General features: G+C 42.1%; 1 protein-coding gene across 1 annotated transcript; it reads left to right on the top strand.

Annotated features, from left to right (window-relative positions):
• Positions 1-15,211: 15,211 nt before the first annotated feature.
• On the top strand, positions 15,212-31,576 carry rnd3b (Rho family GTPase 3b). The gene is made up of 5 exons (XM_072579785.1): positions 15,212-15,568; positions 15,861-15,948; positions 23,941-24,050; positions 29,074-29,208; positions 30,356-31,576. Exons 1-5 carry the CDS (start codon positions 15,425-15,427, stop codon positions 30,605-30,607), a joined length of 729 nt encoding a protein of 242 aa, XP_072435886.1. The 5' UTR covers positions 15,212-15,424; the 3' UTR covers positions 30,608-31,576.
• The last annotated feature ends 40,513 nt before the right edge of the window (positions 31,577-72,089 follow it).

The raw sequence follows: 72,089 nt of genomic DNA, 5'->3' as shown, positions 1-72,089 counted from the left end.
CCTCTGCCACTTCTGCCACCAACAACATACCCCACCACTAGGGATATGTTTACCTCCCCACCCCTATCTGTGTCCCAGAAAGACTATTCCCTCTGCGGCTCCTTTATTAGGTCCACCCCATCACCAACCAACTCTCCACATCCAGCACCTTCCCCACCACTGCAAAAAGGGCAAGCCCTGCACCCACATCTCCCCTCTACCTCTGTCCAAAGCCCCAAACGAGCCTTCCACATCCAACAGAGATTTACCTGCACTTCCACACGTGTCATTTACTATGTCTGTTGCTCTCGATGTGGTCTCCTCTACATTGGGGAGACAGGATACCAATTTGCGGAATGTTTCAGAGAACACCTCTGGGACACTCGCACTAAACAACTCCTGAACCCTGTGGCCGAACACTTTAACTTCCCCCCCCCTGCATTCCACCAAGGACATGCAAGTCCTGAGCCTCCTCCACCACCAAATTCTAGCCACCCGACGTCTGGAGGAAGAACGCCTCACCTTCCGCCTTGGGACCATCCAAACCCATGGCATCAATGTGGATTTCACCAGTTTTCTCATTTTCCCCCTGCCCCCACCTTATCCCAGATCCAAACTTCCAACTCGGCACCATCCTCTTGAACAGTCCTACCTATCCATCTTCCTTCCCACCTATCCATTCCACCCTCCTCTCCAACCTATCACCTTCACTCCTATCTTCATCTACCTATAGTATTCCCAGCTACAATACCCCCCCCCCCCCCCCCCACCAGCCGTACACCCCTCCCTTTTATCTCTCAGACACCTTAGGCCACCCCCTCATTCCTGATGAAAAGCTTATGCTTGAAACATTGACTCTCCTGATCCTTGGATGCTGCCTGACCAGCTGTACTTTTCCAGCACCACTCTTCGACTCTGATCTCCAGCATCTGCAGTCCTCACTTTCTCCTAGGTGCACTGTGTTCTGTTGCGTAAATGCCCCGCAGCTCAGCCAGACACTTTGACAGCTCTTGTGAAAGGGTAAGTATGTGAGGTAAGTGTGGAGTAAGGGTGGCAGATTGGTTCATGGGGTAGCGGGCTAGATAGGTGATGGACTGCTTGGGTAGGTCAAGGTTGCTAAATTGTAGTGATGGGTAAGGGGTAAATGTAGGGGTATGGGTGGGTTGCGCTTCGGCGGGGCGGTGTGGACTTGTTGGACCGAAGGGCCTGTTTCCACACTGTAAGTAATCTAATCTAATCTAAACTCAACACTGACATTTTCTACAAACCCACCGACTCCCACAGCTACCTGGATTATATCTCCACCCACCCTGCCTCCTGCAAAAGTGCCATCCTGTATTCCTAATTCCTCTGCTTCCGCCACATCTGTTGGCTGAAGGACCATTTCCACCACAGAACACACCAGATGGCCTCCTTCTTTAAAGACTGAAATTTCCCCTCCCCTGGTTGATGATGCCCTCCAGTGCATCTCATTCACATCCCGCCCTTCCACCCTTGAGCCCCAGCCCACCAACCACGACAAGGACAGAACATCCCAGTCCTCACCTTCCACCCCACCAACCTCTGTATACATTGCATCATCCTCCACCATTTCTGGCAACTACAAATGGACCCCATCACCAGGGATATATTTCCCTCTCACTCCTATCCGCTTTCCGTAAAGACCGTTCCCTCTGCGACTACCTCGTCAGGTCCACGCCCCCCACCAACCCACCCTCCCCTCCTGGCACCTTGCCCTGCCACCACAGAAATTGCAAGACCTGTGTGCTCATACCTCCCCCCTCACCTCCATCCAAGGCCCCAAAGGAGCCTTCCACATACATCAAAGTTTCACCTGAACTTCCACATGTATCATTTACTATATCCGTGGCTCCCGATGTGGTCTCCTTACATTGAGGAGACAGAACGCCTACTCGCAGAGTGCTTCAGAGAACATCTCTGGGACACCCACACCAATCAACCCTAGCGTCCTGTGGCCAAACACTTTAACTCCCCCCTCCCACTCTGCCTGGGCCTCCTCCATCACCACTCCTTTACCACCTGACGCCTGGAGGAAGAACGTCTCATCTTCCGCCTCGGGACCTTCTAGCCCTAGAACATCAAGGTAGATTTCACCAGTTTCATTTCCCTTACTCCCACCTTATCCCAGTTCCAACCTTCCAGCTCAGCACTGTCCTCATGACCCGTCTAATCAGTCCATCTTCCTTCCCACCTATCCGCTTTACCCGCTTCGAACTATCACCTTTACCCCCACATCCATCCACCTATTGCACTCTCAGCTACCTTCCACCCCCAGCCAGACCTCCCTCCCAATTTATCTCTCCACCCCCGAGGCTCCCAGCCTCATTCCTGATGAAAAGCTTTTGCCCAAAACGTCAATTCTCCTGCTCCTCGGATGATGCCTGACCTGCTGTGCTTTTCCAGCATCACTCCTTGACGCTAATCTCCAGCATCTGCAGCATTCACTTTCGCCTACATAATCTGCATAGGCAAGTGATCATCTCCTAAAATTCCATAGATTCTGGTACATTTCCTGTGGATTGGAAGGTAGCAAATTTCATCACATTGTTGAAGAAACAAGAGGGTAAATAGGGAATTAGGTAAAAACAAGGACTGCAGATGCTAGAAACCAGAGTCTAGATTAGAGTGGTGCTGGAAAAGCACAGCAGGTCAGGCAGCATCTGAGGAGCAGGAAAATCAACGTTTCAGGCAAAAGCCCTTCATCAAGAATAGGGAACTACAGGTCTGTCAACCTTACATTAGTAGTAGGGAACATGCTACAGCCTCTTTTAAAATAGTGATAAATGGACATGGATAAAAATGACCTGAATGGGCAAAGTCAACATGAATTTGTGAATGGAAAGTCATGTTTGACAAACTAGTTGGAGGTTTTTGAGAATATTACGAACAGAATTGAAAAACAAGAGTCGATGAACATAGGCATTTTGAATCAACTTGTTTCAACATGTTGTAGCATATTTCCAATGATGGGGCTTGAACCTACTAGCTGAGAGGTACAGTTGCTACTACTGTGCCCCAAGACCCCTCAATAATATAGTATACTCAGATTTTCAGAAGAATTTTGATAAAGTACCTGGGGGTATAGGAAGTGGTTTAGCAAAGTTAAAGCACATGAGGTAGGAGGTAATGTACTGGCATGGATTGGTGATTGGTCAACAGACAGAAAACAGAGAGTCCGAAAACAAGTGTCATTCTCACAATTACACACTGTGACTAGACATGTACTGCCAGAATCTGTACTAGGGCCCCAGCTGCTCATAATATATATCAAAGATTTGAACATCAAACCAGTCTTGCCACATCTAGACATTATTGTGGTGGACATTTAAACAACTTTATAACTTTAAACAACTTTATAAAGCTCTGGTTAGGCCCCATTTGGAGTACTGTGTCCAGTTTTGGTCCCCACACTTCAGGAAGGACATACTGGCACTGGAACATGTCCAGCAGAGATTCACACGGATGATCCCTGGAATGACAGGTCTAGCATATGAGGAACAGCTGAGGATACTGGGATTGTATTCGTTGGAGTTTAGAAGATTAAGGGGAGACTTAATAGAGACGTACAAAATAATACATGGCTTGGAAAAGGTGGATGCTAGGAAATTGTTTCTGTTAGGCGAGGAGACTAGGACCCGTGGACACAGCCTTAGAATTAGAGGGGGTCATTTCAGAACAGAAATGCGGAGACATTTCTTCAGCCAGAGAGTGGTGGGCCTGTGGAATTCATTGCCACGGAGTGCAGTGGAAGCCGGGACGCTAAATGTCTTCAAGGCCGAGATTGATAGGTTCTTGTTGTCTAGAGGAATTAAGGGCTACGGGGAGAACGCTGGTAAGTGGAGCTGAAATGCGCATCAGCCATGATTGAATGGCGGAGTGGACTCGATGGGCCGAATGGCCTTACTTCCACTCCTATGTCTTATGGTCTTATGGTCTAACTCAGCCTTGGAGGAAATTCCACAAATATCTGCAACCTCAGTGGTGGGGGAGCTCAGCATATCAGTGCAAAAGATAAAGCTGAAGCAGTTGCAACAATCTTTCAACAGAAGTATCAAGTGGGTAATCCGTCAGAGTCGATATAGTTTTGACATAATTCAACAATTCATTGGTGTTCTTTGTGGAAATAATGTGCTATGGATAATGGGGATGTATTGCACCTGGATTTTCAGAAGCAATTTGATAAGGTGACACATCAAAGGTTATTGCAAAAGGTAAATATCAGGGTATGTGTTACAACTTACTGACATGGATGGAAGGTTGGCTAGCTAACAGGTATGAAAATGTGTTGCTGGAAAAGCACAGCAGGTCAGGCAGAATCCAAGGAGCAGGAGAATCAACGTTTCGGGCATGAGCCCTTCTTCAGGAATAGCTAACTAACAGGTAGCAAAGAATAAACATAGATTGATTACTTTCTGGTGGCAAAATGTAATGAGTGGTGTGACATCAGGATCAGTGACAGAGTCTCAAATGCTTACAATGTTATATTAATGACTTGGATGAAGGGACAGAACAAAAGCATAATTACTCAATCTGCGGATGATCCAAAGAAAATAAGTTATGAAGAAGACATAAGGAAACTACAAAGGGATGCAGATAGGTTGAGTGAGTGGGCAAAGACCAAACAAATTGGGTAAAATGTGGGAGAACTGTCCATTTCTGCAGGCGGGATAAAAAAGAAGCATATTATCAAAATTATGAGCAATTACAGAGCTCTGAGATGCAGAGGAATCTGGGTGTCTGACTACACTAATCATAAAAGGCTAGTATGCATGCACAGAAAGTAATTAATAGTTATTATTTACTGCAAGGGTTATTGATGACAAAAGTAGGGAGGATATGCTTCAATTCTACGTAACATGGTGTTACCACATCTCTGTACAGTATTCGTCTCCTCACTTACGGAAGTAATTGCATTAGAAATAGTCCAGCAAAGGCTTACCAGACTAATACCTGGAATCAGTAACTTGTCTAATCAGGACAGGTTGGACAGGATAGGCTTGTATTGGCAAGGACATGAAGAGGAATCAGAGGTGAATTATTCTAAGGGCTTGTAAGAGCTTGAGGTGTCTTGACGGAATGCAGATGGGATATTTCTTCTTGTGGTAAAATCTAGAATTAGATATTACGATTTCAAAATAACGTGTTGTCCAATTAATACTGAGTTAAGGAAACTTTTTTGTTCAAAGACTGCCATAAATCTTTGGAGGTCTTTTCCTTAGTAGACAGTGAAAGCAGTGTCTTTGAATTAGATTAGATTACTTACAGTGTGGAAACAGGCCCTTCGGCCCAACAAGTCCACACCGCCCCGCCGAAGCGCAACACACCCATACCCCTAACCTAACACTACAGGCAATTTAGCATGGCCAATTCACCTGACCTGCACATCTTTGGACTGTGGGAGGAAACCGGAGCACCCGGAGAAAACCCACACAGACATGGGGAGAATGTGCAAACTCCACACAGTCAGTCGCCTGCGGCAGGAATTGAACCCAGGTCTCTGGCGCTGTGAGGCAGCAGTGCTAACCACTGTGCCACCGTGCCGCCCCAAAGTGTAACCCACCCAGACCCATTCTCCACCCTATATTTACCCCTGACTAATGTATCTAACACTATGGGCAATTTAGCATGGCCAATTCACCTGACCTGCACATCTTTGCATATGGCAGGAAACCCACACAGAGAATGTGCAAACTCCACCCAGATAGTTACCCTAGGTTGGAATTGAACCCAGGTCCCTGGAATTGTGAGGCAGCAGTGCTTACCACTGAGCGACCATGCTTGAATTTTTTTTATGATCGGGGTAGATGGATTCTTGACAAGCAAACGGGTGAAAGTAATGAATATTCAGATTAGCCTTGATTTAATGAACGGTGGAGCAGGCTTGAGATGCTGAGTGGTCCAATCTGGTCCTAATTCATTTGTGTATTTAATAGTGTGTATTTGGCCCTTCATATCTTTGCTGGCTGTCTTTTTCTCACCTTTCAGCTCATGATCAATAATTCGGTGTATAACGATACTTTATGGGCGGCACAGTGGTTAGCACTGCTGCCTCACAGCACCAGAGACCCAGGTTCATTTCCCACCTCAGGCAACTGTCTGTGTGGAGTTTGCACGTTCTCCCCGTGTCTGCGTGGGTTTCCCCCGGGTGCTCCGATTTCTTCCCACAATCCAAAAACGTGCAGGTTAGGTGAATTGGCCATGCTAAATTGCCTGTAGTGTTAGGTGAAGGGGTAAATGTAGGGGGATTGGTCTGAGTGGGGTACGCTTCGGTGGGTTGGTGTGGATTTGTTGGGCCAAAGGGCCTGTTCCCACACTGTAAGTAAACTAATCTAAGTTCATAAGCAAGTTTTTTTTTAACATACTAAGGATTTCCATCTCTATCACCATTCCAGGCAGTGAATTTCAGAGTCCCACTATCCTGTGTGAAAAAAAGAATCCTTAACTCTAAATTTTTTTTTATTTCAAAAATATATTTTATTCATAAAATGATTTGATGGTCTGTAGATTTGATCATGCCATACATATGTCCACATTTACAAACACAGATTCGAATTTATCCTTGTCATTTACAATCCTGTGCATTTTTCAATCTTGTACATATATTTGGCTGAGGCATCAGCAGAGCCCAAAAAAACGTCCGCATGGGCCCCCTGTTCTTCTTTAGGCAGGCCGATCTTACACGGTGGTCTTTCCCCACCGCGCCTTGGCGGCAGCTGCCCCAAGCTTCAGCGCGTCCCTCAACACGTAGTCTTGGACCTTGGAATGTGCCAGTCTGCAACACTCGGTCAGGGTCAACTCCTTCAGCTGGAAGATCAACAGGTTTCGGACCGCCCAGAGAGCGTCCTTCACCGAGTTGATGATCCTCCAGGCGCAGTTAATGTTCGTCTCGGTGTGAGTCCCAGGGAACAGGCCGTAGAGCACGGAGTCCCCCATCACGGCGCTGCTCGGGACGAACCTCGACACGCACCATTGCATTCCTCTCCAGACTTCCTCTGCATAGGCACATTCCAGAAGGAGGTGTGTGACAGTCTCGTCCCCCCCGCAGCCACTTCGAGGGCAGCGTGCGGTGCGGCAGAGAGTCCGGGCGTGCATAAAGGATCTCACAGGCAGAGCCCTTCTCACCACCAGCCAAGCCACGTCTTGGTGCTTGTTGGAAAGTTCTGGCGATGAGGCATTCTGCCAAATGGCTTTGACAGTCTGCTCAGGGAACCGCTCGACAGGATCCGCCCTCTCCTTTTCCCGAAGGGTCTCAAGGACGCTACGTGCTGACCACTTCCTGATGGACTTGTGGTCAAAGGTGTTTTTCCTCATAAATTTCTCCACGAAGGACAGGTGATACGGAACGGTCCAACTACTCGGAGCGTTCCGCGGCAGCGAGGCCAGGCCCATCCTTCGCAACACCGGGGACAGGTAGAACCTCAGTACGTAGTGACACTTGGTGTTTGCGTACCGGGGATCCACGCACAGCTTGATGCAGCCACACACAAAGGTGGCCATCAGGGTGAGGGTGGCATTGGGCGTGTTTTTTCCCCCATTGCACCGGTCTTTGTACATAGAGTCTCTTCGGATCCGGTCCATCTTTGATCTCCAAATGAATTGGAAGATGGCCCGGGTGACTGCGGTGGCACAGGTCCTGGGGATAGGCCAGACCTGTGCCACATATAGCAATACTGAGAGTACCTCACACCTGATGACCAGGTTTTTTCCCACGATGGAGAGCGACCGTTGCCCCCATCTGCCTAGTTTCTGTCTCATCTTCCTGATCCGCTCCTCCCAGGTCTTGGTGCACGCCCCAGCCCCCCCGAACCAAATACCCAGCACCTTCAGGTGGTCAGTCCTGACGGTGAAGGGGATAGAGGATTGGTCGGCCCAGTTCCCGAAGAGCATGGCCTCGCTCTTGCCTCGGTTTACCTTGGCCCCCGAGGCCCATTCGAACTGGTCACAGATGCACACGAGTCTGTGCACGGACAGCGGATCCGAGCAGAAAACAGCGACGTCATCCATGTACAGGGAGGCCTTAACCTGCAGGCCCCCGCTGCCAGGAATAGTCACCCCTCTCAGGCTCGCATCCTTCCTGATGGATTCGGCAAATGGCTCTATGCAACACACAAACAAGGCGGGTGAGAGGGGGCATCCCTGCCTGACTCCAGATCTTACAGGGAAGCTATCTGATTCCCACCCATTGATTGAGACTGCACTGACAATGTTGGTGTAGAGCAGTCTGATCCAATTTCCGATTCCCTCCCCAAAGCCCATTTTGGAGAGGACATCCCTCATATATGTATGCGATATCCTGTCAAAGGCTTTCTCCTGGTCCAGGCTGATGAGGCAGGTGTCCACCCCTCTGTCCTGCACGTAGGTGATCGTATCCCTGAGGAGTACGAGACTCTCAGTGATCTTCCTGCCCGGTACAGCACAGGTTTGGTCCGGGTGGATCACCGATCCCAGAGCAGACCTGACCCGGTTGGCGATGACCTTTGACAGAATTTTGTAGTCTGTATTTAACAGTGAGATCGGTCTCCAATTTCTAATTTCCTCCCTCTCCCCCTTCCGCTTGTAGACGAGGGTGATGATGCCTTTCCTCATGGATTCACTCATGGTACCTGCCCGAAGCATACTGACATACACCTCCAGCAGGTCCTGGCCGATCAAGTCCCAAAGAGCGGAATAAACCTCGACCGGTAAGCCGTCGCTTCCGGGAGTTTTATTCTTTTCGAAGGACTCGAGGGCCTTGGTCAGTTCATCCAGAGATAGCGGCTGGTGCAGCCTCTCTCGTGTTCCGTCATCTAGGACCTCCGTGATAGAGGACAGGAACGACTGGGAGGCCGCGCTGTCGGTTGGCTTCGAGTCATACAGGCTGGCGTAGAAGGATTTGCTGATCCTCATGACGTCAGCCTGAGATGACGTTACCGAGCCATCTTCTTTCTTCAGGCTGCTGAGCACGGAGCTCTCTTTGTGCACCTTCTGGAAGAAGAAACGTGAGCATGTCTCGTCCTGCTCCACCGAGCGGACCCTGGACCGGAAGATTATCCTGGAGGCCTCCGAGGCAAAGAGCGAGGCTTGCTGGCCCTTCACCTCCTTGAGGTCCTCCGTGACATCGACCCCCATCGTCTGCAGCAGGAGCAGGTTCTGCATACTTTCCTGGAGCTGGGACAGTTTTCCCTGCCTCTCTCTCGCCTCCTGGACACCTTTGAGGATAAAGAACCTCTTGATGTTCCCTTTCACCTTTTCCCACCAGTCTGCTGGAGACTCAAAGAGGGGCTTCACGGTTCTCCAACCTGCGTAATCCCTCTTGAGCTCTTCGATGTTTCCCGGGGTCAACAGCTTAGTGTTCAGTTTCCACGTTCCCTTGCCCGCCTGCTGTTCGTCCTGTAGGTGACAGTCGGCCAGCAGGAGGCAGTGGTCAGAGAAGAACACCGGCTTGACGTCGGTGGATCTGACCGAGAGTGTTCGGGACACAAACAGGTAATCTATCCTTGAGCGGATAGACCCGTCTGCCCGTGACCAGGTGTATCTACGCTGCGCTCCATCTGCAGGGGCGCTGAAAACGTCGTGCAGCTTGGCGTCTTTGACCGTTTCCATCAGGGCCCTGGACGTAGCGTCCGGTTTACTGTCCCCCCCGCCGGATCGTCCATCTGCATCAATGATGCAGTTGAAGTCTCCGGCCAGAATGACCGGCCTGGACGTAGCCAGCAGCAGTGGAAGCTGTTGCAGGACGGCCAACCGTTCACTCTTACCCACTGGGGCGTACACGTTGATTAGTCTCATGGGAGCGTTTCTGTATTTAACATCCGCGACGAGGAGGCGCCCGCCCACCACCTCCTTAACCTCGGAGATGGTGAAGTTGCCTCCCCGCAACAGGATACCCAGGCCGGAGGCGTGGCTATCGTTGCCCCCCGACCACACTGACAGCCCGTGGGCCCACAAGCTCGACCATCTCCTGTAACTGCTGAGGTGCGGTATCCCACACTCCTGCAGGAACAGGATATCGGCTTTGACGTTGGCCAGGAAGGCCAGCGTTGAAACACATCGCGTAGCCGCTTTAATGCTACGCACATTTATGCTGGCAAATTTAAACCCCATTTTAACAGTTTACGGGGTTCCCAGTGTCCATTTGCTTCTGGTCTTGCTCCAGTGGGGTAGCTGCGTGCATCCCCGTGGTGACAGCAAACTGCTGAACCTTCCCAGGGCTGAGGTAGTTGTCCGGCTCCACGCTGGAGTCATTTCCCCGCTCTGGTGTCATCGTGTCGGACCCAGGGTCCGCATCGCCCCGTTCTCCATCTGACAGCAGAGCTGTCACTGGGACGCTGCTCCCAGTTCCCTGGAGCTGTGGGCCGGTGGGTACCCCTTGGTTCTCACCGGGTAGGGGGAGGCCTTCACCCACCCCCTCAGAGGGATCGTCTTTTCCTTCTTGGGCGGTGTTGCCCTCCTTTCTCCCCACGGCGCTCTGCCTCTTCCTCCGGAGGCGACCCTTCTTGCGCCCGTCCTCACCCTCGGAGGAGCTGCCTGTATCCTCCTCTTGGAGGTGTCTCTTCCCCCTTCGCTTGGTGGCTTTGGGGCCCTCGAGAGGTTTCCTTTTCCTGTTTTTAACGATAATCCACTGCTCTGCCTCCTTTGATCCCTCCTCTTCCATTTCCTCCGTCTGTCTTGCAGGAGCTTGGGTCGGCTGCTGCATCTCCCCGCTGTCTGCCGCCTGCTCCCCTACAACCTTCCCTTCCTTCTGGGTGCCTCCAGACACCGTTCCTTTGCTGATTCGCGGTACCTCGTTGGACTTTGTCGGTCCGCGGCTCGTGTTGCCACCTCCGGCCATCTGTGCGTAGGTGGCGGCTCCTCGTCTTGGGCAGGCCTTGTACATGTGGCCCGCCTCCCCGCACAGGTTGCAGCTCTTTTCCTCCCGGCAGTCCTTAGTCAAGTGACCCTCCTGTTTGCAGTTCCTGCAGATGGTCTCTTTGCAATCCACCGCCATGTGTCCCGACTTCCCGCAGGTTCGGCACACTTTGGGCTGCCCTGCATATGTCAGGTAGCCTCTGCTCCCTCCGATTGCGAAGCTCGAGGGTGGGTGGAGGATGTTCCCACTGTCATCGGCCCTCAGAGTTACCTTGACCTGCCTCTTACTGGTCCAGATCCCAAAGGGGTCGATCACATCAGTGGCTTCTCCCTCAACTTGGACATACCTTCCCAGGAAGGTCAGGACATCAGCCGCTGGAACGTAAGGGTTGTACATATGGATTGTAACAACCCAATTCCTCTGTGCAGGAAGCACACACAATGGGGTCACTGACAAGATGGAGAACAGCAGCTCCCCTTCCTTCTCCTTGAAGACCTTCAGGAGCTATTCGCACTGCTTCACGCTTCTGAAGGTCACATCGAAGTAGCCTGCCCCAGGGAAATCCTGCAGTCAGTACACATCTGCAGCTGCAAGGCCACAACACTCCAACAGAACTTTCTTCACAAACACTGTCCGATCCACTGGTGTGTGCTCCTCCACCTTCTTCACAGTCACCCTGACTGTGTTCCGAATGCCCTGGCCCGGGCGGCAAGTGACTGCTGAGGCCATAGCTCAGAGGTTGGCTGGTCCCTGAATTGGCGTTAGGCCGAAGCCAGCATGAAGATCCACCAAGAGCAAGTCAGCACAACCAAACGATCCTCCAACGTCCAATCACGAACCAGCGATGGTCTCCAGCAGCTCCGACAACTCGCAACACGACCCCCGCAGTACTTCCCCCGCCAGCACGCTTCTGCTGCGTCGAACCTCCAACACTCGAGCAGAATCTCTTCCTCTGGTCCTCAGGAACGACACATATTCCGAGCCAAAAGGCTGAGAATTCTGCCATTCACTTGAAGACAAAATGCCTAATTATCCATCCTCAGCTAATGGAAATAGAACCTCCTGAGGAACTCTGCCATAACTTTCTACATCGCAGTTATATTTCCCTTCAGCCTCCTGTACAGCCTATCCAATCTTTCTCCACAGCTAAAATTCTCTTTTCTTGGTAATGTCTATGCCAGCTCTCTGCGAGAGCAACTCAGCTAATCCAACTCTCCTGCCTTTTTCCTGTTGCGATGCAAATATGGATCTTGACTCCACCAGTCTGAGGCAGTGGATTCAAGAGTCGAGAGTGAGGTGTTGGAAAAAGCACAGCCGGTCAAGCAACAACCGAGGAGCAGGAGAATCGACGTTTCGAGCATAAGCCCTTCATCAGGAATTCCTTTATGCTCGAAACATCAAATCTCCTGCTCCTCGGATGCTGCCTAACCTGCTGTGTTTTTTTTTTCCAGATCTGAAATCTGGTCTGCAGTCCTCATTTTCTCCAGGTGGATTCTAGATCCTCATCACTGACTGCATAGAAGTTAAAAAACACACAACACCAGGTTATAGTCCAACAGGTTTAATTGGAAGCACACTAGCTTTCGGAGCGACGCTCCACTATCACCTGATGAAGGAGCGTCACTCCGAAAGCTACTGTGCTTCCAATTAAACCTGTTGGACTATAACCTGGTGTTGTGTGATTTTTAACTTTGTACATCCCAGTCCAACGCCGGCATCTCCAAATCATGCAGAGAAGTTTCGCCTTGTTCCTGTTTCCTGAAGTCCAATCACCATAAAACTGTTCCCTCTGGATTTAGATCAACGAAAGAGAGATTTCTCCGAATTTACTTTTTTCATAATCCTCATGATTTTAACATTTATTAAAATTCCCCTCATCCCTGCCTTTATCCAAGGAGCACAGTCCCACTTTCTCCAATTTAGCCACAAAATTGAAAGTCCTCAACCATGAATCAATTCTTGCAAACTGCACCCACCCTAGTGGCTTTACATTCTTGCTTAAACGGTGTGTAGCGTACTGATCATTGTGAGACTTTGACGAAATCCTTGCTACGCCAAAACCTGCGACCTATTCTCCTTATGACTTTCTCCAGAAATGTTTCCCAATCGAACAAACAACCGGTTCAGTCACACATCGCGGCTCGTGGGAGTCTGTTGTGCAATGGATTAAGGTCAAACTTTGTTAAGTTTACCACAGTAACTATACATCCGGAGTATTTCACTGTGTCGAACGTCATTCAAGGCTGAGCACAAATACAAGATTTATTTTTCGTTTAATCCAAACATTTGTAATTGTAAGAGTTAGATATTGCAGGAAACACCGGGGTGTTGTCGGGTAAAATAACTGCAAAAATACAGTGACATTTCACGAAATATAGGATTGAGGGTGGACAGTTCACTGGGGGAAAGCAGGATATGTCGTGTGACCCACCCCTTGTGTGATCTGTTCCTAATAATCCCGTCCCCGGCGAGAAATAGGCGCTGGGCGCGCACCTTCCGATTTAAACTGAATGAAACGGAGCTGGTAATGTTCATGGTCTTCGCACTTCCGATATAGATTTAATGACAGAACCGCCCATCAATCGAAATTCCAGAAACATCCCGGTTAAACTTTGCATATGTTCCCGTCATGGAAAATAGACAGTCACTTCCAGTGAAATTTGTTCCTTTCCCCGCCTCCTCAAAATAGATTATTGAGCGGCCTTATTGTTCCACAGATCCCGCCCAGAGTTTATCAGCGGGAATTTCCCTGACCCCCCTGGCGTTCTCAGTGCTACATTGCTGTTTTAATATCAGCATAAAACCAGCGGCTCTTTGATCTCACTCTCCCTGACCTCCGTTTTGAGCTTTTACTGTCCATTTCTTTGTTGTGCCTCTTTCGGTGTGACTTCTAACCGAAGTATTTCGCTCCAATAATTCTTTTCCACTTTTGCTTCTGATTGTTGCCAAAGACAAAGCCAGATCTCTTCATTATTATTGTATTATTACACTTCTGAGCAGATTTCTGTACATACACCGCCTCGCTCCCCGAGTTAACAGAGCGTCTAATTTACCCTATTCAACTACAGTTACAAACAGATTTTATTTTAAACTGAAGAGGGCGTCAGATTAAAATGCTTTGGGACTTTCTGTTTGCTTCTTTCCCCGTACTGTACTGTGGCACAATATGTCCGGGGAGGGAACGATCATTTCTGGCGGACTATTGTTATACTAGCGTTTTAACTCTCACTAAGGTTTCCTCGTCTAAATTTGACCCATATTGACCTTAGGGAAGGGTTACAGGGCTGGTCTGAATTTGACTTCTCCTGCATTTAAGACGCGGCGGGAAATGCCGTGTATTCCAATCATGTTTTTTTTTAAATTACAATTTTTTTCTCCAAATCCCTCCACTATCTACCGCATCAATGATACAACCGAACGATGAGACCAGCAGGCGAAACTTGGTGTTACAGATCCAGACAATCGAACATTTTTTACAAGTGGAACGGATGATTAAAAGTAAATAAGTCCGTTTTTGCTGGAAGAACTCCGCACAGTAAATCTAAACTTTCTAGTGTGAGAAATAACTTTAGGAAGATGATCTGACAGCCATTGACATTACAACGCCCATTCAGTGCGTTACTTAAGCATAGCAGCAATCTACCATCTCCAATTTATTATGCGCGTAGGTTCCTCCACTCAGGATAGATGCAATAAACCAAAATGTCATTGCACACTTTTGGAGCGGGTGGGACTTAAACCCAGGTCTCCTGGCTCAGAAATAGGGACACTACCGCGGCACGAACAAGATGTGTTCGGAATTGAACCAGAGCAGAAACGTTTGATCTCTGAACGGATTAAGAGTAGGACAGAAATGGTAACATGTGGAATCCATGAAGCTGCGGTCCAGCTCGTTTGGATTGCAACGGGGAAAGAAACGGGAAATTCTGCGGTTGCAACATTCAGTTGGTTATGAGTCGATGACCCCTTTTCCCTGCACTGAGCGGCACCGGATCAATGAACTGGAACAAGGGCCGGCAGCAGGCCGCCGGATTCTGGGCAAGGTATCTCCCCCGATTGATAAGTAAGGCAGCCAATGGTAATGCGCTAGTGTGGCGTCACAATCCCACCTTGAGCCAATCGGCGTTGGGGAACGCCGGCCGGGAGCCGCGTCTTCTCAATGGGGTGAGCGAGGGTCCAATCAGCGGCGGGGAGAGGCGGGATCGGTCGTTGCCGTACATTGAGAGGGTTGTAGTTCGGAGCTTCACGCTGGGAATAGAGGAGGCTGTGCTTCTGGACTACAAACACCAGCCTGCTTCCAGCTCCGCCCTCAGCCTGTGTTACTGAACGGGGCTGGCCCAGAGGTCCCGACAGACTTGGAGATGTTATATTAGGAGGTGCACGAACCCAAAGCTGCAGCAGTTGTGGTTGGTGCTTACAGTGTAGCGGAGGAGGGCAGATAGGTAGATATAAGCCGAAAGGCTCCTCCGCTTTCCGTCCAGGGAAAGTCAGCAGCGCTCCTACCATCACCTTCTGCTTTTAACCGGCTGTTTGTCGCCAGCGTTTTGCAAGCCGGCGAAATTTGTTTTTTTTAACCCTCACTCCAAATCCACGTCAATGAAGGAAAGAAGGCCAAGTCAAAAGCTTGCTAAAAACGCAATGGATAATCAAACCGTGAAATGTAAAATAGTTGTGGTGGGAGATAGTCAATGTGGAAAAACCGCTCTGCTGCACGTTTTTGCGAAGGATTGTTTCCCGGAGGTATGTTGCTGTATCTGATTGAGTGCCGCTGTGAAATGATTTATGCTCCTTTTGAGTTACGGTTTTTCCAAGAATCCGACGCGTTTTTAATTTTGTCATTTTTAACATATATCCCCTAATCAACTTTACGGCTGGGATTCGTTTTACTCGATTTAATAACTTTTCTGTTCCTCTTCACGACGAATGTTACACGTGCGATTGCTTTAAATACTTGCTCGTTTTGCTTCTTGCGTTCTTCTTTCGCCGTCCGTTTTCAAAATGTTTTAGTGTATTTTACTTTCTTTGTGCCCAGAGCTATGTGCCCACTGTCTTCGAGAATTACACAGCCAGCTTTGAAATTGAAACACAAAGGATAGAGTTGAGTCTTTGGGATACTTCAGGTAAGGAACATCTGAGATCCAGGAACTGTAGTGTGAACCCAGACCAGTGGGTTAAGCACCTTCTAGAGACTTCAGCCGCGATTCTTTCATCGAGCTGTAACCGGTTCAGTAACCTGTCCATTCACCGTCAAGGGAGCAGTGGTGTTTTATTCCCGGTCTAATGGGGAACTGGTATTCCAAGTAGATTTTTATTTTTGACCAAGGGCTGAACAACTGGGGCTGATTTTAGTACGTGGTGGGGTTTATGCAGCTAAGACACGGATAGTTTAATCCGAATTCTCTCGGCATTCCAGGTGTAAAAGGCAGGTTGGTCTAACAATGCTTTCTAATGATGAGGATCTTAAAAAATAGGTGGCCCGCCGAGAGATAGGATTGATCCTCCTGCCTGGCGCGCTGCTGCAGTTGTCTGGGTTTCCATTCAAAAGCATTGAGATCGGGGAATGTGCATTCCTTTCGGTTTTCTGGTTCAATCGGGAAGCATTTAGAGGCACAGCGGGAGGGGAGGGCTAAATTGGGAAGGTGCCAGTTTCTTACTCCCCTGGAGGTTTCCTTTTTTCAGAAACGTGAAACGTTTGTAGCAAAAAAAAGAGGTACTCTTGGAATATAAAGAGAGATGGATTTATCCATGCAAGAATTTAATTTCACCTCAAGTCACGGAAAACATCAATCCATCGCAGCCCCGTTCACGCTCTCGTTATTTACAGATTATACTGATGGTAAAATCCTTCTTCCCTCCCCCAAGTGGGCGTATTTCGTGCAATGATTATGTTGCAGTTTCGAAGAATTCGGGAAGCGATCATGGTGCGATGGTCCCAAATTCTTCATCCAGAATTTGCAGGCATTCAAGTGTTGTTCTGTAAGGGCGCATCAAAGCGCTGAGGCGAATTGAACACAAGGGAGTTTGATTGCTTACAGACCCCTGTGCCCATTTAACTATTCTTTAAATGGTTTTCATCTCCGTGATCCCACAGCGCTGGAATGTTTCCTTTCCAGACTGGTATGTCAGGAATTGTGTTGACGAGCCATCAAGAACTGCTCGCATCTCAAATCCAAGTAAGCGGCTGAGAGACAATGTCGCCCCCTGTAAAGATCAGTCGCTATTTGTATTCTCTCTCTCTGCTTCTTCTCTCCACAATGTCGCTCTACATAGAAGGGAGGTGTTTAATGACTCCACAATTTGCACAATCCTTCATCTTTGCTATCCTAAAGTCAAAACCCGAATTGTATGCAATGTGATTTGTTAATTTGGACTGGAATGAAATTCCTCCTAATCGTATTTCTTAATTCTGCCACTTTTTGAAACCCATCATCGTGAAACTCATTATGCAATACCTGATTCTTTTTGGGCAAGGTGATCTTAATTTTGAAATTATGCCTATCATTAGTTTCTGATATCAAAATTCATGCAGTAGGCTTACATCCTATTGGAAAAGCAAGTAGCCTGAATTATATAATTTTAAAAAAAACAAAGTCAGTTTTAATGTTTATCTGATTAGCTAGCTGTACAACTGTTTCCTCTAGGTTAGGTGCCTCTACAACTAACAATGTAGAGAGTAGTCAGAGGATTTGGTTTCAAAAATGTTTTGAGGCACCCTGGACTGGGCACTCAGATTTTATTGTAATAAAATATGACATTTAATGTGTGCTTAGATTATTCTTCTCTGTTGGAAGAGAAAACATCTACTAAAATAGAAAGAAAAACAGAAATTGCTGGAAAAGCTCAGCAGGTCTAGGAGCATCTGTGGAGAGAGAGAGATTCTGAGGATGGATCACTCAACCTGAAATGTTAACGCTGATTTCTCTCTACAGCTGCTGAATTTTTCCAGTAATTTCTGTTTCTTTTTCTGATTTACAGCATCTGCAGTTCATTTGGTTTTTACTTTTTAAAATAGGGCAGATATTAAGTGTCTTAATATACTGGTCTAAAGCTGGTTTTAAAAAATAGTTCTGAAGGTGATACTTTTCTTCAAGAAGTGATGTACTGGGAATATCAATGACTTGGATATGCTTCCCACTGCATGTGATAATCTGAGTGTTGTTCCAGATAATACTTGGCTCATTTCTCCTGCTCCACAGCATTGACCATCATGGGCCAGTTAATTTCCTTGCCCCTCTTAGGAAATTTAATGACCCAGCACAGTTATGTAGTTTAAAACACATTAAACATGTCCTACTGAAACAAAGCAAAAGCTTTCAAACAACTTATGAAACCATGGATGATGATTATTGTTGGGACCCTTGCTTTCTAATACCAAAGTGGTGGCTTTACTTGGCGGTCAGAACTCCCCAAGACGACAAGATTTCTACATTTGTCATTCCCTAATTCAAAGGAGCACTGACATTGGGTTCCGCGATGTATCATTGAAGTCTGAGATCCAGCAGTGATCATGAAGTTGGTCTGTCCTTTGTTAAATGGGCTCATTTGTGTAAATACACACACTATAATTCATGGTTTGAGAATAAACCACTCAAAACACTGCATTAAAGCTTGTAATTAAATTGTATTTGTTTAGAAATTGTACAACCTCATGACAATGAACATATATCAGTTTCTGGGGGGCTTTAGAAATGATGTTTAATGTGGTATGTGAATTGACTCCCGATTTCTAATGTGGTTGTGCAAAAATTGACAATAAATAATTCCATTACAAGATTCTGGAGCTGCTAAAATGACTAACTTGTTATTTATTGCAGATATAGTGCTACAATTTATAACATTAGATGACAGTTTTATTCTTGGAAATTAGGATACAACTATAGATTTGCTAACAATATTTGTATAGAAGTCTACATTTTTCATGCTGGAAAATTGCAGAAAAATTCTCAATGTTCGTGCCTAAAATTTTGTGAACATGAATCATGCAGAATAAGTTATTGAGATGATTTTGCGAAACTCAAATGTAGTCCAGCAACTCTAATTGTTGTCCTTTTGGCTATGAATATAATGTTTTTGGAAACTATTCCAGAGTAACTTTGGCCGGATGGTCAAAATGTAATGAGCTAGGCAAAGCATTTTTGAAACTGATCCTCTGGCTAGATTTTGAAATTTATGTATAAACTCTTTGGACTCTATGCAGTTTATTGAGTATGAAGAACATACAGTTTACTGGCAGCAGCTAATTATTAGATTAGATTAGATTAGATTAGATTACTTACAGTGTGGAAACAGGCCCTTCGGCCCAACAAGTCCACACCGCCCTGCCGAAGCGTAACCCACCCATACCCCTACATCTACATCTACCCCTTACCTAACACTACGGGCAATTTAGCATAGCCAATTCACCTGACCTGCACATCTTTTGGACTGTGGGAGGAAACCGGAGCACCCGGAGGAAACCCACGCTGACACAGGGAGAACGTGCAAACTCCACACAGTCAGTCGCCTGAAGCGGGAATTGAACCCGGGTCTCCGGCGCTGTGAGGCAGCAGTGCTAACCACTGTGCCACCGTGCCGCCGGATCAGAGGTATTATTGGATCAGAGGTTCAAACTTTTTTTTGCATGTAGAAATAAACCTTTAAATTGCAGACAGATGCAGTTGTTTGATCACTTATCTTGTCTCACTATCCAAATCAATATTCTCTTATCCACTATTCTGGCAGCAAGATCTTTAAAAAGCATGAGCCGTATCCTATCTTGAAATAGTGTGACTGCTGTGTGGATGGTGGGGTGTGCTGAAGATTCTTTGATCTTCAGTACTTTGAAGTAATTAGTCCGTGTGTACATGATAAGACACTAGAATGTCAACTGCTTAAATCAGTAGTTTTGTATCGTTGTAAATGGATCACTCTTAAATGGTGTGCATAATGCCTTGATGGTTGTAAGGTAGCTTGGAAGCCCTCCTACCTGATGATTTTTTGCTGCGTTATCATGTTAATCACTATTGGTTCTGAATTTTCTACTGTAATATTTTAGTGCTTTGCAAGTACAACATGGAACAGGAACAGATGTTCACACATTTGCCACACCCAAACTGCAGCTCCAGTACTAGTTGTATTTCATCCAAATTAGATCAAATTATTTCATCTTGGAAGGTTTGTACACTAGTTACACTTAGTTGATGACTGAACACAATTAGATAAGCAGCCTCTTGCAACATTGTTTTGCTCTAAAAATTGAGGAACTCTTATACAATGTGTTAGTATGAATTTAAAATGTTGCAGCTGAAGTGTAAGCCTGAAGAAAAGTTAAGAAAAAAGTTCAGTTGTATTCTGGCAGAAAATGTGAATATGCCCCTATTTCAGTGCCGCTGTTGCTGATCTATTGATAACACAATTTGTGTGGGTTGCTAAAACTATACCTTAATACATTGTGCACCCATGCCCTATGCTGCTCCTTTCCCCCAAGTCACTCTCACATTGATTTATTGTGGTATAGTTGGTTCAACTTCAAATTATCAGTTCTAAAGTTTTATATTCTTTTTCTTCAACTCATTGCATATTGCTTAGCTATTTGTAGACATAATTCCCAGCTTGTAGTTTGAATTAAGTCTTTAAAATTGGTCCTTGTGTCTTCACATGCAAGTGGGAGGAGATTTTTTGAACTATTTTCACTGAAGTTCCAGGTGAGAACCTGAAGCTTCCAATTATGAAATTAGAGAGCTCAACTGCTACACTGTAGTTGCATATTATCATGTTTACACAAGAGTTTCCTAAATCTAAATTCTTTTGATCATCAGTGATGAATTTTTCACCTCCACCCCAATTCCCAGTTTAGGTTTAAGAACTACATAAGCATTATTCAGTTCCTTCAGACCTGTAATTTGATTGAATTCTACAAAGTAGACTACTTACTTGCGTAAATAAGTTGCTTTTCATTGATTTGAACTTCAGAAGTGCCCTGTTATTGGGCTACAAGAGTTTTGCTTGAAGCTTCAAGATAACAAAAGAGATTGTAAAGTATTAGTGCAATCCGGTGTTACTTGGACTCTTGAGTGCCTATTTTATTTTCTTGCTAAAGGCATTTACAGCAGCCATGTGAATCTGTGTTAAATGCTATTCTCAGGTGATTAGTAGGAAAGATCAGGCAATATTTTCATTGTATCATTTAATTTCACAGGGGAACATCTGTGAAGCATTGAAGTAAATTAGCTTTTGCTTCACTGGGGAAATTCTAATTGGGCCACATAACCAGCTGGAAGGATTGCATTAATTACTAAAGGAAAAAAATGACTTGTGAAGCATATTTAAACACTGAACTAGACAGGATAATGCACGAATAATGGAAAAATATGAGATCTCTTGGTGTACTCTTATTTTTAAAAGGATGAGTTTTCTTTAAGAAATGTTAATATCATTTAAAATTAGTTGATTGACACCTGAGTGCTTCCACAGATCACCACCATATCAAGACAGTGTACTAATCAAAACTAATATTTGTTAGTGTCTGTTTAGGAGCTCCAATTGAAAATGGGTAAGAATTATGATGTGTGAGAAACTAGTGAAATACCAAAAAGTCAATGTAATGTTCATTCCTTTCTGGACATTGAACTAGATTTACAGATGGGATTTTTCAGTTCAGCAGCCCACACCTCTGATTTGAGGCTGTCAACTTCACTTTAATGTTGGAGATTCTCATGGTCTTTGACCACTTAATTCCTAGTGGTTGACATTCTATCTATGGAATGCGCTTATCTTTTTCAACTGCTCAAGCTGCAGCACACCAGTACAATGGAAGCTCAAATCTGATTATCATCTCTGTAGTCTTTAAAGAATTAATGAGACTGAACTTTAAAATATATTGAACCGTTTGTTTATTTCATATCCTCAGTTCGATGTGATTTGGACATTAAGTCTAAATTATGATGCAAGGAGCAAGGGTATTGACAAGAAACAAATGGGGTATGTGGTGGGGGGGTGCTAATTCCCACAATGTAAATCAGTCAGGCAGTCCAATCAATGTTAATAACATGATTCCCATTTTAAGCCCATTACGTTCCGGTGATCCTTTATGCTGGTCTCTTGTTAATCTTGCAGAGCCTTACTTCAGTGATTTTTTAACCTTTTCATCCTTTGCCCACACCCTGTGTTACAGTAGATATTGGAAGAACTGAGTGCAGTATTACCAATGTCCTTGTTTATCAGAAATTCACTTTACTGACAAAGATAAAATATCTTCAGCCATGTCATGAAATTCAGCCTTGGACATAAAAGTATTCCAGCACAGCATTTTCACAAATTGCCCAAAATTCAGACCTGTAACCTTATTTAATGGAAATAAAGCTAGAATCAAATTTCCAAACTCCATTGTCATGTAAAGAAGTAAATATCTGATCTCATACATGAACGGAAATAGCCGTGTTGGATTAGAGAAAAACGAATTGAGTGTTGAAGGTTGTTGATATTTTTATTGTTGATAAAGAACTGGGATGCTGGAAATCGGGCAAGAAAAAAAACAAATTGCTGGGAAAGCTCAGCAGGTCTGGCAGCATCTGTGAAGAGAAATTAGAGTTAATGTTCTGAACAAGGGTTATTGGACTCAAAACTTTAACTGATTTCTCGTCTCGAATTCTGCCAGACCTGCTGAGCTTTTCCAGCAATTTGTTTATTAAGGATAGTAAGCTTAATTTTAAGGACCATGTGGAGCAAGTGTGCATCTCCTGCTGCAAGATGACAACTTTGATACTTGCCTTAATATAGCATGCAAAGCAATTGCTTTTAGATATCCTTTGAAGTCTTTTTAATTGCTGAAATACCCCATCCGTATAACGATGCTGGTGCAAAAAGTAGGTTGTAAAGGGTTTTCAGCAAAGTTGAGTCCCCTATCTTAATCATGTTACTCATGCTGCCAAGGTTTACAGTACAATCCTCTTCACTTGTAAATCTTGATGTGAAGAGGAATTTGTGGCAAACTACAATTACAATGGCCTTCTGTGCAAAAATAATCTATTGTGTGCAACAGTGATTCTAGTTTGCACCGTATCTGGAGCAAAGAGAAAACTGTCTTTGTATTACGTCTTGTGTGCGCAGATGGAGTGAGCAGTTATGGAGTGGGATGGGTTGAGAGAATGTGATTTACTTGCTAGGCAGCTCTTAACTTTCAGCCAAAGTTGGGTGAAAATATCGGTGGTAATGTTCTTGCCACTGAACCTCAATCCATTCCATTGGGGATTTCAATGTACAATCTGGGCTGACATTTCAGTGCAGTGTTGACACTGTCAGAAGTGAACAAAGCCATGCTATTGGCAGTCACTCACATTTGTGCAACACCCTTTGAATGTAGAAAGGTGTCCAAGAGGTGAGTGACTGTACCACCAATTGTCCATAGCCTGGTCTAACTAAATTACTTATCTCTGCCTGTATTAACAATAGGTTGCAAACTCAGAATTCCTGGACAGTGTGATTGAGATTTCTGACATCAGCAAAAAATGCTGCATTTCAGAGAATTGCAATGATCAAGAGGCAGGGAATAAGTACAACTGAAGTTGGGAAGCAGCAGGACCCAGTAATTTGTGCTCTACTGTGGAAGAGTTTTTTGGTTAATTCCAGGGAGTGGGCAACCCTAATTTGTATTTCAAAAATATTCCATTTCAAAAATATTTCACTTTTGAAGTAAGAGGCCTTTGGAAGTTTGTAAAGATGTGAAAGGTGCTATGTAAATACAAGTACTTCTGTCTATACTGTAGAATCAATAATGCATGTGGTAACACTTCAAGTAGCGTGAATTTGAAGGACTGTTTTCAGCATCAATAGTACATTTGAAAATGTGCAGATTTAAATATTCAGAAGGCTCTCATTTCCAATGTTCTTCACGTCTGTCTTGCCAGACTTGATTCAAATTGCATTCTTCACCTGAGCTGTCTTAGTTTTAAGTTGTTGTGCCTACAATGAATTGCCTGGGGTATTTTATATTTGTAAATGTATGTTAGAGATATTGAACTGAAGAGTGCAAATGATGTGCATGAGATTTTTTTTGTGATGTGATATTGTTGTAATATTGTGTTTTGCAAAAAGATTACTGTACAACTGACATTTTGGATTTGTTTTGTATTCAGGATCTCCCTACTACGATAATGTCCGGCCGCTTTCCTATCCCGATTCTGATGCTGTTTTGATTTGTTTTGATATAAGTCGGCCAGAGACACTTGACAGTGTACTTAAGAAGGTATGTGCACCACCGACTGTCTTAATACATAATTGAATTGAGATTCGCAACACAAATAAATTGACAGAAAAAAATATCGTTTTATTCAATAATGTAGTTGTCATAACCCACAGAGGAACCAATTTCACACTCCTTGTCACTTTGTTTACCAAGCGGAGTTGTATCCCATCGTAGAACAGCTCACCCTCGCTTAAGAATCTTTAGTTAACCATCTTGCCTTCTCCTTATTTTTGATTGGCAAGTTAGTCATGGAGACATGCCTCTTTCTGTCCTACTGTTCTTGAATATTATACTGACAGGTTGGAACAGTTTCTGAAAAGCTATTGAGAATATATAGTACTATGTCTTTTATATGACATTGCAGCAAACATGTCCAGTGAAGAAAGTTCTCTCTCGGTAATTTCCACACTATCCTCTGGCTTGCGGTTTCCAGTGATGTCACACATTTGGGTGTGGATGCCACTCCCTGGAAATGAGTTGACTTCAATGGAACGTGATGATCTAATTGGACTAAAACTTTCAAGCTTGCAATTAATGGTTTGGAGGCACAAAATATTGGAATCAAAGCATTAGATTCTGAAGGAAGGTGAATGTATTCTAAGATTGAGAGCAGACTAAAATTGATCCAAGCAAAAACCAATGGATTTGAAGTATGCTGCTTCCAATAACCTGAACAAAATTTGAAAGAGGAACTGAGTGATAACATGCAGTGTCACTCTGAATGCAACAACCTTGTGTCAGGTTCTTAAGGTAAGAAGGCAGCTGTGTCTCTGTTAATAAAGATTAGAATAACAGCTTTGTGTACATTTGCTTTGAATTCTGACTGCTGGAGGGGCTCCCAATTGTTTACAGCCTTGAGTACAGCTGTGGACTTTGCCTCATTGCAGCCTGAAATCAGTGGCTGAGTCACTGGGAAGATTTCATTTACATGAGCAAAGCAGTGAACTCGTTACTGAATAATCTTCAGTATTTGTGTGAAGGCAAATTATGTCAAGGAAATATTTAATAGTCACATCCTAAATAGTATCCAGCATTAGAACAGGGGAATAGTTGACTTAAATTTAAGAGTTGTTAAAGCTGTGTCAAACTATAAATTTTTACTGCATAACATTTCTTTTCATTGTGAATGCTATAATTAGATGTTGATAAGAAATTTCCAAAACTAAAGCCATTGGAGTGAAGGTAGGGGGAACATTTGAGAATTAGAGGCCAAAAAAAGTCATGTTGCAATATTTGTTCTGCTGTCTTAAAAAATATTGGTTGGTGACCTATCTTTCCATGGAACAGTTTGTTCTGCACCATGTTCTCAAAAATTGTTGATGTTATTACATTTTTTAACTGTTCTCTATTTGAACAGTTCTAAATAGAATTCAAAATGTTACATTTTTACGGGATGACCTGCAGCTTCCACTCCTACTTTGCCCAATTGTGACAGAACATAGAACGTTACAGCGCAGTACAAGCCCTTTGGCCCTCATCATGCCGACCTGCAAAATTAATCTGATGCCCATCTAACCTACACCGTTCCATTATTATCCATACGTATGTCCAATGCCCATGTAAATGTCCTTAACGTTGGAAAATTTACTACTGTTGCAGACAGGCTGTTCTACACCCCTATTATTCGGAGTAAAGAAACTACAATAGACAATAGGTGCAGGAGTAGGCCATTCTGCCCTTCAAGCCTGCACCACCATTCAATATGATCATGGCTGATCATCCTTAATCAATATCCTGTTCCTGCCTTCTCTCCATAACCCTTGATTCCACTATCCTTGAGAGCTCTTTCTTAAATGAATCCAAAGAATGGGCCTCCACTGCCCTCTGGGGCAGAGCATTCCACACAGCCACCACTCTCTGGGTGAAGAAGTTTCTCCTCATCTCTGTCCTAAATGGTCTACCCCTCACCCATCAGTGGAAACATGTTTCTTGCCTCCAGAGTATTCAATCCTTTAATAATCTTATGTCTCAATTAGATCCCCTCAGTCTTCTAAACTCAAGGGTATACAAGCCCAGTCATTCCAGTCTTTCCGCGTAAGGTAGTCCCACCATTCCAGGAATTGACCTCATGAACCTACGCTGCACTCCCTCAATAGCCAGAATGTCTTTCCTCAAATTTGGAGACCAGAACTGCACACAGTACTCGAGGTGTGGTCTCACCAGGGCCCTGTACAGCTGCAGAAGAACCTCTTTGCTTCTATACTCAATCCCTCTTGTTATGAAGGCCAGCATACTACCTCTACTATCTGGACTATGTTTATTATCCCTCAGTTTAAAGCTATGTCCCCTTGTATTAGCCTTTATCCGAGGAAAGATGCTGTCACTGTCCACCCTGTCGAATCCTCTGATTATCTTTATATGTCTCAAATAAGTCACCGCTCCACCTTCTCTCCAATGAAAATAGCCTTACCTCCCTCAGCCTTTCCTTGTAAGACCTCCCTTCCGGACCAGGCAACCTCTTAGCAAATCTCCTCTGACCCTTTCCAAAGCTTCAGCATCCTTCCTATAATGCAGTGACCAGAATTGCATGCAATACTCCCGGTGCAGCCTTATCAATGTCTTGTACAGCTGAAGCAAGACCTTGTGGCTCCGCAACTCAATCTCCCTAAACGCCAACACACCATATGCCTCCTTAACAACCCTGTCAACCTGGGTGGAAACTTTCAAGGATTTATGCACCTGGACATAGATCTCTTTGTTCATGCAATGCGTTGCCAGCTGTGGTGGTGGAAGCAGAGTCCTTCGGGACATTTAAGCGAGTGCTGGACATGCACATGGATAGTGAGTTGAGGGGTGCATAGGTTAAGTTACTATATTTTACATTAGGATTAAATCCTGGCACAACATAGTGGGCCAAAGGGCCTGTTCTGTGCAGTACTTTTCTATGTTCTATCTCCACTGCCAGGAATTTTACCATTAGCCCAGTACTCTGCATTCCTGTTACTACTGAAGTGAAGTCACAGCTTTCTGCGTTAAACTCTATTTGCCACTTCTCAGCCCAACTCTGCATCTTATCTATTTCCCTCTGTGACCCACAACATTCTTAGGCACTATCCACAACTCTGCCTACCCTTTGTGTCATCACAAATTTACTATCCCATCCTTCTACGCCCACATCCAGATCATTTATAGAAATGACAAACTGCAGTGGCCCCAAAACAATCCTTGTGGCACATCACTGGGAACTGAGCTCCAGGATGAACATTTCCCATCAACCACCACCCTCTGTCTTCTTTCAGCTAGCCAATGTCTGATCCAATTTCTGATTGTTCTAATTCCCCATGATCTGCCCCCACTTCCTTCATAGACAAAATCTTGATGTGAATTTGGTGACTTTATTTCACCAGCACAATTTCATTTCACGTAGTCATATGTTGTGTTTTTAAATTGATATTTGCAGGCAACTCGCAGCACAACTAGGATCACTAATACATTAAATCGTGTGAGCCAGATGAGGGGTTGAGCTTAGTTCCTGCTACATTGCCTTAACTTATCCAGCTATCACTTAGTTGTACTATCTTCGGTAATGCAATGCAAGTGTATCCATCATTAGAGCTACAACTAGTGCATTTAGGATTCACACAATGCTGATTTTGTTTAAAATTCGTTTCTGTTGTTCAGTTGCCATGGAGAAGTCACTAGCTCAATGGCTTAGAATGCAATGTATCCACAGGAGTTAACACTGAATTCAAATTGTCAAAACTCACTTGTAGAATATGGAGTTCTGATCTTATGGGGGCAATTTTATTAATACTAATAATAGTTTCATTTTTTTGCACTTATTCCTTCCTCTTTCAAAGTCACTGTCACAGGCTGAACCAAACTTTGCAACATAAATCTTCTATTTGACCCTGGACAGAGTTCTGAACCCTATATCCTCTCCACCACATACCCTGTACCTTCATCTCATCCACCCCAGTTCAGTTTCTGCTGAAACCCCCATCTGTATTTTTTTTTTTTGCCAGCAGATTCAACTATTTTGATGCTTTTCCAATTTCTACTCATCTGTGTTTAAATCTGAATGCAGACAAAAATCTTTTGCCTGTATCTGTGTCTCACTCCTTGGTCATTCCCCACAGCCCACAAATTTGCATTGATGAATGGATGTCAGTGCTTTGCTTTTTGAAATTTTTGTTGAACACTATCCATGGTCACGCCTCTTTCTTCATTCTTCAACATTTCTAGTCCTCTCCACCAACCCACAAATTACACTACTTGTGACCTGTGTTGCTCCCATTGCCTTTATTTCACCAGAAAATATCTGCACTCTTCTTGGGTTTAGGTTTCCAAGCTCCCTCCATTAGCTGCTTTTTCTGTCTTGTTAAAAAGGAGCTTCTTAACATCTTTGATCAAGCTTTTAGTCACCTAATATTTCCTTGGGTTTTATGTCCATTTTTAGATCTATTGGTCAACTCCTATGGCATTCCTTTCAAAATTTTCCTAATTTGAAGACCCATTATTCAAATACACATTATTGATTGAAACAAATACATAGTTTTGAATTGGGCACTTTATGGAGTACATTTCACGAGCAGTAACAACAACTGAAAAGTATGATAGATTGTGACATGTATGATGATTATTTTTCTGTAATTTGCAAGCAGCTAGCAAGCAATGAACTTTGAGATATTTATCCAGCTGTGCATTGTTCGCATTTTGTGGTATACAATTCAATGCAAATTGACATCTGACTTGACCACAAGGCCCTTTTTGGTACTCAGGCCCGTAGTGTAGCCCTGTCTGTGTTTGAGTGATATTGCAATGATGAGCTTTTGTGCTTTGTTCATAATCACTGAGCCAAACTATTGATATCATCTGCAATTAACTACTCTTTTATGCACTTGGAGAGTATTATTCAAAGTGTTAACATTCCACCTCTTGCCTTCACTTGTAAAAATAATGATGAATAGTTCTTTGTTTAATGTTTTCCTGAAATGCATGCTGCAATCTCAAACAGTGATTTTGAAAAGAACTGGACTTTAATTTCACCTGTGCTTCATTGTCCTGCTTCCTGTCTTTTCAGTGGAAAGGTGAGATCCAAGAGTTCTGCCCAAACACAAAAACCTTGTTAGTTGGCTGCAAATCTGATCTGCGGACAGACCTGACAACATTAGTGGAACTGTCCAGTCACCGACAAAATCCTGTGTCCTATGATCAGGTAAGTTTAAATTTTTCAAGATTTTCATGAAAGCCATTGTGCTGATACGAAATAGTGTGCTCCTCTTTTTTTAAACTTGCGCTTGAGAGCATCGTGATCCCAGAATCTTTAATGCATTTAATTAACAAAGTTGTACCTATTTTAATTAGTGTGCTTTGGTCCTGGTGTAGTTAGCAGCACTGATGCTACTATCAATCCCAAAGCAAGTCATAGTATTGTAAGTAAATTGAAGTGCTTCAGTTGTCTACCATTCCACTTCTAGCCCTGCTACCTGCCAAAGTTGCACATGATACTGAGGCAATAATTATGTAAACACTACCTATCAATGGCAGCTGTCATTTTTTTTGTCCTTTTGTGTGGTTTGTGATAATGGCGAAATGCATATGTAATGTGATAAAGGGGGAGAGCTAAATCACCATAAATAAGATCCAGTGTGCCAAATAAATAAACCTTTTTCTGACAAAGTTATACCTCAGGCATTCTGTGAATTGACCAGCAGTAACTTTTCTGCATACTAGTCAGCTTGAAATCTCAAAATTCTCTCAACAGGCTATTTGTAATGTTTAAAGTTTTAAATCACACACTGATTAGGGTTCAGTATTGTCCTTGTTATATGAAGGGCTGATTTATGAATGAGGAATATCAAACAGCATCATCAGTTATTACACATAATTGTTTTGCAACATGAAGGCTCATGGGAATGACACATGATGCCACGTTGTTGTCCATTGGCAATTTTAGAATTTATATGTTGTGCAGATATTTAAATATGAACACATTTCATTAAATTTGAATGTTAACTTACAACACTACAGCAAGGTCATGACCATAGTAACTGCATTTTCCTGGCTCCCATGTTAGCTGGGATTGCTAATTGTGTTCTCTTTTCATACTATGTCCCTATCCTTGAAATCAGCTGCTATCACCCCTCCCCTCAAAAATAGACAACTGACTTTGTCATCACAAATAATTATCCCATCTAAAATCTGCGTCAGCAAATTGACTGTGCTATATTTTTCTATTGAGAAGGTTGATTGCTAACTGACTATATTGATTATTCAAGATTCCACTATGATTGTAATTTTAAATGCAATGATGTCTAATGTACCGCTTGAGAACATTGTGATTTAATAATCTGTCTTTTCAGGGTACAAACATGGCCAAGCAGATTGGAGCAGCGACATATATAGAATGCTCTTCATTGTCGTCCGAGAACAGCGTAAGGGACATTTTTCATGTGGCAACGCTTGCTTGCGTAAACAAGCCAAACAAAAACGTCAAACGTAACCAATCAAAACGAGCCACAAAAAGGATTTCACATGTCCCCAGCAGACCAGAACTATCCACAGTGTCCCCAGATTTGCGAAAGGACAAGGCTCGAAGTTGCACTGTGATGTGAGGATGGTGAGGTTGGGAGAGCAGATGGACACAGTCAGACAAAATTATAATGATGTGGAATGAAAGGCTTTTTTGACAGAAAAGGAAAGGACCACATGCAGTGCACAGCATCATTTACATACCAATGTGTCTCAAATAGCCTTTTGAAAAGATATCCTCCACCTTTTTATGAGTGGGACCCCGGGGTTCACCAAGTGGAATGATCTGAAAGAAAGATGGATGTAGATGCTGTCATCGGAATTTGAGAGAGTGATAATCTTTTGAATCCCTGGAAGTCGTAGAGAGATGCTGAGTCAAAAGACTTGAGAGGGCCACATACCAGAAATAGTCACAAGAGCTTGTTGGGTGGGGGAGGATGAGAAAGAAAAAACACAGCAAGTAAAATAACAATTTTATACTTCATTCTTTCAAGGATGCTGTATTGATAATGACTTGTGGTGGGGGCAATATTGTCCTAAATTGAACATATAATGGGCGCTTAGTTGCACTTTGTCCATCATCACAGCAAAAAGTAAGGTCACTCCATCGAACACCACTGAACAATTGGTTTCCTCACTAAACAGTGCTTTGATTGGTGCATCATGATGCTTTAGGGTGGTATATAATGGCTGGCAAAAGCTTCTCTGTATTAGGTATTGTAAACTTAAATTATAAAATGTTTTCAAACTGTAGACGTCTTACAATTTCTTTTGAATGTTGAAACTTGTAAGTCCATTCAAATGTTTTTGGCAGTATTTATTGAAGTATAGTATTTTTTTCCTTGGACAGTGTAATCCAGTATTGATGTAAATTATTGCAATAATTCTTTGTTTTAAAAACCACCAGTTAGAATTATTCAAGCTGTTTATAATGAGCAGACTCTTCTTTACCTGATCACTAAACTGTATTTTTAATCTGAGCTTATTATAGCTTATGATTTATTACAAAGAATACTTATTTCTTTGCCAAATAAAAAAAAACTCTGATCACAGTTTTGTTTAATAATTTTTCATCTGCGCGTATAATATGTTGCTTATGGAGGCCGGGACGTTGGCTGCCTTCAAGGCAGAGATTGATAAATTCTTGATCTCGCAAGCAATTAAGGGCTATGGGGAGAGTGTGGGTAAGTGGAATTGAAATGCCCACCAGCCATGATTGAATAGCAGAATGGACTTGATGGGCCAAATTGCCTTGCTTCCACTCCTATGTCTTATGGAAGCAAAAATAGGTTGAAATTAAGCAGGTCTTACCATAAGGAGACAGTAGACAAAATTAGATTACTTAGTGTGGAAACAGGCTGTTCAGCCCAACAATTCCACACCGATGAGCAACCCACCCAGACTCATTCCCCTGCACCTAACACTATGGACAATTTAGCATAGCCAATTCACCTAGCCTGCACATTTTTTGTTTTGAGGTGTGGGAGGAAACCAGAGCAGACATGGGGAGAATGTGCAAACTCCGCATAAACAGTTGCCTGAGGCAGGAATTGAACCCAGGGCTCCTGGTGCTGTGAGGCAGCAGTGCTGACCACTGTGCCATCATGCTGCCCCACAAGTTGGGTCTGTTCTTGTGATAGCAGAACAACGATTACTTGGAGCTTGAGTAATCATGTTTAAAGTTTATGGAGGTCTTTGCTAAAGAAAACAAGGACAGGTTGGTTCCAGAGCCAGGAAGGTCGATAACTAGGGAACAACTATATATCATCATTCACAAAGGAAGCAAAAGTGTTTTCTTTTGTCAGGGCAATTGGATATATTGAAGTGTAAACAATTGCAGAACTATCTGAAGACATCAGTGAATGAGACAAAAATGTTTAGATTTTAAAAAGCCAGCTCTGGATTCTTGTGATTATTATTGTGATTGTAGACTTCAAGCTCATTTTGTCCCAGTCTGCCAAAATACTAACTCCTAGTCTCTTCCTTAGTGGCTGTGGGTGGGGAGGCGAGGAGAAAAAATATCAGACAATTAGATGAGCGGGCTCAGTGGAAGAGCTCTGACTACAGCATTCCCTCAGTCGTTCACTAAAGTGACAAGTCCAGCTCCTGCGCTGAAGAAAGATTCGTATCTGCATGTTTCAAAATTCTGGATCTACATGCTGCTCCCTTCCCAAATGTATGTTCTCAACACTCCCTAGCCAACACCGCTACACCTAGCAGAAAATAGAGGCCAGTTAAAATACCCTACACAACCCTTCTGTTCACTTTTGCTCTCATGATCTGTCATTGATGATGTGGTGAATGTTTATCTTAGTGGGGTACTTGTACCTGATGAGGTGATACTTGTTTCCTCCTGTACCATCAAAATTAGACTTACTAAAAGATTCAACAGACTTTTCATACAATACCTGTTATTAATGTAGGTTACAACCATAAGTAATGTCTGGAATAATACTGAGCAATTTAGGTACAAAGTGGAACAGATTTCTTTGAACTTGTCATAGTGCAAGTGGCCCCAGTATAAATGACTGAGAACCTTTAGACCATGAGGTCACATGCCTTGATCCTGTGATATGAGTATGTCTTTTCAAGGTGTATTGCATGATAATTGAGAGTTAACAACACAATCCCTCTGGTCCCAACAGAAAGAAAGTCTTAAATTTATATAACCCCTTTCACCGCCTTAGAGTATCTCAAACTGCTTTACAGACAATGAAATATGTTTTAAGGTGCAGTCGCTGATATAGAAAACATAGCTGTTCATCATTGTGTACACCAAGTATCAATGTGACACCGATGAGTAATTGTCTTTTGTGGTGTTGCCCTAAAGATAAATATTTGCATAGACACCAAATATAACTAACTTCCTCTTTGAGATAGTGACATGATCTCATATGTCTACCTCACAGAATGGACCGGGCTTTCTTTGCTTTACTTTTGCATCTGAATAACAATACCACCAAAAGTGCTGCATTTCCTCAGTTCTGCACTGAAGTGTTAGTATAGATTTTGCTGCTCTCTGCAATGGGATTGGTCACATTTTAGTAAGTAAGCAGGTGCCCTTTTAAAAACAGAGACACCCAATTATGTCATCAATGTGTGACTAATCTTGACCCTCATGAACATCTCCTTCATTGGGAGAGGAATTGAACGTCATAAAAGGATGCTTCGGTTTTACAAGACATTCGTGAGATAACATCTGAAATGCTGTGTATACATTTGATCTCCTCATTTAAGGAAGAATGTATATATTTTGAAGGTGGTTCAGAGAAGATTTTCTAGCTTGATACTTGGGATGATTGGATCGTTGTAGAAGAACAAATTGAACATAGAATCCCCACAGTGTGGAAGCAAGCCATTCAACCCATCAACTCCACACCAACCTTCTGAAGACCATCCCACCCCATCATTGTAACCCTGCGTTTGCCATGGCTAATCCACTTACACACTATGGGGAATTTGGCAGAGCAAATCCATTTAATCTACACATCTTTGAACTGTAGGAGAAAACGCACACCGACAGAGGGAGAATGTGCAAACGCTGCACATACAGACACCCGAGGGTGTTTTTGAACTCAAGACCCTGGCACTGTGAGGTAGCAGTGCTAACCACTGAGTCACCATGGCACCAATTATGCATCTTATTTTCACTGGACTTGAGAGAAGTGAGGAGTAAACTACTTGCAGTGTTTAAGATCCAAATAATTTTGACAATGTGATATCTTGTTTTGTAGATGAGTACAGGCCTAGAGGCCCACAGTTGTAAAATTTGCAGTCACCCATTTACGACTGAGTCGATCAGAAATTATTTTCTGGAAGTCCTATGATTTTGGAACTGTCCCTCAAAAAGCACTGGAGGCTGGATCATGGAATACTTCTAAGGAAGAGGTGGATAGGCAATGGAATGAAAGGTTACTGGGAATAGATGGAAATATGGAATTTGAAACAAAAGCAGATCAGTCATTACATTGAATGGTGGAGGACATTAAAGATCCATTTCTACTCCTAATTTGTACATTCATAAATCTGTGTGAAGGAGCAAACCCAATGATTTGAGGATGAGAGTCAGATCATAAGAGTTCTGGAAGGTAATTTTCTTTAATTGTATTTGTTTTCTAATGAGTCAGAAGGTGCTTTGACTTACATGGTGTCAAGCTTTTTAAGTGTTGTTAGAATTGTACCCATCCAGGCAAGTGGGGAATATTCCATTACACACCTGATGTGTGCCTTGTAGATAGTGGCCAAGCCTTGGGGAGTTAGCCTCAGTATTCCCAGCTTCTGACCTGTTCTTGTAGCCACTGTATTTATTTGAGAAGTCCAGTTTGTTTTTTCATTAATTGCAGTGGTTAGATTGTCTGCTTTTGGAGATAATCTTAGCCTGGCATTTGTGTGACATGAATGTTACCGCGTTTCAGCCCAAGCCTGGATAGTGTCCAAATTTTGTTGCATTTGAATATGGATTGCTTCAGTATCTGAGAAGTCATGAATGGTATTGAGTATTGTGCGACCATCAGCGAACATCCCCACTTCTGACCCCAAGATGGAAAGAGGTCATTGATGGAGCAGCTGATGATGGTTCAGCCTACAGTGTTACCCTGTGGAATTCCTGCAGAGATGTCCTGGAGCTAAGAAAACTGACCTCCAACAACAGCAACCATCATCCTATGTGCCAAGTATAATTCCAAACCCTCAATTCCCATGGAAGCCAATTTTGTTCAGGCTCCTTGATGAGACACTGAGTCAATTGTGGCCTTGATGTTAAAGGTTATCACTCCCACCTTGTCTCATCTCTGAACCAAAGGCTGTATTGAGATCAGCAGCTGGGTGGCCCTGGCGGAACCCTCACCAGTGGGCAGGTTATTACTGAGCAGGGGCTGCTTGGTACTGTCATCACTTTAGTGATGATTGAGAGTTACCTGATGTGGCTTAATTGCCAGGGTGAATTTGCCCTGCTTTTTGTATACATGTCATACCTAGGAAATTTTCCACATTGTCAGGTACATGGCAGTGTTGTAGCTGTATTGGAATACTTCACTTGGGATGCAACAAGTTCTGGAGCACAAGTCTTCTGTCCTATTGCTGGATGCAGGCAAACATTAAGTGAATATTTGGAGAGGGAGAGAAAAAGAACCACAGAACATTACATCCAAAGATGTGAGGAGAATTTAAATCCATGCACTTGTAACACTTCAATGAGGAAACATAGAAGTAAAAACAGACTGGACTGTGATCTTGAAAACAAAAGATATCGAAGGGCTGAGAATCCCTGTTTAGCAGCATGCCATCCAGCCTGGTAGCTCAGTAGTTAGCACTGCTGCCTCATAGCGCCAGGCATATGAGTTCAATTCCAGCCTCAAGTGACTTTCTGTGTGGAGTTTGTACATTCTCCCCATATCCCCACAATGCAAAGATGTGCAGATTAGGTGAATTGACTATGCTAAATGGCCTGTTTTCACATTGTTATAACCCTTCCAGATGATATTCCAAACTGCAGGTACATTTTCTGTTTTCTCTTTGAAAAATCCACAAAGACGAATGTTAAAAAAACAATTTCAGCACAACTGGAGTATTTTAGTTGGACTGAGTGGTCTAAGGTACCAATGTGTCCCAGATTAAGTTGGAGATAGGATGCTGTGAAGGTCACAGTCAACAGGCTAGTCACCCTTGTGTTGCAGATAAAAGGATTCTCTTACTCTGAGTTCTAGAAGTCAGCTAGCTACAAAGCCATCCAAAAGGCAAAAGGACCTCAAAAGGACTGTCTCTTACTCCGAATGATGGGAATCAGCCACAGTCAGAAGAAAGCAGATCAACAAAATTTCAACCAACCTGTAAAACAAAGAATCTCAAATCGACTATACAACTATCAAGGTCTATGCTAACAAGAGTCTCCATTGCAATGATCACAATCTTTAACTTTTTAAAATTCAGAAGCCGATCCATATATTTTTAAAAAGTTTTTAAAATTAAATTGCTTTCGTTTCAAGTATAAATTTGCATCTGGCAGAAAGGATCCAAATGGGTGTGACAAAATATAGACTCTCAATAATGCATACTTTGATCAGAGCATATTAATTATGATGAATTTTTTTTTACTTCCTCCACCCCAGTCCAACACTGGCATCTCCAAATTATGATGGAGAAGGTAGAGTTAGTGAAGTCAGCATTCTATCATCAAATGGATATCAGGTAGATGATAAAACTGAATGATTAAAAGAAGTTTCAGGATATACAGAAGTTTATTCAGCCAGGTTTACAATTGGACATTAGAGAGACAAATAGACTGAATTGAGTTGATTGTAGAAGAAAGCAACTGGAGATGCGTGGAGCTGCAAAGATCTGCTCAGCAAACACAGTTGAAATGAGTTCTTCCTAGAACGGGGATGCTTTCTTTCATTTTGGCTTGAGCTAATTTGCAGCAAAATAAAAAAATTAGATTAAGACTTTTATATTTCAAATGAATTATCAGGGGAGCAGTTCACGGGTGATATAAAGCTTTGTGTGGGTTTTAAAAACGTATGAATGCAAGAACTTGTGCTGCTATGAGGGGAATGAGTCTACATCTGTCAGTATACAGTTAAGGTAGATAAATGTAGTGTTATACACATGGGCAAAGTCAAGGACAAGAATCTGTAGGGTTGTAAGTTGAAGGCTGTTGAGCAGCAGAAATACCCTCATGTTATATTAGAAAATAAGGGTTTTTAAAGATTCCTTGTCATTCTGGGAGACAATAGAAGCTGTGACGTTCTGCCATGATAATTAAATACTAAATTTTAAAAAACTGTACTATTCTAAAGTACTGTATAAAATATTTATCTGCCTCAAAAAACTGTGTTCAGATGTAGTTCTCATCGAGTAAGGGGTGGGGGAAGGGAAATGCTGGTAAAAGGTCAGAAGACAGTGGCTGGATTGATAGCAAGCTTAAAGGAGCTCAATTATTGTAATTAACTTGGAAAGATGGGGATTTTTACTTGAGGAAAATATAAACTTCAAGACAAATGAATGATATTTTATAAAATGTTGAAAGGCTTACATTTGGCCCAAATAGGTTAGTTGAATTAGATAGACTAGGGAGGATTTGATTAAAATGTATTACACAAAAATAATTAGTTTAGACAGATGTGGAAGATCTTTCTTTCAGGAAATTATTGACTTATGGGCAGAATATTTACTGCTTCAGTAAGTTTGGGGATATGCAAGTTTAAAGGGATGTGTCTTCTTGATCTCCTGATTTTTGTTTATTCAAGGTTAGAGATGAGTTTCCCAAACAACTTGTTTTCTGAAACGATCGAAGGGTTTCATTTTTTTTAAACTTTCTCCAGCATGGATGGTTAATTATGATGAAAAGAGATGCAGTGGATCAGATGCCTTCCTTTATTATCTTGTGTTCTGATAAACCGAGGTGTAAAGTTTGTCTTCTGGACCATTTTGTTCACACTTCTCGCAATAATTTTAAATCAATACCAACCAACACCACCACCATACCCCATCCGGTGTTCCCATGCCTGCTCTCCCAGCTTGAGAAATCAGTTTTTATTGATTTACCACATCAAAATTCCTTGTGATGTTAAATTAAAGTTCACTGAACCTATTCTGTTTTCTCATCTACAATGGAAATAGTCCCAGTGTCTAAATTCTATCATACCCTCTGGGTCCCATCACAATCCTTACCCGGTAAGTCGATGCTACAAATTAGCTGGCTACACCTAAAACCTAACGCTGGCCATACTGCTCTTAACTGCGGACATACGTATGTCTTATATAAATGCATCATAACATTGTATATTTCAATATACAGAGTACTGTATATGAGAAATATTGAAGCCATGGAGACCAAGCAAAGAGAAGCAATGCAGCATCTATAGAGTGCCAAGGAATTGTTTAAAAGGGAAAGCTTAGAAGATCTGGAACTCATTTTACTTAACAGAAGTATGCATCACTTTATTAGTGGGTAAGAAACTTATGTTTACTTCTGGGTAACCAATCTACAACTGACTATAGTTTGCAGCAATCAAGAGTGAAAATTATCCTCAGTAAGTGTGCTGTTACAGAAGTATAATTTATTGTATAACTTATAAGAAAATAGGCATTTTTAGGAAATCTGATATATATTTGCATAATGCCCACGAGTTAAGACAAAATCAATCAACCATTTAAATCCATGCTGGCTCTCTGGCTTTCTCAGTCCCATTGAGTTCAAATTCAAAAGCAAGGTCAAATTCTCAAAGTGGAATCTTAACTCACAATCAAGATCTCTGGATCAATTGTAACTTGACCACTACACCACTGTGTCCATGTGTTCTTGTGAAAGCCACAAATAAAGGGCTGCTTTCTCATGAAGGAGGGAGAAAGAGAGCGAAAGATGACAAATGGTATTTTAACCTGAGGGTTACTGTGCCTCAGGCAAAGAGGTAGGTTTGAGAATGAGAGTCCTTAATGGTAACCTCAGCCAGTGGAGGAAGTGAGTCCACACTTTTGGCACCACTCTGCATCACAAACTTGCCAATTGAGCTAACCGATACACCCTCCCTCCCCACCTGCCTACTCCAATAAAGCCAATTGACAATGATTTAATGCAATAGTTTTATTCATTTATAGAATAATGGCATTTCTGGGAAAACTAGAATGTATTGTCCACCATGATTGGTTCTCTAAAGATAAGAGTGAGTCAACTTCTTGAACTGCTGGAGTCTATGTGGTACAAATGTATCCATGATGCCATTAAGGAGATTGAGGACATTATTCCACTGGCATATAAGGAACACCATTACACTTTCATGTGAGGATGGTGTGTGAATCAGAGGGAATACAGAGTGACGGTCTTTCCACGAACTCACTCTCTTGTCCTTCTTCTTAGTAATACGGTCAGTTAGACAATAGACAATAGACAATAGATGCAGGAGTAGGCCATTCTGCCCTTCGAGCCTGCACCGCCATTCAATATGATCATGGCTGATCATTCCTAATCAGTATCCTGTTCCAGCCTTATCTCCATACCCCTTGACTCCACTATCTTTAAGAGCTCTATCCAATTCTTTCTTAAATGAATCCAGAGACTGGGCCTCCACTGCCCTCTGGGGCAGAGCATTCCACACAGCCACCACTCTCTGGGTGAAGTAGTTTCTCCTCATCTCTGTCCTAAATGGTCTACCCCGAATTTTTAAGTTGTGTCCTCTGGTTCGGCACTCCCCCATCAACGGAAATATGTTCCCTCCTGCCAGAGTGTCCAGTCCTTTCATAATCCTATACGTTTCAATCAGATCCCCTCTCAGTCTTCTAAACTCAAGGGTATACAAGCCCAGTCGCTTCAGTCTTTCCGTGTAAGGCAATCCTGCCATTCCAGGAATTGACCTCGTGAACCTACGCTGCACTCCCTCAATAGCCAGAATGTCTTTCCTCAAATTTGGAGACCAGAACTGTACACAGTACTCCAGGTGTGGTCTCACCAGGGCCCTGTACAGGTGCAGAAGCACCTCTTTGCTTCTATACTCAATCCCTCTTGTTATGAAGGCCAGCATGCTATTAGCCTTCTTCACGACCTGCTGTACCTGCATGCTTGCCTTCATTGACTGGTGGACAAGAACACCCAGATCTCTCTGAACAGCCCCTTTACCTAATTTGATACCATTGAGGTAGTAATCTGCCTTCCTGTTCTTGCCACCAAAGTGGATAACCAGACATTTATCCACATTAAACTGCATCTGCCATGCATCTGCCCACTCACCTAACTTGTCCAGGTCACCCTGTAATCCCCTAACATCCTCATCACATTTCACCCTACCACCTAGCTTTGTGTCATCAGCAAATTTGCTAATGTTATTGCTGATACCATCTTCTATATCATTTACATATATTGTAAAAAGCTGCGGTCCCAGCACGGATCCCTGCGGTACCCCACTGGTCACTGCCTGCCATTTTGAAATGGAGCCGTTAATCACTACCCTTTGTTTCCTATTAGCCAACCAATTCTCTATCCAATCTAGTACTTTGCCCCCAATCCCGTGCGCCCTAATTTTACTCACTAACCTCTTGTGTGGGACTTTATCAAAAGCTTTCTGAAAGTCCAGGTACACTACATCCACTGGATCTCCCTCGTCCATCTTCCGAGTTACATCCTCAAAAAATTCAAGAAGATTAGTCAAGCATGATTTCCCCTTCATAAATCCATGCTGACTCTGTCCTATCCTGTTACTATTATCCAGATGTGCGTAATTTCATCCTTTATAATAGACTCCAGCATCTTTCCCACCACTGAGGTCAGACTAACTGGTCTATAATTTCCTGCTTTCTCCCGCCCACCCTTCTTAAAAAGTGGCACAACATTAGCCACCCTCCAATCCTCAGGAACCGACCCCGATTCTATTGAACTCTGGAAAATAATCACCAGCGCATCCACGATTTCCCGAGCCACTTCCTTCAGTACCCTGGGATGCAGGCCATCAGGTCCCAGAGACTTATCAACCTTCAGACCTAACAGTCTCTCCAACACCAAATCCTGGCAAATAGAAATTCCCTTAAGTTCAGGTCCTTCAGCCACTGTTACCTCAGGGAGATTGCTTGTGTCTTCCCCAGTGAACACAGATCTGAAGTACCCATTTAATTCCTCTGCCATTTCTTCGTTCCCAGTAGTATATTCCCCTGCTTCTGTCTTCAAGGGCCCAATTTTTCTCTGTACAGTTCTCTGTAACGCGATGGTTGCGCTCTTGTGCGACCTTGCATTTATAGAAAAATCATGCCTTAGAAACAGCGCATAATGAGTTGGTGATGTAATCATGTTACAGCCAGCACATGTTTTAAAAGTTCATGTTGTAGAAACAGCATCCCCAATTCTTCAATTGCATTATAACGAATTCGCGTTGATGAAACACACTTCATAACAGAACAACCTGTCGTCATAGTTTTTGGCTGTGATGTTGAGCAAGCCTAGGTGAATTGATGAAGTACACCTTGTAAAAGATACATATTGCTACCACTATTGGTGGTGGTGTAAATAAATATTGAAGATGGTGGATGGGCTGTACATTCTGGATGGTTGACATTCTTGAAGACCATGCAAACAACATTCATGCAGAAAGTGCACAGCATTCCATCACAATCCTTACTTGTGTTTTATAGATGGTACAAAGACTTCGGATGGTATTTCATTAGGTGAAAAATACCCAGTCTCTGATCTGCTCTTTTAAGTATAGTATAAGTACAGGCTGATCTCGTCAATGGTGACCCCTAGAATATTTATGGTAGTATGTTTAATGCTGATTATAGGTGGTGATATGACTCTATTTTTCCTTTAGATGGTCATCGTTTGCCACTTGTGTAGAGTGAACATTCCTTGCTATTTGTTGACCCAAGCCTAGTTATTGCCGGATCTTATTTTAATATCTGTGGTGTTGTAAATGAAGCTGAACATTGTGCAAACATCAGCAAACATCCCACCTCTGACATTGTACTGCATTTTCTGATGCAACCTTATGCAGCTTGGTATGGTAATCCCATGTATAAGTAGGATGCCAGCCAGGAAAGAGTTGGGTGCCAGGGAAGGATGCCACATGGATAGGGGATAAGGTTACAGCTCAATAAGGTGACAGGGAGTGGAGTGGCAGGTAAATAGGATTCCAGCCAGTTAGTGGACAGGGTGCCAGAGTGCAAAGTGGCAAGGTAACTGAAGTAGTGTTTATGGTGGGTTAGGGTGGGTCAAGGTGGTCTCGTTGCGAGAGTGTGAGAAATCAGTTTTGTTAGCTATATATTTAATTGTCTCATTTTTCTTGAGTAGGTATTTTAATTACTTTCATTGGATATATCCAAAATCTCCAATTTCAGGCATGGCGGAATTGCGATCTGCTATCATCAATCCTGACTCCGTAATTAATGAAGAGTCAGTTTTAATGAAGTCTGAGGTTTAAAGTCCAGCAGCAGGGATAAAGAAACAACTCTTTTGATATTTTCAACAGGCTGGCTGCATTCTTAAAATCATTCCAAGTGAAAAAAATTTGCAATAACTTCAACAGCAGATGCTACTTGGATGGATCAGAAAATTATATTGCATTTATATTTGGGGAATAAATACATTTTCGATAGGATGCTGACCTGATCAAGTTACAGTAATAAACAAAAATGAGAGCTAAACATAACCTATTATCATTTTCATATTCGATATATTCAAACTATTCACCTACATTTTTAACCGTTCATGGGAACTGGGTGTTGCTGGCTGGGCCAGTATTTATTGCCCATACTTAGTTGCCCTTGAGAATGGCGGTGAGCTGCAGAACACAGCTATTAGCACAGTGTATAGACAAAACACACATTTCCACACAATCTACGCTTTTGTGAAAATAAATTAAATGCCTTTGGGCTTTATAGTGTGATTTCTTCTGTCTTGAGTTATAATCTTTATGCAGTAAATATTGCTTGGCCTCGAAGGACCAATAGCTTAATAAATAAAAAAATTCAATTGTAGGCTCAATAATGTCATTGTAATTATTAGTGGCTGATGTAATTTAATTTGACTGATTAGGTTCTGGTACACATCTAGTTGGGATGTTAATATGCTAATTATTGTACAATAGTATATGTTTTTGTACAACTCAAAGTGGAACCTCAGTGTGCTGAAAGGGAGCCTGAAACCTATTCACTAGGTACAACTTAGAGGACATAATTGCTTAAAAGAATGTCACAGCATTGACAGGCTGAAATTCTTGCTCCTTTTAGAAAGACCTGAATTGAATTTCAATATGCTGAAACCCTTTGGTGAACCTGAAGAGAGAGTTGATTTGGGTTGGGTTTGCGGGTTTGAGGTGGCGATGAAGTGACAGGCAAAATAGGAGTGATGGCAGATGGTTAGGATAACTCACATAAAGGTAATTATTAAGTGGCTCTGGATGAACACTGGTTGTCTGATTAAACAGCAATGACATTCCCTAGTTTAGACTAAAATCTGTAACGAATCATTTCCCCATCTTTATATTGGAGGTTGGCTTTTAAAAGTCTAGTGAGCGCCATTTAATTAAATTTTATGCTTCAATATAAATTATACCTAGATCTGCGATGACATAATAGGCAGCCATCCTCTAATGGTACACACCAGTCAATAAATTCAAGGGATAATGATGGTAATTAACTGCATATAAACTTCAATACTCCTGATGAAGGTATGCTAAACATCCCTGAAATGAAAAGAATTACTGGAGAAAATTAAATGTAATTTACTAGGTAAAACATGGTTGGTACAAACTACAAATTACACATGAAGTATCAGGTACAACTGAGATAATGTCAATGGCTTTCAAGGTAGTCCATTCCACATCTTTGGTCCCAGATCCACTCACAAAGTTCTTTGAAGAAAAATTCATTTCTCTCCAAGATTTAGTATTAAAAACTTTGTCAGTCATAGTAAGGATGATGTACCAGAACTGTTTTTGCCTCCACATGGAGAAAGTGAGGAGTGCAGATGCTGGAGAGCAGTGTCAAAAAGTGTGGTGCTGGAAAAGCACAGCAGGTCAGGCAGTATCCGAGGAACAAGAAAGCTGACATTTCAAGCATAAGCATTCCTGATGAAAAGCTTATGCTCAAAACGTTGACCCTCCTGCTCGTCAGGTGCTGCCTGACTGGCTGTGCTTTTCCAGCACTACACTTTTTGACTTTTACCACACCATGACCAATTCAGGGCTGTCAATTACTCAGAAGTGAAAGTAAAAGTGACACTACTTCTCAATGTGCTTTCGGATGATTCAGAATTCTATCTCCTGACCTGGCTTGTTGATTGCTCTCCTGTCTCCCACTCTTTTTTTTTTAACCTTCTCATCAGTCAGCCAAACGGCCTCTGTATTTCAACTTTGCCTTTGTTGGTAGTGTTTCCAGGCCAAGGATCACCAGGTGAAACCCCCTCCTATTATCTAACAAAAATAATTCCTTTTATGATATAAACTATTTAAAGTCCTTTTCAATCTTTTCAGATAATTTGAAACATTCATTATAGTTACTGATTCTGGGTGAAAAATTTCATGGACTACTGAACTGTTGACAGGAGTTGTGTGGGCAGCTCCATTGTGGTGTCATCACCTCTATTTAAATGCATACCATTATTTAGTAGATTTCACTAACTGGAACCAACACTGTAAAGCAACAAAAGTTTTTATTAATTCATACACGGGCAGGAGAAATAAGGCAGTAGCTGTTGATTCCTGTAAACAGATTGGTGGAAAGGTGGAGAAGGTGCTTTTGTATTGCTCAATACCTCTTCTGTTCCATCTGATTAGGAGATAACATTAACTGGAACAGCATGGTTGAGAATGGTAATGATGGAATCAAGTCAGTGATAGATAATCAGTGACATCACAATCTACTCTGAGCACTCCTACCATAAGTTCCTGATACCAATATTTGAACACTCACTAAATTGGTATTTGGTGTAGGACATCCATATTTAGGATGTGTGCCGAGGACGCCATTTTGTTAACAAAACAGCATCTATTTTGCCAAAATTACTAATACTGTACAGTATAAGTTTGCAGCAAAATCTTTGAAATTAGTACAACTGTGCTAAATAATGTATGACTTTCTACTTTGCCACATATAGTAAAACTATACAATCCAACCATATTTGAATTGTTGTAAGACAAAAAGCATTAAAACTGTTCATATACTATTCCTATAGGTTGCATTGCATGTTGAATATTGGAGCAGTTTGGAGTTTGAAACTAAGATGCTCTTAGGTGGCCATTTTTCTCAAGAAATATTATACACCATAAAGCTGGAAAATTAACCTGAGGTATCATGGTTTTCTGATTATGGAAATTGTGGTTTCAAAAAGAGGCATTGCAATGCAATAGCAGAATATGCATTTGAGGCTGTAACAACAGATAGCAAAGCATTCCAACTGCTCCTAAGTCTGATGCAGACACTGTTGTTAGTTAAATCCCTATAGTTGGTTACTTGCCAGTAAACTCTTTAATAAGAATGATGCTTCATTCTGAGTATTCTCCTCCCCCATTTAAAAACAGCTGCTGTCAAATGAGGATTCCACTAAGATGAAAAATTGTCATATTGTAGTATACATTTTAAAAAGGGGCTTTGTATTTAAACACTGTTTCATTCTACTTCAATTGGGACGTACAGTACATGCAAATAATGCTGCTGTTTGAGATGGAAAGTTGCTGATTGATTTATTTTAGCCAGTCCATCTCTTAATATTTGGCCTTTTTGGTGATTCTCAACTTCTCCGTGAATGCATTCTCCCCATTGTTAATGAGCAGTGTAAAATACTTGTGTGCCCTCATGATAAAAACTGTGGGTTGACATGAGAAATATGACAAGGCTCCCATTTGCAACCCTATATCAGTTTCTGAAAGATTTCTGTTTAATCGTGACCCAACAAACATTTCTAATGTCCTCCAGGCAGTAACGACTCTCACTCCTATAAAAACATTATATCCAAAATTCTTACTGGTATTAATAAAAGCAAAATACTGTAGATTCTGGAGATCTAAAATGAAAACAGAAAATGTTGCAGGAAATGCAGCATAAAAGATGAAATGAGTAGCTCCTGATGTGAAAATGCGCCTCGCTGGAGTTCTTGTCTAATTCTGCTACAAAAGTGCATATACACGTACGCTGACAGATCTTCTGAGTTTCTATTGTACTTGCTGTTTTTATTACATAAGATCATAAGAACTAGGAGCAGGAGAAGGCATTCTGGCCCTTCGAGCCCGCTCCCCCATTCAATAAGATCATTGTTGGTCTTCTTGTGGCCTCAGCTCCACTTACCCATCCTCTCACCATAATCCCAGTCTACTCAGTATTGTGTCATAAGCCAAATCTCTCGATCCCACAATCAACCTGGCGAATCTCCTTTGCACCCCCTCCAGTGACAGCACATCTTTTCTCAAGTGAGGAGACCAAAACAGCACACAGTACTCCAGGTGTGGCCTCACCAGCATCCTGTAGAGCTGCAACATAAGGTCCTTGCTTTTAAACTCAATCCCTTTAGCAATGAAGGACAAAATTCCATTAGCCTTCACAATTTCCTACTGCACCTACAGACCAACCTTCTGTGATTCATGCACAAGGACACCCACGTCCTTTTGCACAGTAGAATGCTACAATTTTTTAACCATTCAAATAATAATCCTTTTTGCTGTTACTCTGACCAAAATAGATGACTTCACATTTATTAATATTGTACTCCATCTGCCAGATGTTTGCCCACTCACTTAAACTATTTATGTTCCTCTACAAACTTTCATATATCCTCTACACACTATGGTCTACCACTCACCTTCGTGTCATTCACAAACTTTGACTCACTACACGTGAACCCCAACTCCAAATCATCTGTGTAAATTGTGAATAATTGTGGTCTGAACACTGATCCCTGAGGCATACCACTCGTCACTGATTGCCAACCAGAAAAACACTCATTTATCTCCACTCTTTGCTTCCTGTTAGTTAACCAATCCTTTATCCATGCTAATACATTGCCACTCATCTTTATCGTATACAGTAGCCTTACAGGTGGAGCCATGTTGAATGCCTTTTAGAAACCCAGATACACCACATCTACTAGGTTCCCATTGTCTATAGTGATCATAATGTCTTCATATAATTCCAGTAATATAGTTAACGTTAACTTGTCTTTCATAAACCCATGCTGTGTCTGATCTTTGGAACACTTTCTATCGAGATGCCTTGCTATTTCTTCCTTGATAAAAGACTAAAGCATTTTCCCCCACTACAGAAGCTAAGCTAACTGGCCTATAATTCCCATCTTTTGTCTACCTCCATTTTTAAACAGTGCCGTCACATTTGCTGTTTTCCAATCTGCTGGAACTATCCCAGAGTCTATGAATTTTGGAAAATTACAAGTGCATTTGCTATTTCACCCACTATCGCTTTTAGTATTCCATCAGAGCCAGGAGATGTGTCCACCCTTAGCTCCGTTAGTTTACCTAACAGTACCTCTTTTGTGGTAATGATCATTTCTAGGTTCTCACCTACTTTCGTCTCCATGTTAATTACTGGCATGTTAGTCGTGTCCTTCACTGTGAAGACCGACACTAAATTCCTGTTCAATGCCTTGGCCATTTCCTCATATCCCATTACTAAATCCCCTTTCTCATCCTCTAAAAGACCAATGTTTACCTTGATTTGGAGATGCCGGTGTTGGACTGGGGTGTACAAAGTTAAAAATCACACAACACCAGGTTATAGTCCAACAGGTTTAATTGGAAGCACACTAGCTTTCAGAGCGACGATGAAGGAGCATCACTCCAAAATGTTTACCTTAGCCACTGTTTTTCATTACATCATATCAGGGAATCTGCCTAACCCTCAATGTTTTACTCCCAATCATCATTGCCTCCAAATATCCCTCCATGAGGCTGAGAAAAATCTACTTGATGTCTCCAGTTTATTTCACATTCAAATGCAAGTCACACTCTACACAGAATGCTGACCCGCCCTTTGGCTTCACCAACTTGGACACTTGGATCACAATCAGTAACATCTCTTCCAGCTTCTACACCTCATTGTTCACTTCTAGCTTTTGCATACTCCTCCAGCTCCTAAAGGATATAATCCTCTACCTCCCATGTCACTGTCCTCTGTAGCTCCCAAGCCAGTCAGCTGGCCCTCAATCCAATATTATATCAGTAATTTCACTCAATAATTACTTAATAATTATCTTTAGTTAATAATTATCTTTAATGCCTCCACCCTCACCAGATGACAGAAAAACAATCCTTATTCACTGTACCCCATGGGTCTAGCACATTGAAATCTGAGGGCTCCAGGGAGAGAATATCAGACAGTATGGACTGGCAGTTTCCCAGCTAAATATCCTTTCTGAATACTGGCTTTTAGCCAACAGTGTCTGACCAGCAAATCAGCTTTTGATATTTTGAAAAAAATGAAGAACTGGGACCCTTGGTATCATTGTAATTTTTTAAAAATCTAGTGCATTTAAGTGAAGGCTATTGAACAAAAGAGATCCTTCAGCTTGATGTTTGCAAAATTAGTAATAAAATGATGCCGTTACATGGACCAATCACAGCAATATTTGAACTGCTCCCTTTGTAATTTAGTAAGTTATGAATTTGGTATTTCTGATAAATCTATTGTTGTGCCCCACTGTTGAGAAAGATTGTAATGGTGAAATAAGAAGAGAAAATGCTGGAGAAACTCAGCAGGTCTTGCAGCATGGTAAAAACAATGACTGCAGATGCTGGAAACCAGATTCTGGATTAGTGGTGCTGGAAGAGCACAGCAGTTCAGGCAGCATCCAAGGAGCAGTAAAATCGACGTTTCGGGTAAAAGCCCTTCATCAGGAATAAAGGCAGTGAGCCTGAAGTGTGGAGAGATAAGCTGGAGGAGGGTGGGGGTGGGGAGAAAGTAGCATAGAGTACAATAGGTGAGTGGGGGAGGGGATGACGGTGATAGGTCAGGGAAGATAGGGTGGAGTGGATAGGTGGAAAAGGAGATAGGCAGGTAGGACAAGTCCGGACAAGTCATGGGGACAGTGCTGAGCTGGAAGTTTAGAACTAGGGTGAGGTAGGGGAAGGAGAAATGAGGAAACTGTTGAAGTCCACATTGATGCCCTGGGGTTGAAGTGTTCTGAGGCGTTCTTCCTCCAGGCGTCTGGTGGTGAGGGAGTGGCGGTGAAGGAGGTGTGGTGAAAGAAACAGTTAATGTTTTGAGTCTGATCTTACTGTGCTTTAGAGAAACTGGAAATTGGAAATTGAGAGAGGGGAAGGAGGAGTGAGTGGAATAGACTTTGTGGATACCCAGAATCAAAGACAAAGGAAGTGTTAATGATGGTAAAGCAGAGATGGAAATGTAAAATTAGTGTAAATGTTAATTGTGAATAGGAGAAAATGGGTTTGCTGTGATGAGAGCAAAGCTAACAAAACACAAACAAGACACAGTTGAGGTGGGGAAGGAGGTGATGCTTTGTTATTAAATTGAGGACAGAGGTCACATGCTAAATGCAATGTTGAATCCTAGAAGTTGCAAGATGCCTCAGCAGAAATTGAGATGCTATTCCTCCAGCTTGTGCTGAACTTCACTAAACCACTATAGCAAGCCCAGGAAGGAAATGTGAGTATGAAAAGAAGATGTTGAACCAAGTGGGAGGTGGTGTCATTCTTATCGTCAGAGCCTAAAAGCCACCACAGTCTGCAGAATGCAACTAGTTTCTATCTTCAGTTAGTTCTGAAGAAGACTCTCATAGAATCCCATATAGTGTAGATGCAGGTCATTATGGCCCATGGAGTCCACACAGACCCTCTGAAGAGCATCCCAGCAGATCCATCCCCCATTCCTACATTTACCATAACTAACCCGCACATCACGAGGCACAATGGCCAATTTAGTTTGGCAATCCACCTGCACATCTTTGAACTGTAGGAGGAAACCAGAGAACCCATACAAAACCCAGGCAGATACGGGGAGAATGTGCAAACTTCACACAGACAGTCACCTGAGAGTGGACTCGAACCCAAATCTCAGGCACTGAGGCAGTAGTGCCAATCACTGAGCCTCCCTGTCGACCTAATAATCATACCACACTCAAAATCTTTTCTTTATTTCTTTCCCCATGGATGCTGCCAGACCTGCTGAGCTTTTTCAGCACTTTCTGCTTTTTATTTCAGACTTCTAGCATCTGCAATATTTTGCTTTTATTCAAGGAAAGTTAAGTTTGGCATAATAGCTCATGCAATCAAGCTTTTATTTTCAATTAAAACTTCCCAGTATCAAGGGGATGCTCCATGAATTATGCAAACCAGCTCAATTTGTTTTGCTGGGTTCCAACAATGCTCATCCAGTTTGATGGATGATATCATCTTGTGGGAGACGGGAAGGGTCCACTTTAATGAGAAGACAGGACGATAAGCCAACACACCTGCTCCTTGGTTGCAGAGTTCCAGTGACACACACTTTCAGACTTGTCTTACTCACCCTATTCTGCTTTCCAATTGCAAGTTAATTGTGTGGCAATGAGTAACTTGTAAAGGGAGAAAAATGTGCAGGGAGGGGCAATGAACATATGTTTACATTCTAAGCAATCACACAAAGCATTATCTCCAGAAAACTTTCCACAATCTCTGTGCTCAGAATACACCATATTACTAATCATTACAACTGGAATAATTTAATGTTATTGCCAGTTAAAGGACTGTGGAATTTGGCAAAGAGAGTATAATTTTTTACATTGTATTCTAACTGTACGGTATGTAAATTTTAATGATATCCTCCAGCAGAAATTCTTTTGAGTCCACACTTTCCATTAATGAACATATGCATGGCATATGCTTTTTAATAACTCTAGTTTTATTAATAATGCAAATATCTCTCCATACATCCATTTTATGACACTATAATCTGTATTATCCTTTCATCTATACATTAGCTATACCATGCTCTGCCAACCATTTATTACCAATTAACAACAAACGAAGTTAAATCAAACAGAATGTGCTTTGCATGAGGCCATGTATTGGCAAGAGTATTAACCATTTGCCTGAGAATTTAACATGATATTTCATCCTATTGTTAAAAGGCTTTTGAATTTTGAATATATTCCTAGTGTCACCAGGAAGAATGCTGAACTACTGTATTTGGTTTCGTCTTACTACTGACCAGTGACTATCCTGTAATATTTATGCTGTGAAACTGCACAATTGTCAGTGTGAGACTTTTTGATCATCCTTGACAGTAATATGTGAGTGAAAGATATGAATTTCAATGACCGGGCATTATAGCAGCCTGATTGAGTCACAGCCAGCAGTGTCTCAAAGCCCCCCAGCAGTGTCATGATCATATAGACAGTAGGTCGGCCAGATGGAGAGAGTGTGAGAACCCTCCTTTATCAAGCTGCCAAGTCAGAGGAGTATCTGTGCTTCCTTCTCACTAGGCAGCTGGCTCTGAACATAATTACATATAGGATTTGTATGGAGAACTCATTTCTTGCTGAGTATGAACAAACACTTCAGGCTTACGCCAGCGTCAGTATATTCTGTCCAAAACGGATCCAACACAAAGCACAATGAAAAAAAAGAGATGCAGCTGTAAGGAACAACAGCCAAAAGTGCTGAAGAAATTCCACAGGTCTGACAGTGTCTAAAGAGAGAAGCAGAGTTAATGTTTCAAATCTGACATGATTCTTCTTATTGAATATTGAAATGATAGCTGTTTCTCTCTCCACTGATGTTGCTGGCCTGCTGCAACATCAGTGGTAACATGTCAATTAGCAAGATTTAAAGCTAGTTAAATGCCTTAATGATGGTCCAACTCACCTCATTCTGCTTTCTATCTTACCAAACACAACATACAAACTGGACAAAGGGTCCCTGGACTCGTAAAATTGTCCTTGCTTTCTCTCCATCAATGATGCCAGACCTGCTGAATGTTTCTGGTACTTTTTGGTTTTGTTCTTGATCTTCAGCATCCATTGTACTTTGCCTTGGTTTTTCTTTAATGTGTAACCCCCTCCTGGTGCTTTTCGCAGGGGTGGTTTGAAGGTGGTGATGGTAATAAACCCGAAGGCAGAAGAAACCCAATTAATGTCTTCATGATGGAAATTAGTGGGAGCTTACAGAATTTGGCCGGCAGTGAACAGGCCACATTCCCACTGTGTCTGCAGCTCATCTATCCACATGAGGTGAATGCAGAGCGAGAGGTCACAGTATCAAGGGATTCAAACTTAGTTCATACCAGAAACTGGTGGTATTCCAGATGTATTGCCAGCTAATGAAGGATACACTCCAATATCCACAACAACCGAATCCTATGGAACATAGAAACCAGCAACATTTACTGCTACCTAAAATGATGTCAGTTCCAGACCCAGCCAAGTTCACTCGGACTTGATGAAGCTGTAAGAGAACTGTAAATTAGAATTTCTGAAGACCATCGAATTCCAGTCGGAATCCTGAAGATATTGATGGGTAGAAAATCTCAAAGAATATCCTGCATGTGTCAGGGTAATCTGACCAGGGGTCTAAAAGAACAATAGGGGCAGGGGGAAAGGAGGTTAAATTTGTCACGGTTAAAATCAAAGTGCATGATAATCTTGAAGTTTGTGCTGTAGTTACAGGCAATGTCCTTCATGTTGTAACCATGACAGCCAGTGTAAGCATCGAATTCATTGTTATACAGAGAAAGGAGATGAGTGGAATTGAGAACCTTGACAAAATGTTGAGTTACCATGGAAGCAAGCAGATCTAGAGCTGAAGGCTGGGTTAACAGGGGCCTGCATGAGGTTGAAAATTATAAATACCGGCTACAAATCTGTAGTTTTGAGAAGTCCTTTAGGTAATTGAGATCGTTTTCCTTGCATATGCACAAATAAAATCTTTGCTTGCTCGAACCACACAGATACAAAATACAAAACTCTGGAAACTATCAAGGGGATGTATCTGAAACAAAAACAGAAATTGCTGGAAAAGCTCAGCAGGTCTGGCAGTGCCTGTGCAGAAAGATCAAGTCTAGTAACCCTTCTTCAGAACTCGGATTCCAAATATTAACACTGATTTCTCTGCGCAGGTGCTGTCAGACCTACTGAGCTTTTCTAGCAACTTGTGTTTTGGTTTCTGATTTACAGCATCTACAGCTCCTTTTTTTTAGGGGAATGTAGCTCATGCTTTCTCAATTATTAATTCGGTAAATTAATCATATTGCTACAGGACTTTATGCTGAGTAGTCAGACAGTGCACACTATCATAGATTTGTGTTGGCAAAGAGGCCTCAAAAGATGATTGAAAAATTACTTTTACGAGGCTAGGAGGAGCATATATTACCATGAGGCTGAGAAGAAGGAGTGTTTCTCCAATAAAAATATGTGCTCTATGGTCTCCTTCCCCTGTGATTGGTTTCTTGATCCAAGATCTAACTTCCTGGTGGCACTGCTAGATTCTAAGCATTCCTTGCAGAATAGCACTGACACCCCCAATTTGCGACAGACCGTCCTTCCTGTCATTTACTTTGGATCTTTGGACTCTACCCTGTGGCGAGCCATGCCAAAAGTTAAAAACTCCCATGCTATGTTCAGAATTATTAACCTCTAAGTCTTTCACTGCCAACTTTGAAAAATCTGTCAGACTAGAATCAGAATCTCAAAAGTCCTTCATCATTAATTCAATAATTCAACTAAGTCGACTGCAAGTCTCTCTATTGGTTTATCTTAGCCAACCCTCTCCAAGGATCGCCACCTTGTTGTGGTGGAGAGCCTTGTGTCTACCTAAGAACTCGAGAGCTAAACTGTCTGGAGCAATGCTCCTGGCAGGATCACGCTTGACGGTGAGGTCAAAGAGGAGGTTCCAGACAAAGCGGGATCCATGAAGACCTCAGTGGTAGAGCAGGTGGAGGATGATAGCTGAACTTAAAAGCAGTTGCGAGTGAATGAAGGCTGCAACAGAGGAGGACCACCAATCGTCTTGGTCTCCATGCCACTGTGCTTGGACCTCTATTTGCCAAGGCCTGTGTGGTGGATGTCTGTGCACCAGCCTACCCGAGTTAAAAGGTGTCATGCACAGGCATTCTCCCAAGTGATATCAGTCCTGCTTACATCCCAGACAAAAGTCCTATGGCGATCAGCTGGTGGGGAAGGGGTCAGCACTGTGATATCTGGAAACCCCTCATCACAAACTGACACATTAGGTGGTAGGTGGTAGGTGCCAGCTTCAGTCATCTTGCTCGAGCATTTCAGCAGCTGAGCCCCCAGCTGAGCAATCCTGTTTAGGATCTGCTCTGCTCACTGCAGTAAGAAGGGGTTGGAAAAAATGCCTTAAAAACAGCCTGCCTGAAAACGCATCCCGAGGGATCACCCACAAAGAGTCATGAAGGTTTACAGTATTTGAGCAGGTCCTTCAGCCCAACTTGTCTAAGCCACCCAATTTTCACAATTAAACTTGTCCCATTTACCTGCGTAAATCCCTCCATACCTATCCCATCCTTGTACTTAATGTTTCTTAAATGACAAAACTTGCCTCCACCAGTACAGTCATAGAGGGAAATGAGGTTAGAAACGAAGATTAATAAACTTTGGAGCCTGGAATGTAAGAACATAATGCACCCAGCTAACAGTGACAGACCTGTGAGCCGAACTGTGATCATAACCACACAACTGAATAGATGCCAGATTGATCGAGCTACTCTTTCCGAAATCCACCTTGCAGGCAAAGGACAACAGAAGGAGGTGGAAGATGGTTACACCTTCTTTTAGAAAGGGCAGGCTGCTGATAATCCCAGAATTGATGGCGTTGGATTTGCAATTAAGACCAGCTCATCAGTTCCCTCTCTGAACATCCAGTGGGGATCAGCGACCAACTCACGACCATCCACCTGATGCTCACCAACAACCAGAAGGCTACAGTTGTGAGTGTTTATGCCCCAACAATTGACACTGTCGAAGAAGTAAAGCAGACTTTCTATGTCAACCTTGACACATTCCAATGCCAGGGCTGTTTGAGACCATAACTTTTGGAAAGGCACATTAGGAAGAAAAGGTATTGACAACATCAATTCCAAAGTAGTCCTTCTTCTCACAAAATACAGTGAGTAGAACCCCACCATCACAAACATGCTCATTCATCAGAAAAACAAATTCAAAGCATCTTGGAGGCACCCACGCTCAAACAATGGCATCCCATGTCTGTGCATGTCACCAGGGCTATGATTGACTCAGATTGACTCAGATGAGTGCTGGACTGATCGCCACCTTATCCATTCCAAGATGTCCATCAGGCTACACAGAAAAAGAAGGATTCAGGAGAAGCAGACTGGTCAAGATTCAACATCGAGAGCCTGATTGACACTGTCAGTGTGTAACACCTACAGGCCTCACTTGCTAAAAACCTGCATCGGGAATACCCAGAGGACATTGGAGAACATGGGAGTCTGTTTAAATCAACCATTCTCAATTCCTGTAATAACACCCTTGGCTACAAGTCCTGAAACAATCAGGACTGGTTCGATCAGAGTGACGTGGGAATTGAACAGCTTATCTCCAAGAATAGGACAGCCTTCTGTGACTGGCTGAATGGCATCAACTGCAGAGCCAAAAGATCGGCCTATACGAAAGCTAAGGCTGATGTTCAGACGAGGTTAAGGGAGCTCAAAAACAAATGGCTGATGAATAAGGCCTTGGAAATCTAGCAGCTAGGCGATGCTGGTGACACAAGAGGCTTCTTCAATGCCACAAGGTAGTATATATGCTAAGTTGCCATGATCTAAACCTGCAATTTAAAAATGGACAAAAACTGATCAAGGACAATGAAGCAAAAAAAATACCCACTTCAGAGAGCATTTCCAAGAACTCCTCAAGTGGAATACCCATACTAACTTGGAAATCATCAACCAACTCCCCCAGTGATCCATACAAGGTGGCAACGGAGAACCTCCCAGTGCGACCAACATCTAAGATGCCATAATGAGCCTAAGAAACATCAAGGCTGCTGGTTCTGATGGAACTCCTTCAGAGATCCTAAAGGACAGTGGCCCACAGCTCTATGAACACAGACATATGCTTTGCTGTTGAAGGTTTGGCTGAAAAAAGAACTTTGCTCGGAGCTCAGGGATGCTCTGATTGTGACTATATTCAAACAGGTTGACAAGGCTGACTGTGAGAATTACAGAGGCATCTCCCTTCAGTCAACCACTGGCAAAGTACTTGCACATGTCCTTGCCCATAGTCTCCTGCTGTCATCTGAGGAAATACTACATGAATCACAATGTGTCTTCCGTCCATCCAGAGGAACAAATAACGTAGTCTTTACAACATGTCAATGTTGTAAAATGTCAGGAACAGATGCAATCACATTACATCACCTTCATCAACCTAACAAAACCCTTTGACATAGTTAGCCACCAAGCCCTCTGGGTGATACTGTCATGATGAGGCTACCCTGACAAGCTCAGCAGAATGTTGAGCCTGCCGCATGATGACATGTCTGTGATAGTGCTTAACAGCTGTGCATTGGAGTCTGAGCCTGTCACCATGGCGAGGAGGGGTCAAACAGGTTGCATCATCACATCCACCCTGTTAATCAACTTCATGGCTGCCACCCTCCATCTCATTGGCCAAGACCTGCCCAAGGAACTTCAAATCCTTTACCCAATGGACAGCAGGCTGTTCAACCTCTATAAGTTCAAGGCTAAAGACAAAGTCTCCATCATCTCCATCTTGGAGCTTCAATATACTGATGATAACACCATTGTAGCACACTCTGCAGTAGATTTACAGAGCATCTTGGATGGCTTTGCCATGGCATATAAGTTCCTAAATCTTTCCCTTAACATGGAAAAGATTCTAGTACACCATCAACCACCACCCAACAGTACCCCCAACCCTCCTACAAGAAGGATAAACAATCTTTCCCTCAAAAATGTGGATCACTTCCCATAACCCAGCAGCCTTCTCCCCCCTGAGATCAACATCCCTGCAAAAATACAACACCTTCTGAGCTGTGAAAGTGGAGCCTATGCCCTACTCAGAAGAAGGATGTTTGAAGACCACAACTTACAGGCCAAGACTAAACTTTTGGTCTACAAAGCTGTTGTCTTCCCACACTGCTGTATGGAGCTGAAACATGGACTACCTACAGTAGGCATCTTAAAGCATCGGAACAACATCAGTCGAGATCCCTATGAAAAATTCTGCATATCACCTGGGATGTCAAGCACGCTTACACCAGCATCTTGGACGAGACCAACATAGCCAACTTTGCCACCACAATAATTCAACAGCAACTCCGATGGACTGGGCATGTCATCCAAATGCCCAATTCATGCCTCCTGGGTGAAGGAAGGTCAGTGTCTCAGTGGTGGCCAAAAGAAATGCTTCAAAGATAACATCCAGACCAATCTCAAAATATTCCACATCAGCATTAATAATTGGGAGGACATGATTACAAACCAGAATCACTGGAGAAATACTATCCAACACGGAGCTGTACGGCACGTAAATGATCTCCACCACGCAGCTGAACAGAAGCAATTCTTGTACAAGGGGAGTTTGATCATCAGGAAGGCCCACCCACCACCTCCTCTAACCACTTTTACAAGCCACCAATGCCCACATTATAATAGAATCTGTGGATCCTGGATTGGCATCTTCAACCATCTGAAGACCCACAAATAGACACCTTTATGGAGGACAATCAGACTCGACCCAATTGACCATTTATATATAATACAGCCAAATGGCCAATCCAGCTTTATTGTAGTGATAATACAATGCTACTGCACTACATCTGATAAATAGACGAGGAGGAGTTCAGAACATAATAACACATTATGGACTGAAATGCAAACAAAAGTATTGTGTAAACTATTTGTTAAGAGCTTTGTAATTGTACATTCATTTTTCCTTTTCAGTGTCTGGCTATATCTGAGCACAATTGCTTCCATCACTCCTGGTACAGGAAATGAACTCTGATAAACAGCTTTCATTAACTCAAGTCAAGATTGAAACCAGCACAGTCTCACCCAACAGAAATCAAAACAGGTCAGGTTTCATTACATGCTTTGTATGAAATATTAGAAGTTCAATTACCCATAGGCTACTCCCTGCATTGTTTCCTTTTGACTGTCACAGAATTTATCCTCACTTCTCGCATATGGATTTTAAAGAAGAGTGCAGATATATAATAACACCACACCACTGGCTTCGTAGTTTAAGAAGTTTTTTGAACTACTGAGTTCTTCTAAAACTTCCTGTAAAGTTTTGTAGAATCATAGAATCCCTACAGTGCGGAAGCACGCCTTTCGGCCCATTGAGTCTATACTGACCTTCTGAAGAGCATCCCACCAAGAATCACCCCCGATACCTATCCCTATAACCTTGCATTCTCCATGGCTAATCCACCTATCCTGCACACAATGGATAATTTAGCATGTCTAATCCACTTTATCTGCGCATTCCTGTACTGTGGGAGGAAACTGATGCATATGGAAGAAACCCATCCAGACACGGGGAGAATGTGCAAACTGCACACAGTCACCAGAGAGTGGAATCAAACCTGGGTCCCTGCCACTGTGTGGCAAGTCTAACATGCACAGCTAAGTTGGCACTGCAGTATTGCAGTGTGGGAGATCCATGCTTTCAGAGAAGATGTGGCTCAGATCCTCTGGCAGATGGCAATACTACACATATTGCTGCTGCTAGCGATGATTTCTGCGACTGTGATTTTTTTGGTATCTTATCAGCTGGAACCTTCAATCCTGGCTGAAGATCTAATGGGTCAGTATAGCATTTCAAAGTGAAGATTATCCAGTTCAGGGACGATGGGTGAAGAGAAGACAAACTTGCATTTTGGTGACATTTTTGGGTAAGTTTTTAAAGATCTCAAGACTTTGAATGGATTAAGACGAGCAATCGAGTGAAAGCAAGAAGTGAACGATTGAGTTGTTGAGCGGAAAGTCAGTTAGGGGAAATTGTCAGGGTGGGGGTGCTAAGGTGTGGATTACTACTGCCAGTTCAAGAGGTAGGCTGGTGTGGAGGTAACTGGGTCAGTCTGGGTGGGTGCTAGCCAGATGTGGAGAGTTGGTGGTCAGACCGGATCAGAGATGTCGTTAAGTGAGAAGGGGCAATCAGTGAGATGGTATTCAGATTGAATGAGTTAGGTTGGCATATGGGATGAGTAAGTGGGTTGGATTGTGTGGAGGTCTACTCGGATGGATGTGGTAGGGTTTGTTGGGTCAGTGGATGATGAAGGGAGATGGCTATGGTGCTCACTGGCTGATCTCTGAGTTAAATAAGGTATCCACTAGCATAAAATTTCCTGGGTAACTGTGCAAAGAAATCCCTCAAAGAAGTAACTCAGTTGGGAGAGCATTAGACTGAAGATCTAAAGGTTTCTGGTTCAATCCTGGGTCTTCAACAAAATGAATGTTTCCTGATGGTGCTAGCCTGTGTTTAACTGTGATGGAGGAGAGTGAATCTGAAGCTCTCTACCTTCATTTGCTGGCTCAATGATTGGTTTGACTACATCCCTGAATTTGCTGCCCTCTATGACTCTATCTGGCCCAAATCTCTAGTACTGAGGAGACTTTCATGGAAGGTCCCAAAGTATAGAAATAAATCTGTTTCCCAGGCAATTTTACCTTGTGTGTGTGCATCAAGATTTCTGCAAGGCACTGGTGTCCCAACTCCCAACTTAACTTCAGAGTTCTGGAAGATTTGAGTTATAAATCTGAAAACCTTGAACTATCTCAAATGGATGTTTTGGATAAACTGATGCATTATAGAGAAGGACAGGAAAGGTTTCCCAAAGTCCTGACCAATACTTAATGTGTAATCATCTAAACCGAATAAAAACTGTTTTAACTAAACATACACCTCATTGATATTTATAGGGCCTTGCTGTGTGTAAATTGGAAGCTGTGTTTTCTGCATTTGAGACTTAATGGCACTTAATTGGCCATAACATGCTTTGGGAAGTGCTGAATCTTGGAGAGCTAATAAAATCAGGAAGTGCTAGTAATATGCAACGGGTTATAGGCACCAGATGTGGGTAGAGAAATATAGTCAACATTTCAGGACCATGATGTTGCACCCCTACTGAAAACAATATATAATTTTAATAGATTTTATCATGTGTAGAAGCAGGGAAGTGGAGGGAGGATGAGCCATAGGAGGGAGACTCCAAAATGTATTGATGGGGATAGAATGAGATGCATGCTGGGATTGGGGGGTGGGGGGTAGTAAGTGGATGATAATTCTGAACGTAATAACTGCATTTATTAGGGTTAATGTATTAACTGTAGATCAGACCAGGATAATACAAGCGAAGGGGTTGTCTATAGTCAGGACCATCTTGGCTTCAAGGAAGCAGAGAAGGTAATGGTCACGTCATGCCAGGGACTAGACGTAAAGATGGGTAGGTGCAGCCTTGTTGTGGATTTATATTGACAGTTACAATGGAGTGAAGAGTAGTACTTGCATAATTGGCAGAATGTGGATACCTCAGCATTTGCACAGGAGCGATCCTGGTCTTCTCCTGTGAACAACAGAATAGTGTTCCATCAGGCATCTCTCTACCTATTCTGATTTTTTCCACCCTGTTACAAGCTGTTTTCTTTTCAATTTAATGAAAAGGAAGGATTGAGTGAGGTGAAAATGGAAGGCATGTTAATTCTGGTACAGGTAGACGAAAGGTGATGAGGTGTCATGGATGCATGAGGAGTCAGTGTGGACACCAAGCAGAGTTAGTATCAAAGAGTTATTGAGGGGCTACAGCACTAAAACAAAACCCTTCAGCCCATCAAGTCTTCACTAGTCAAAAACAACCACCTAACTATTCTAATCTCCTTTTCCAGCACTTGGCCCATAGCCTCATATACCTTGGCATCATAAGTGTACATCTAAATACTTCTTTAATGTTATGAGGATTGCTGCCTCTATTATCCTTACAGGTGGTGAGTTTCAAATTCCCACTTGTCTCTGGGTGCAAAGCTGTTTCCTCACAGCCTCTCGAAACCTCCTCTCACATGCCATTGATTATTAATCATTGATCCCTCCAACAAGGGGAAAACTTTTTTTTATGTCTCCCCTGTCTTTGCTCCTCATAATGTCATATATTCCAATCACATTCCCCTTAGGGCTCCTTTGCTCCAGTGAAGACAACCCCAATCTATTCAACCTCTCTTCATAACTAAGAGGGGGTAAGTTCAAAGGAGATGTGAGGGACAAGTTTTTTACACAGAGGGTGGTGTGAGTATGGAATGCACTGCTGGGGTGGTGGTGGAGGCAGCAATGACAGGGACATTTTAGGGGCTCTTAGATAAGCACATAAATGCACAAGGAATGGAGGGATATGGACCAAGGGCAGGCAGAAAGGATTAATTTAATTTGGCATCATGCCTGTCACAACACCGTATGCTGAAGGGACTGTTCCTGCATGGTACTGCTATATATTCTATGTTCTCCAGACTTGGTGGGAGTCAGTGACAAAAGATGTTGCATGCAATATTGAAAGTGGCAGAGCACGAGTCTTGATGGGAGCTGGAGCAGTAGCAGAAATGGATTGGATACGAATTGGAAAAGAGAAGAGCATTGCACTTCCCATGGCACAGTGTAGACAGGTATTGACCATCTTGCAGCACTGCTGGCCACTCCTCTGAACCATGGAGACTGCACTGACATGGCTGGAGACCTCAGACCTGCCTGCCAGGATCTGGTGTCATGGCCTCCTTTGTCAGGCCTCAAGGAAAATGATGCCCTTCCTCTGAACCATTCCCATTAACCAGAACTTCCAGGTCCCTGTCTGACAATCATGGAACCATTCCCCCTTCTCTGGAGTGTTCAGAATGAATTTCTATCACTGAGCAGGGCAGCTTTGAAATGCTCAGTGCTTATCCAGATGCACAGTGAACTTTTAAATATGACATGGGCACCAGGAATGTTGGTTTTTCAGTGAATATCCTGTGGCAAATTGTTCCAGACACAGTGAGTGGTAAGATGGAGCTAGAAGCTACAGTGGCATCATAGAGGCAGGATAAGTAGTTAATGAGGCAAGTTTAGCAAGGTACAGTTAGCCTTGAGACCTGACACTTAGGCAAACAAAATGTTTTAGTTAAACTTTTATATTACTAATGTAAACTGCATCTAAATGCTATCTCACCTTGCTTAAAATGAAAATCTCTTCTCATTTAGATTTATTTAGTGAAAGAAAACCATACCAATCACAAACCAATGGTGGTTGGCATCGCAAAACATACAACAATCAATGGGAGAACATAACCATGTTATCCCATTGATTGTTGTATGTTTTGCGATAACATAACCATGTTATGTTCATAGGTTAACAACTAAAAGTAGGGCTTACATACGTTAAGAGCTGGAGATGTCATGTCTACAATGCTTTCAAAACTTCTGGAAATATGCTTTGTTTTGGAAATTAGAGATAAATTATTTAAAACCATTCAGTGAATCTTGAAAAAATATATAAAACATTCGCTTCCTCCGATCAAAGAGGCAATTGTAAATAAGGAATAATTAGGCTAAAGGTAAAAGTGAGGAGTGCAGATGCTGGAGATTAGTGTTGAGTGTGTGAAGCTGGAAAAGCACAGCAGGTCAGGCAGCATCTGAAGAGCAGGAGAATCAACGTTTCGGGCAAAAACCTTTCAAGCTAAAGGTCAGCCCAGAGCCAGTTGCATCTTCATGGAGATGGATAGAGAAGGCTTTTTGGTTTCAATTTTTCTGGGTGTTTGCTGGGACAAGCTTTTCATTCCTGTTTGGACTCATTATGATTTGCAGCTTACTAAAGAAAGTAAATGACAGAAAGACCCACATTACAGAAGAGTAAATTCTGTCATCATTTAACATACAGAATGTGGATGGGGTTTAATCTCAGTTTGAATTTTGTGAGAAAACAAAAATTGGAGGATTGCTTGCTTTGAAACTTGTCAGAGTATCTATAGTGTCTTATTGGATAAGAGAGAATTCAGCTGAATTTATTTGCAAGTATTGGAAAAGTAGCCAGAACAAAGAACTTAGATCTGAAACATCCATGATCAAGAGAGATGGAATATTGAGTTTTTACATCTGAGAATAACTGGACCTGAAGAAATTTCTCCAGAGGATTGTGGCATGTTTAATGGATGGTCTGTACAGAAGTCAATAATATTAAAATTGATGTAGAATTCTTGTGGAAAGTAAGAAGGCAATCTGAATGCAGATCATATGTAGTTGCAAACAATATTCTTACATTAATAATGATTCTATGAATTCTTTTCTGAATCATAAAACTGTTTCATTGAAACACAGTGAAATCTTGTGGTGCAGTTCTGTTGTTTAAAATGAAGTGCTCAAATCTCTAAAAGAAAATGCTAATGGTACCTAAGCAGATCATAATAATGGATGATGCATCAATAAGATAATGAGAAATGTAATGCAAATAGTATCAAACCAATCTAATCCTTCTCTAGCCATATGTACTCCTTTTAAGGCAGATAAATGATGACCAATGTTGCCAGACTGTGTGACGAGACAACAACTCTTGTTTTGCTTTGCATTATTAAAATTCTAGGGAAGAATCAGGAAGTGGATAATTGGAGCCTGGTTAATGGAGGATTTACTGTATAACCTTTGACTGGTACTTTTAGGCCTTGGATTCTGAAATTGTGTCCCTTCAACTTGTAAATTACATCAATTTACTTAATTTGTTCATATATGCCCTTTCCCATTGCTGCCTCTAATACAGAGACATAATTAAGCATAATGTTTCTGAAATCACAGATGTGCACATCACTTGAGTTTCTTTAGCTACGAAATGTCATCCATCATCATTATTTTCCTGATTGCCACATTTTCTTTATGTTCGGCATAATTAGTCCTTTATATTTTCATGTATGTATTACAAATATTTAAAATTAAATATTCTATATTGAATGTTTCCACATGATGCTGTTCTTTCCTCTAATTATTCATAATGAATATTAGAAATATACACGAGAGAATACAAATGGCATTTAAAAATGCATCCTGCACCTCAACCACAGAATTCGTGGAAGGAATCAGTCTCAGTGCTGTGAAAATATTGATTGTCCAAGGGGTTCTGTGATAATGACTTGCTAACTGTACTGTTAGGCTAGGTGAAGGTCTTAAATGGATCAGCGATCACTTTAAATTTCCTTTATCAAATCTTCCATTTTAAAAATTTTTTCAGAAAAATACTAAATTGAACCCCAAACTGCTCACTGAAGCTGCTAAATGAGGAACCATTGAGATTTTAGCTTCTAAGAATTTTAGGGTGACAGTTTTAAAATATGTCATCAAAATACAAAACAAGTCAGAAATTGAACTGGATAAGTGTCTGTGGACAGAACAAAACCCTACTAATGTGCTTTGAACACAATGTGGGATGCCAAAGAGGAGCAGATGCCATATCGAATTCTGTGTTAGCTCTGGCGGAGGGTTCCTTTGTCATGTTCTGGTCTATCCAATTCATCCCAACATGCTGAGCACTTCCATTCTCTGGAGTCTAGGTTTCAACCTTGAGAAATAAATTAAGTGCACACTTCAGTGCATATTTTATCAAATAGCTGTAACGCTGTTTGTGATGACCGCACATTCTATGATTTAATTTGCTTGCATGTAACCAATGATTAACAATTTTGCTGCTTGATAGCAGCTTTGCAGCAGCTGCTCCATGGTACATTAGAAATCAGAACTAACAGCAGAAAAACCTTTGTTATTCAAAGGTCCGACAGCGGAAAGGCTTTGGCACCCCCTCCCCATCGAGGGGACTCCATTTCTGCTAATTTCCATAAGAGATGTGGTATCTGATGCATGACAGACCCCAGTGAGCTAAGAAAATGCTGGCAGTTATTCATTGCATTAACTGTACCCATTTATAAAGTACAATTCCTTGCTCTAATTTATTCACATTCATTTCTTATGTTAGTTATATTAATATTATATTCTATTATTAAAGACTATGGAAAATATGTCTGTACTTCACGTTCTAATAGAGGTAAAAACACAGCTGCCCAGCTCATTCTGTTGTACTTATCGACAGTGATAGGTTAATAAAATATTGATAGAGGGCTACTTCCCTTTGGGAGTTCCTTTTTGCAACAATGTAAAGCTTAGCTGCTTACATTGTGAGCTTCGACAGCATAGTACAGCATAATCAAATGCACAGCTAACAAATATGTCAGACCTAAATTTTCACTTGTTCCAGATCAAATCCTTTCAGTGCTGACTGGTAATCGCAAGTGTCATCAATCAGCGTTCATCCATGTTACTGTCAACCAGGTGCTGTATTCCATTTTTATGCAACACTCAAGAATAGTTTAGCAAGTGATATGCTTGTGTAGTTCCAAGAATGGATAGCTGAACAAAAGGGTTGTGGTTGAGGATTTATCCCTCAGTTTTCAGAGTGGCACAGAGGGAGTGCTACACGGTTTTTCAGATGAGACGTTAAGATGAAACGCGTCTGCCTTTTCCTGGCTAAAATTTAGTCCCAAGCAAAATTTAAAACAAACTAAATGGCTGCATTTCCCATTTTACAAATGTGAATTATACTTCAGAAGCACTCCCTTGGCTATGAAGCATGTTGTGGACATCCTAGAGATTGTGAAATTATAAACATTTACATCGGTTACTAAAATTTGTTATTGGTGACCATTTGTCATTGAGCATGCTTGCTCACAAATCATAGAAACATTGAGTCATAGAGCCATTCAGCATGGAAACAGACCAAATGCAGACAAATGGGACTGGTTCAGTTTAGGATACCTAACTGGCATGGCCATGTCATTCTGATTAAAGAAGGGAGGCATGCCTGTGCTACATGGCTAGGGAATACTAGTGCACACTAATCTCAATATTAGGAAATATAAGAGACAGACATGACTGCAGAGGCAGGTGCAAAACCACCTTACAGGCTGCAGCCTATGGAAACAGATTAGCAATTAGATTATTTGATGGGGATCAGGAATATTCCTTGTCCCATTAGACCAACAAAAATCAGAATTTCTGACAAGAGCACCATGTTAAAAATGGCAGAATAAATGTAATGAGACATTTACATTTGTCATTGAGACTCAGGAGATTAAAACAGCTGTTTGTGCTGTCAGTGAGAGACAAGAGCAAGAAACGAAAAAGTAGCCTCTATATAAATTTGAGATCATTCAATTTCACGTAAAATAAAGTCAGAATTTTCAGTTAGTTTAGTCTGAGACAGCTCTGCTCTCACACCTCGCCAAATGGCTCAACTGTATAAATTGGGATGGACTTCTATTTAACAATCCCTCTGATTTGCTGATGAAACTTTATCTGTTTTGTTTTAATCTCTTCCAAAAGTAAGTAGTTAATTTGTTTCAACTTTACAATTAAAATCCTTTCTGGTTTCTTTACCACTTTACAACTCTGAGAGTTCTGGTTGTCAGTTCAACTCCACAATGGATATCATACACATATCCCTCACTGAAAGACTTCAGTACATTATCAAGGGATTGTTGCATTTTGGGACCTAGATCTTTTAAAATCAATGCCCTGAATGTTTAGTTGGATGTACCTTAAAAGCATCATGATGGTTTTCCAAGGATGAGCTGCATGTAACACCAACTATCTTGTGACTAAAATTATTAAAGTGGTTAAATCAATTTATTTATGTTATTTCTGTTTGTGGAGCTGTGTTGTCTAAAAGTAGGCTGCCATCCTAACATTCTTAACAGTTAATCTTAATTAAGGTGGAGCCAGGTCCTAAGAGGTATTTACGGTGCAGTGACAGTGTCCTGACCCCTGAACCAGGAGGAGAAAGTGAGGGCTGCAGGTGTTGGAGATCAGAGTCGAAGAGTGTGGTGCTGGAAAAGCACAGCCGGTCAGGCAGCACCTGAGGAGCAGCAGAATTGATGTTTCGAGCATAAGCTCTTCATTAAGAATGGGGGGTGGCCCAACGAGGCTAAGAGATAAAAGGGAGGAGGTGGGGCTGAGGGGAAGATAGCTGGAAATGCCATAGGTATATAAAGGTTGGGGTGAAGGTGATAGGTCAGAGAGGAGGGTGGAGCAGATAGATGGGAAAGGTGATGGACAGGTCGGACAGTTCAAGCACCTATTACTGAGTTGGAAGGTTGGATCTGGGATAAGATGGGGGAAGGGAAAATGAGGAAACTGGTGAAGTCCACATTGAGCCTGTATGGTTTTCCAGCACCACACTGTTCAATCCTGAACCAGGCGGCCTGGATTCGAGTCCCACCATTTCCACTGTTTGTCATATTTGTGCGTTTCTGACTGGTTGATTAAAAATATCTGGATCCAGGAAACTATGTGATGTGTACATTTATGAGCAGCTTCAATGTTACATTAAAGAGACAAACAGAGTTGCTATCTATAATTGGCTGTGTTCCTGGATATTTCATCACATTGTCAATATTTCTACATTCAACAAACAAGATCAATGTCAACTCAATGATTCAAATGATGACCTTACTGTCATGTGATTTTAAGACTCAAACGAAAAGAAAATATAACCTTCTCAAAAAAAACATGCTTTTTTAAAATCCTGAATGGTTAATCAGAGCATCCAGAGCATTAATTCGGGAGTGACAATGACTTATTGATATTATCAGTGAACCATTAATCCAAAGATCCAGGTAATTTTCAGGGGACCTAGGTTCAAAGCCTGCCATGGCAGGTGGTGGAACTTAAATTTAATAATAATCAGGAATTAAGGATCTATTGATGATGAAGAAACCCTTATTGATTCACATTTTAAAAAACCATCTGGTTCATTAATGTCCTTTAAGTTAAGGAAACTGTCAGTTTTACCTGGTCTGGCCTATATGTGACTCCAGACCCAAAACAATGTGATTAATTCTTAACTGCCATCTTGGCAATTAGGAATGGGCAGTAAATGCTGGCCTTTAGTGACACCAACATCCTGCGAATGAATACAAAAAATCTTTATTTCTGAAAGAATCTGAGAAAACCTTAGAAGGTAGGCAAACTTGCTGTCTGTGTTCAATAGCCCATTTGCATTTCTGTTCTACTGCTGTTAACAAGACTAAACCACCCAAAAAAAACGATTACAAAATAAAACCAGATTGATGTTATAAGTTTTAAACGCCACTCAGAATTTTACTTTGAAAGAAGTCCATTTCAGCAAGGCTGATTAATCAAATGAACCCATTAATCATTTTTTAAAAATAAAAGTTCTCATTGCCATTTTTCAATTTGAAATATGGTCTATATAGGCCAAGAACAAATCTATGTTGGCTTTAACCTTGTCATATTTAGAGTGATGAATCAGAGATGTGCTCGTGTTGGGCAAAAGCAGTGAAAAGCTTAGAGCAATGAATCAATTGTATTAGCGGCTGAGTGTGGATTTAATTTTACAGTAGAGTTAATTATCGGCCCTATATTTTATGAGATAGCCACAGTCAGAGATGAGGGTGGAAAGATTAAAGGTGCTTGGTGTAATTAGTTTGCAGTTTTCACAGTGACAAAAAATAATTGGTGTTTGACCATTTAGGGCTGCACATTAAAAATAAGTCATTTTGACGTGTCCCTTTGAGCACTTAACTTGTTTCAGTGTGACTAACATTCAAAGTACAAATGTATACATACTCATGCAGAATCAGAAATCAGAACCGTTTGTATCAGTATATAGAGTCATAGAGATGTACAGTACAGAAACAGACTCTTCATTCATGCATGCTGACCAGATATTCTACATAAATCTAGTCCCATTTGCAAGTATTTGGCCCATATCCCTCTTCACCCTTCCTATTCATATAACCATCCAGATGCCTTTTAAATGTTGTAATTGTACCAGCCTCCACCACTTCCTCTGGCACTTCATTCCATACATACACCACCTTCTGCGTGAAAAAGTTGCCCCTTAGGTCCCTTTTAAATCTTTCACCTTAAACCTATACCCACTAGTTCTGGACTCCCCCACGCCAGAGAAAAGACCTTGGCCATTCACACTATCCATGCCCCTGATGATTTTATAGACCTCTATATGGTCATCACTCAGCCTCCAACGCGCCAGGGAAAACAGCACCAGTCTATTCAGCCTCCCCTTGTAGCTCAAATCATCCAACCTTGGCAACATCCTTGTAAATCTGTTCTGAACCCTTTCAAGTTTCATAACATCCTTCCAGGGAGACAAGAATTATGTTAATTGCTTTGTTTGCTCTTTTTACTTCTTATGTTGAGTTAATGGCACCCAAATTCTTCTCTCACCAGTGCAAACCCATTCAATATTCCTGACCACTCCATCCCACCACCTCCACTTGACCACATACCCTCCACCCCACACCCACAATATCCCAACACACCACAAGCTCCTGGAATGCATCGCCCAAACATATCCTCGAGACAAGCTTATACTACAAGTGGTCTATTGAAATACCAGTAGATGCTAGCTTCTTGCTCACTATTTTGAATGTTAAACACAGCTATACTCAAAACACGATGACTTCATTGAAGTGAAGTAGCTGTTGTTATTCCATTCCTATTGCAGTAGGTATCTGCGTCTAATGTGTACTGTATTCTGTGTAGATGGGGGGTTCACCTCATTCTGATCAGCTGCCTGCACTTGAGGAACATTTCTTCAGTCTGTGAATGCAAAGGTATAACTGGTCATTCACTTCCATAATATATAATTGAAGAGATAACTATTTCACATAGGCCCCAAGTTGTCACTTGGACTGTTTTTTTTAATATTGTTTGTAACCTGACTGGCTCTCCAATACTCAACTCTTGCAATTTCTTAATAGTTTTGACAAAATAAAATTTGGTTTTCTATAGTTCTCCTTGATTTTCTTTTCACTTACACCTGCTATTACCTCTGTCTTCAGTCGAATTTTTGGTTTTGGAAGAATAGTTTGCATACCACAGGACATAAGTCTTTGTATTGGATTACTTTCCATGCCTTCAATAGGGTGTGTTTCTACATTTGGGGATGCCTTGTGAACATGTGTGTGGGATTTTCTCAATCTCTTGATCATCTTTTTGCTGATTTTTACTACCTCCTCAGCCTTTCTATTCAAAGACTGGAGATGCCACAAGGATCGGTGCTGGGTCCTCTACTTTTTGTCATTTACATAAATGATTTGGATGTCAGCACAAGAGGTACAGTTAGTAAGTTTGCAGATGACACCAAAATTGGAGATGTAGTAGACAGCGAAGAAGGTTACCTCAGATTACAACAGGATCTGGACCAGATGGGCCAATGGGCTGAGAAGTGGCAGATGGAGTTTAATTCAGATAAATGCAAGGTGCTGCATTTTGGGAAAGCAAATCTTAGCAGGACTTATACACTTAATGGTAAGGTCCTAGGGAGTGTTGCTGAGCAAAGAGACCTTGGAGTGCAGGTTCATAGCTCCTTGAAAGTAGAGTCTCAGGTAGATAGGATAGTGAAGAAGGTATTTGGTATGCTTTCTTTTATTAATCAGAGTATTGAGTACAGGAGTTGGGAGGTCATGTTGCAGCTGTACAGGACATTGGCTAGGCCACCATTGGAATATTGCATGCAAGTCTCGTCTCCTTCCTATCGGAAAGATGTTGCGAAATTTGAAAGGGTTCAAAAAAGATTTACAAGAATGTTGCCAGGGTTGGAGGATTTGAGCTATAGGGAGAGGCTGAACAGGCCGGGGCTGATTTCCTTAGATCGTCGGATGTTGATGGTGACCTTATAGAGGTTTACAAAATCATGAGGAGCTTGGATAGGATAAATAGACAAAGTCTTTTCCCTGGGGTGGGAGAGTCCAGAACTAGAGGGCATAGGTTTAGGGTGAGAGTGGAAAGATATAAAAGAGATCTAAGGGGCAACTTTTTCACACACAGGGTGGTACATGTATGGAATAAGCTGTCAGAGGAACTGGTGGAGGCTGGTACAATTGCAACATTTAAGAGGCATTTGGATGGGTATATGAATAGGAAGGGTTTGGTGGGATATGGGCCAGGTGCTGGCAGGTGGGACCAGATTGGGTTGGGATATCTGGTCAGCATGGACGGGTTGGACCAAAGGGTCTGTTTCCATGCTGTACATCTCTATGACTCTATGACTCTATGCAGTGTGGTGTTAAATTTCCCAACCTTTCACTAAGCAACAAGGCAAGTTGAGTTGAATTGATCAAGTCATTATGCTGAGACATGAATCAGAAAATAACTGTTACCTGTTTTGTTGATTGAAGCTCTCAGGATGCATGTGCTGTGTTCTTTCTGCCTGTAATGAACAGGGTCTTGTGAATTAACACATGTACTTTCCACTCTGCAAGACTGAGTGACAATACTAAATTGGTTGTCAGAGTAAATGGTTGGGATTGTTCAGCAAGTGTTGCCCAATTACAGAATCAAACCTTTATTAGACATTGTATTGTGAATTTTGCAAGTATGAGCTGTTTAGGTAAGGTCAGTACTTCTGATGAACATGCAACAGGATATGCTATTTTACATGATCTACCAGATTTTGGGACGTAACACAGGTACTGAAATTTATACACCATATTATTTATTTGTGTGACAGGCAAAATTCTTTTGGCTTGACTACAACATCCTGTTAGTGAAGAATATCACTCGTATTGCTGCAGTATACAATCCAGTGAATTACGTGATAGATATTTGATGGTTCATTTCTTACCCATAAAGGAAAAAAACCATTAAAACTGGTGAATGAGATATACCAGTCCAACTTATCATGTACATTTCAAAATGGAGAATTTTACAAACTGCACACACTCTGCCTTGCATACTTCAACATTTTTAAAATTGTTTTTTATCTCACAAGGCAATGCTCTAACCAGACAGATTCAATCTGACTGGATTAAAATTTAACAAGGCCTATCTATTAACTATCAATCAGCATTAATGGGTGCATTCTCCATGGCAACACCACGACTAATCAGAGTTTATTTACTAACCATTCAGCATTCTCATCTCATGCCGAATAAATCTTGGTTTTCCACTGAATTTGTATTCTTGTGAAATGTCCTGATGAAGAGCTTTGACACAATATGCATTCCCTTTCAAGAAACTCCCTTCAACTACTACTGTCTGTCTCCTGTTGCTCAACCAGTTCTTTATCCACCTAGCTGGAACACCCTGCACACCATGTGACTTCA

This window comes from Chiloscyllium punctatum, chromosome 10 (assembly GCF_047496795.1).
Source record: "Chiloscyllium punctatum isolate Juve2018m chromosome 10, sChiPun1.3, whole genome shotgun sequence".
Taxonomy (NCBI): domain Eukaryota; kingdom Metazoa; phylum Chordata; class Chondrichthyes; order Orectolobiformes; family Hemiscylliidae; genus Chiloscyllium; species Chiloscyllium punctatum.
This window is presented reverse-complemented; position numbering and strand designations above follow the sequence as displayed.

Bases quoted from the DNA above. Each gene is read 5' to 3' on its own strand.
- rnd3b (XM_072579785.1), top strand. From the start codon at position 15,425: ATGAAGGAAAGAAGGCCAAGTCAAAAGCTTGCTAAAAACGCAATGGAT. The intron at 15,949-23,940 runs GTAAGGAACATC...TTTTGTATTCAG, and splicing joins GAGTCTTTGGGATACTTCAG to GATCTCCCTACTACGATAAT. The intron at 24,051-29,073 runs GTATGTGCACCA...CTGTCTTTTCAG, and splicing joins TTGACAGTGTACTTAAGAAG to TGGAAAGGTGAGATCCAAGA.